Source organism: Pecten maximus, chromosome 17 (genome assembly GCF_902652985.1).
Source record: "Pecten maximus chromosome 17, xPecMax1.1, whole genome shotgun sequence".
Classification (NCBI taxonomy): domain Eukaryota; kingdom Metazoa; phylum Mollusca; class Bivalvia; order Pectinida; family Pectinidae; genus Pecten; species Pecten maximus.
In genome coordinates, this window is record NC_047031.1 from 3,386,970 (window position 1) to 3,459,058 (window position 72,089).

At 35.4% G+C, this 72,089-nt stretch overlaps 1 protein-coding gene and 1 long non-coding RNA gene across 3 annotated transcripts; both read left to right on the plus strand.

Annotated features, from left to right (window-relative positions):
* The first annotated feature begins 2,890 nt into the window (after positions 1–2,890).
* On the plus strand, positions 2,891–50,108 carry LOC117314982. The gene is made up of 11 exons (XM_033869107.1): positions 2,891–2,916; positions 4,131–4,319; positions 7,459–7,492; positions 7,865–8,015; positions 9,836–9,973; positions 11,392–11,533; positions 32,174–32,320; positions 32,577–32,788; positions 45,534–45,672; positions 48,361–48,425; positions 49,433–50,108. Exons 1-11 carry the CDS (start codon positions 2,907–2,909, stop codon positions 49,685–49,687), a joined length of 1,482 nt encoding a protein of 493 aa, XP_033724998.1. The 5' UTR covers positions 2,891–2,906; the 3' UTR covers positions 49,688–50,108.
* LOC117314983 lies at positions 13,952–24,040 on the plus strand. Of its 2 annotated transcripts, none has more exons than XR_004529652.1 (7): positions 13,952–14,211; positions 19,339–19,400; positions 20,357–20,483; positions 22,334–22,407; positions 22,736–23,150; positions 23,435–23,521; positions 23,952–24,040. It is a non-coding gene; the product is annotated as an uncharacterized LOC117314983 (long non-coding RNA). The 2 variants fall into 2 exon arrangements; XR_004529653.1 differs by lacking the exon at positions 13,952–14,211 and adding an exon at positions 18,115–19,150.
* Positions 50,109–72,089: the final 21,981 nt, after the last annotated feature.

The window sequence follows — 72,089 nt, forward strand, 5'->3', positions numbered from 1 at the left end:
GTCAACATGTCCGGTGATATTGCGCAGTCGTTTATATCCGGTCTGGCAGCACAGAAAAAGTATCTACGGTGGCCCATAACCATCAAAAAGCTACTGTCCAAGCGACAAACGATGCATTTAAAGTGGATATATGTTCATTAAATGTCATTTCATTTTTTTATATTACAAAATGGTGGAGATGTTCAACAAAGTGATTTTCTAACGAATTAACACAATAAAAAGATACACAAGTACTTCAACCCTATATAATTATATCTCAGGTGCACAGTTGGGGCACAGGAAGTCGTCATTTTCTGACAGACTGTCAATGTCTGTACAAAATTTTAAATGCACCCAATTTTGACATCGAGTGCATTGGCCCCAGTTAACAAATTTGATGCTAGTTTGCAGTTGTAGACCAACAGGCTGCCATTTGCCACACACAACACATACATCGTCCTCCTCCTCGGTGTCACTATGTCTATCATTTGCACTTTGCTCTTTTTTTCCCGAAGTCTTTTTACACGGATATTTTCCTTTTCGTGAGTTCTTATGTGGTCCCTTTCCTTTACCTATCAATTTGCCTGTTGTAGTCTTGGGTTTTTTGGGGTCACTTACATCTTCTCCCTGATTCTCTTTGCAACTTTGTTCTTTCAATGGTGGTTTAAATGACTTTCTTTTTGCCGTACTAGTGTGTTTTACGTTGTCTGTTTCTGATATGTTAACCTTTTCATTTCCACTTCTCTTTTGCATCTCTTTCTTTTTTTGGTAGGATTCATCCTCAGTAATCGCACATCCATAAGGTGGTACAAACGCCTTTCTTTTCTTTTTAGTTTCTCCTTTCTCTGACAACCTCGTGCTGTATTCAGATGACTTTTCCTGAAACAAAATTTTTACATTTCTGTTATCTTGCCTTTCTGTTCTGTTGATGTTTTTGCTCTCTGTCTGTTTGGTGATAACAGGTGGTTCAACTGATGGGGCAGATGGATTGAATGGAAATATCCCAGTCTTTCTAAAACCCGACATTATGGTGCTCACAGTCAATGCGCTTTTGTACGCAGTGCCAATTAAACTGGGCAAATCCTTTGGGGTTATGACAGAATTTGGATTACTGTGTAAGAACTTATGAATCTGTGCATTAAGGCTGCATTTTAGAGGGCTAAAACCAGCAACATCCAGTGGCTGCAAACAGTGACTGCTGTGTGGAGGGAGTACAAATAGGTGCACATCCTCCTCTCTTGCTGCCTCAATGACATCAATATTGATATGTGTGGAATGTCCATCGTAAAGAAGAATACAAGGCCGTATTGTAACATGTTTCAAGAAGTGGTTCTTGAAAAAATCAAAAAATAACACAGAATTCGACCATCCAGTGGGAGAAACACGATATTCAGTACCCTGAATGCCACTCGATCTCATTTCTTTTGACAGACGTTCTCCTTTAAAAATGATATACGGTGGTATCGTCTCACCAATGGCACTTCCAGCAGCTATCAGGGTCGTATTCGCCGATTTGCCTTGAGTAACAGCATATGGATTTGTTCCAGCTCTTGCTAGGACTTTAGGTGGAGTGTGGTCTAAAGATATCCCAGACTCATCAACGTTCCAGATTTGCTCTGCTTTGTTCATGATCTGATATTTGTCTAGGATCAACTTCAGCTCAGCAAAATATGTGCACAGCATATCACTTGTCACTGCCTTGTCCCTTGCAACTTCTCTTTTCTTTGGCTTCACCATCGACAACTCGGGAAAACGCCCTAGAAAACCATAAAACCAATGCTTTGTAGGCTCAATATTTTCCTTCCCAACAACCTCACACATATTCTTTGCCATCTCAATAATTTGCCATCTGGTAAATCCATAGCCTAAATGGGCCATTCCAATGCAGTGATCTGCAAGAAGTTCTTCCTGCTTTCTAGAGAAAATTGTAGGGCCGCCTTTTTTTACATCTGTCCCTTCTGGATGTTTAAGTCTGTACCTTAGAGTTGATTCTGGAATGTTATGAATTTTTGCTGCACTTCTGATTTTATGATGTTTAGTTTTGACATCAGCATAGGCCTCTTTCATCATTGCATATGTATAAGTTGTTTTTATCTTTGAAGAAGGCATACTGACGGAAATTCTGAAAATAAAGAAGACTGTACTGTATTTTTTATTTTAATATTTTCTAATCTTAGTTACTTCACTTATTCTACAACAGCATGTTTTTTAATATTATTATTTTTTCTTTTTGTTTATATTTGTAAATTTTGATGATGATGTGTTTAAAACAGTGATTTCAATCCATTCTTTGACTATGCTTTTACGTTATGATTTGGAGCTGATGGGCTTCCATAGTTTTTTTTTTATTTTGGACGAGTTTCCCGCCACTTGAATGCAATGCTGATTCGGGGCCTCATTTTTCATTCATGAATCGCAGGCACAACTGAACTTCGTCTGCTCGGTAGTAACAAACGTGCATTATAGCTTGCACAAAACACATTTTTGGATTATTTGCTCCAGTTTATTGAAGTATATGGGACGTAAGCGAAATCAGTTTGCAGCAATAAGGTAAGAAATCTGTGAAATAGGATTTTCCTGTGATATAATGAGATATGACGCAATGTTTACAACTCGCCGGAGGCGGCGACCATCTACATTTAGGCCTTGTTGATATATATGTGTTAATGATGGTTTTACTTAATTATTATTGCATGAAGGGAGTAATTACTCACCAATATCTCGTTTCTTCTGCACCAGATTTTAGTTTCTGCACAAATGTCACTTCTGATGAAAAAAAATTACAGCTGACACGAATATAGTAAACGTAAACATCGTAGTATTTTTGACGGATGTGACATCAGATGGGCGTAACTTTCGACTGCGCAAAATCACCGGATGCGCAAAATCACCGGACAAGCCTTTGTAGTTCTAGAACACGACGAGACATGGCTACAGGTATCTACTCCTTTATGCATATATATATACTATGATGTCTTATTCGATCTGATTACAAAATATTCCTGTCGTGTAAAGAAATGATACAATTTGTAATTATTGTAAAAGTTCTGATACCCGTACCATTGGCATTGTATGTTGATTTAAGTTCGTCAACTCTGGTTCTGTCTTCTGGCTTTAGCCCGAGTTTCCCTGGCCCTGACAACATGTCTGCCCTGCAGGCTGCACCAGACATGGTGTCAGGGCAAGAGGAATCTCGGGCTACAGATCACAACTGGGATGTCTAGTGATAAAAAAATGAAATATGATGATGAATAAACAAATTCATGAAATAATGCTTACACAATCTAATTATATATCCGTACGTCCGATCTATATCTCATATGAAAACTTCATGTATATATCCACCCCTGTCCCTCACTGGTGATTATAGAATCTTTCACCCCTTTTAGGATGAGATAGGCGGATCTCAACCCGAGGAGTGGGGTATTTGTTAAATTCCCAAACATGAGGCTTTCCAAGTGATGGAGTATAGTCTGAATAATATAATCTATCATGGGTCTGTTCCGTGGACAAGGATATCTCAACCCAAGTGTAAGAGTTTGGCCAGTCAGCACGCGAGGCTTGTCGAGTGCTGGCCAGCCAAACTCTTACACGAGGCAGGAAGTTTAATTTGCGTAAAATGTCCATACACCGTTGTTTGATTGATTGGTCAGATGTCCAGACCAATACAAACAGATACAGCCCCCCCCCCCCCCCTTTGCTGATAAAACAGCACATACTTGATTCACACAGTACAGTGAATTACGCCACTGTTGAGTATATGATATACCTGTACATAGGAATACCCTGTCTATTCACTGACCTCGGACTGGGTATGAAGTCTCTTCCATCGTGAATAGTGTAACAATTTGTATAATTAAGACCCGGTGTGTTTTACATCAGGCAGTTGTCCGGCCAAGCACAATCGTCCATCGTGTGACTTAAATGATTTACATGCTTGATGCCATCTCCAAAACTGATAAGTCAAATTTAATCAGTCTCAGAAATTCTCATTTATGTTCTCGTGAATGTATTTGTGTATATAACCCTTAGCCTGTTTTCAAGAGCTTTTCTAGCTACTAAACTTCAAACAAATGTCTTCCATTATTTTGGAAACATTATGTACCTGGTAGATGTATTGATGTAAACCAACAATAATGTATATATTTTAGATGATAGTAACGCAAGTGCCGCGAAGATGTGCGTTTCCAATGAGAAGATGTGCGTTTCCAATGAGAAGATGTGCGTTTCCAATGAGAAGATGTGCGTTTCCAATGAGAAGATGTGCGTTTCCAATGAGAAGATGTGCGTTTCCAATGAAAAAGTTAAGGAGGAATATCAAGTTAGCAGTCTTGATAAAGGTAAAGATGTATGTCAGATAGTTCAAGCACATGTTTTTTTTTTCAATAACGTGGAAATTTTCAAGATTTACAGCCAACTTCAACAATTAACGAATTTACAATATCACTGGTAAATTGAAATCAAAATGCATTCAAACAATATTTTAAAACAAAGCTCTATGCCTTAAAACATATCCACAGGTACAATGTAGTTCATTGTTTATAGATTTGATTGAGCTGAATACCACAGGTGGAACTTGAGAAGAAGTTTAAAATGTAAAACTATTTTGCTGAATGCCACAGGTAGAACTTGAGAAGAAGTTTGAAATGTAAAACTATTTTTGATATAGAATATATAGTGGAAATTCAAAATGGCGTATACCGGAAACCGTATGTGTCACAGAAAAACTGAAAACGTCAAATTTATCAGAATGACATTCTACATCATACTAAGAACTTTGTTTGGAAAAAGATTAAAAAATGAAGATTTTTGTAAAAATAGACTAATTTGACCCCATAGCGAACTCTTTTATTTGGCCTCTGACCTTAAAATTTTTGGTGAGTAAAAGTTAGCGCTAGTCATTATCTACAAATCACATTATTACGTGACCTTTGTAAAATGAATACTTTTAGAGTTATGGCCATTTTAAACTTTTCAATACATGACGTCATGGCGGCCATCTTGAATTTCAAACCAACTTAAAAAATAACATTACTTGGCCAGGACAGTCCAAGGATTATTTCAGCTAAGATTGAGCTGAATGCCACAGGTAGAACTTGAGAAGAAGTTTGAAATGTAACACACTTTTCTATTGAAATATATAGGGGGAAATTCAAAATGGCGTACAACAGAAACCGTATGTGTCACAGAAAAACTGAAAACGTCAAATTCATTAGAATGACGTTCTGCATCATATTTCGAAAGAATTTTTGAAAAAGAAGGAAAAATGAAGATTTTTTAAAAATAGACTAACTTGACCCTCAGGCGAGCTTTTTCATTTGACCTCTGACCTCAAAACAATGCATCATTAAAAGTTGGCCCCAGATGAATCCTACAATAATATACCTTTTAAAAATCTGTAACTTAAACGATGTTTGAGTTATGGCCATTTTTGACTTTTTAGGTTTGGCCCCATGGCGGCCATTTTGAATTTTATGACCTACTTAATTTTGTGAGATGACCATATTCAGACCTAACCATTAAACATTCTTCAATAAAATTTTGGCTAACTTTAACCAATTTGGCGTAAACGTAGTGACAAAATGAAATACAGAAGAAAAAGAATAATAATAATTAAATAAGTATTTATATAATAATCCGAATTTTTATGTTAATGACCGTAGCGACTAAACAACAACTGTTCTGAATACATAATGACAAAATTAGATGATCTGACCACACGGGTACATTGTACGATGTTTACTTGCCGAAATATACGCATTTTAATTTCAATCCAAACCGCCTCACAGCTTCAGGTCGCCATCTTTGCTCAAATCAAAGCATCTGTGCGTTTGAAAGAGTCAGTACTGCAAAGCTTCTAAACAATCTGGTGATGCAAATTTTAAGATTATAATAGAAACGAAATATGGATTTTAAAATGATTTGATTTCAATTACTTGTGCTTTAGGTTAGCGAATCGTAGCAACTATTTACAACGAATATTTAATGTCGCACTAAATACTGATCACAATATTTTTATTTTGTCATTTTTTATTCCTTTCATTTCATTTCATTATGAGTGTAATTTAGATTTCCCAATAAATTCGCGGGAAATGAATTTGATGACGTAACCGGAATCTCACATGCTATTAGAACGTGACCCGGTAAACATGACGATAATAAAAACAGAAGTTCTTGAACATTACCGGATTATTTTCACATTTTTTTAAGACACCAATGTGCTAAAATACAACGGAAAGTAACACTGATTATGTTCATAGCTATCGTATCAAGTAAAACGAACAGTTATTGCGAAAATAGCAGTATTTGCTTCACCCAGAGTCTCTGCTTCACCTAGGCTAGACCTACTTTCGTTTTCCAGTTTACAGTTATGGTCATATTAAATAATTCATCTTCTCAACCATAGTCGATCTTATCCGCGAGATTTTTCTATTTAGAATATTTGTACTTCTCATGTACAGTGCTTCTTTGTTTAAAATTGACTGGTCTGCAGGTCTGATCTGACTCCCTCAGCTGATCCTGATTATGACCATAGGGCCATCTCATAATAAATGTATCAACGGCAGACTCGTCTGGATTACTACAACTTTTACCTTTTAAATACTTTAATATATAAATACTTATTACCGGTTAGCTTGTAATAATAATAATAATAAGAAGAAACAGAACAAAAACAATAGGTCTTTTCACCACTTGGGTGAAAAGCCCTAATTAATTAATTAATTATTATGTATTATTTTTCTTTATTTATGAAAGAAAGGGAGATAATTTGATAGATACATATAGCATTATTTCAGAACAAAATATTTACAAAAAAATTATCCATTTTGAGTTATATTTTCTGTTTGGGTCCACAAATCATTAAATATTAAACCCTTCAGATTTATAAAGTTTATGCATTTATTTAACTTCTGACTGGTCTTCTGAATGCCCTGTTCAATGACAATTCATTTATGGCAGTTTTAAGTAAATTGGTTGGTGCAATAATTTTGACCTGTCTATAAAGGCAACCTGTCTATAGTGACCGTTTTTCTGCCTCCCCTTGGTTGGTCGCTATAGACAGGTTTGACTGTATATAGTTTTATATAGATGTAAAAGAATATTTAATTCATTATGATTATGATTTATTATTTTAACAGCTTCTACTCAATAACTAAGAGGCCCAGATACTTGATATTTTGTTTGTAGCATGATGTGGTAAATGGCTACCAAGTTTATTCAAATGAACGACCTTGACGCTCATTCAAGGTCATATGGGTCAAATAGGCTAAAATCTTCAAAAAGCCTCTTAATAACCAAGAGGCCCAGAGACTTGATATTTGGCCTGTCATTTAATGTTTCTGCAGTCTGAGAATGTGTGGAGATTTTTTAAATGCATTCAGTAGGATATTCGTAATATTTTTGTGACAAATGCATTTGGTCTTCATGAAATTTTCAGTTGTCTGAAACTGATAACTTGAATTGCTTAATTTGTTTCAGCTGAGGAAAGCAGCCCTCCACAAAAGCAACACAAGTATGTTTTTTAATTCCAGATTTATCTTTTTGCCATGCCCTTCTATAGTTGTTTGTTAGGTTATCGGGTGGTCAGAAATCCAAGATGGGCACCATTGCAGCCATCTTGTTATGTTTCAGCTTCTGTATAACTTTGAAATAATCATCAACTAAAACAGATTCATACTGCATCCAAGTTCTGCTTGTATTTTCATGAATGTCACAAGCTTAATTATGATTTCAGGCCATATAAACCAAACAAGTAGAATGTTCTTAAGTAAAAATAACTTTTCTCAATGACATATGATATTAAATCATAAATGAATACTTCCAAAACAAGTAAATAATTATTGACAACGTGTAATCTTTTTTGGTATTTTGTTTACCTTTGTAGACCTCTGAAATTGGATCTTTCCAAAACATGTACCAAAGCTACATTTGAAGATGAGAACTATCAACAAAGAATAGCTGCCTTGCTCGATCGTTTAAGGGACGATAAGGAATGCAAAACCCTTCCAGAAATGCATGTGCTGGATACAACACAGGTAAACATGGGTTGCAGACAGGCAAATATCAAATTAGATGATAAGTTGGTCTGAGATGACCAGTCATAGCTTAATCGATCAATAAGAAAAACAACAGGAATTAAAGAAAAATATTGTAGTATACCTTTGGTCATTTCGATAAATGTGGAATAGATTTTGTTGAAACCGTTCAAACTATTCAAAATTATACTTATGAAAATTAGCACGAGTTTGATCTATCCAAGTCAACATCGCTAAAAATCTCGGAGAAATATTAAAACAAAGGGTCACGATGTACTAACTTCGCGTGCATGTTCCCCATAGTTCCTTGTTCTGTTAAATTTTTACCAGGAAATAAATGCTGATTCTTCGTGTGATTGTTTCTAACATCTGTTTGGTGAATATATGACATTGTGTGGTTCAGGTGGGTGTCCCATCCTAGAACAACCTTCCCTAACCCACTGATTAAGTTTATTGTCATGTTACTTTGACATTGCCATACTTTATACTTATGATCATCACAAATTGTATCACTGGTAGCATTATTAGACAACTTTTCAACTTCTCTGTGACTTAAGATTGTTTACATGCGCCAAATGTATTAACTAAGTTACCATAAATCATTTTAATGCACTGAAATGGACATTTGTTGACTTAATTTCATATATTTAATTATACAGTATTGCCTTAGGCTCGGGCACTATACCATCTCATGATAACACCATCAGACCTCAAACAAAATCAATGTTTTTTCTTAAGTACATCACACAAATTCTATTTTGCTAGCGTTAATATTCATTTGAATATTAGCATCACAATAAATTCATGATTAATCTCATGCAAATTTTTAGCTCATCTCTTCAAGTAGAGTGAGAGCATATGTCGTCACTCTGGCGTCGGCGTTGGTTTTTCAAATGTAAAGTTTTTGGTTTCAAGTGTTGAAAGGCATAGTAATTTATTGTATTATGGTTCCTGTGGGGGTTAAACTTAAAGACTTTTTTGAAAAAAACACAGATTTTTCAAATTTTTGGACTTAAAATATTTCTGCATTAAGTTTTTGGAGTAAGACAATCCCTTCCTGGATTAAAACTGGATTTTTTTCTTTTTAAATAAGTGTTTTTTTGTTTTTGTTTTTAAATCTTTGGACTTTGTGTTAAGTTTATGTTGTGAGTCTTGAAAGGCATAGTAATACATGGTATTCGGTCCCTATGGGGGTTTAACTATCTCTTGCCGGAGTTAAACTGAAAGATTTTTTTTTAGCAAAAACAGATTTTTTAAGACATTTTGTGCAAATGTTGAAAGCTATTAACACCTCACTTTATGATTGTACTAGGGTGCTGATGTTTGGTAAAAGAGTCCCTATAGAGTTACACTTTCCCTTCTTGGAGTGAAACTGAAAAAAAAAACAAAGTGAAAATGCTCACATTTGACAATTTATATACCGGTCCACATTTTTCAAGGGAGACAACTCTCATAAGGATAATATTTTATAAAAAAAATTGAAGAAATATGTCCAAAAGCAATTATATTTGTATTTAATATATTCATTTAATCTACAACAGCATAGCTTGTCTCCCGAATGTTTGTCAATAAATAATTTATATATATATATATATATATAAATTGGTATGGTTTTGAAAATTGCATGAATTGACACAACACAATCTGATCAAGTAAACAATATAAATATTGTTAATGCAATTTGCGAAACCATTCCAATTAATATATTTTAAATATTGATTGACAAACATTTGCTAGACGAGCTATGCTGTTCTCCAACAGCTCTTGTTATGCTAATAAAAAGTAAGCAACTTGCCATGTGATATTTACTATTATTTCAGATAAGCCTTGACAAAGGGAGAAGGTATGAAAAAGACAAGGACTATGGAATACTGGATAATTTGGGAACAGACAGCATTTTAAATGAAGTACATTCGGTGAAGGACATACTGACAGGAAAACAACATGTCCGAAAGGTGGTGAGTCAGAGTTACTTCCCTTTATTGTTGCGATGCAACACATGTGTACTCTATAGTATCCATGGTGTCCATCTGTCTGTTCATTCATACACTACTGCATACATCACCAATTAAAATGTCATTAATAGACAGTTTTGCAGAATAAATAAGCCTGTAAAATGGGCAAAATTAATAGAAATTGATTTGCAATAGAAAAAAAGACTACAATAACTAACCCCAGAGGAGTGATGTTTTAAGACTGTATTAATTTTTAGTACACCACAATCCGACAATATATTCGAAGTGCCTTGAATTGTCGGTTATCTGTCTTTCATACGTCTGTAATTGTAGAAATAATTATGGTTATTAGTCCCCTACTGGTGAAACCAGCGGGACTATAGGTTTTTGTCTGTGTCTGTCCATCAGACGTGAACTTTTTCATTTAAACAACTTCTTCTCACTAACCAAGAGGCCCAGGGACTTGATATTAGGCCTGTAGCATCCTGGGCTGAAGGGCTACAAAGTTTGTTAAAATGAATGACCTTGACCTTTATTCAAGGTCACATGGCTCAAATGGGCTATAATCTTCAAAAACTTATTCTCAATGATAAAGAGGACAAGGGAGTTGATATTGGGTCTGTAAGATGCTAGGGTGAAGGGCTACCAAGTTTGTTCAAACATATGACCTTGACTTTCATTTAAGGTCGCATTGGTCAAATAGGCTATAATCTTCAAACAAATTCTTCTCCATAACCAAGAGGTCCAGGGAAATGAAATTGGGCCTGTATAATGCTGGGGTAACGGGCTACCAACATTTTTCAAATAAATAACCTTGACCTTCATTCAAGGTCACATGGGTCAAATAGGCTATAATCTTCAAACAACTTTTTCTTAATAACCAAGAGGGCAGGGGACTTGATATTAGGCTTGTAGCATGCTGGGCTGAAGGGCTACCAAGTTTTTTCGAAAGAATGACCTTGATCTGGATCCTACTCTGATATTTGAATGAAGATGTAATAAGCATAGTATCTGTAGATATGACCTTGATCAACTTCAAAGTTGCCATATGAGCAATACAGGCCCATTGGGCCTCTTGTTCTTATTGTTTTTTGTGCCTCATCTGTCAATAAACAATTCACATTTCTGACTTGTTTAGTTGCCATATGATCTGGATTAAAATTTACACTACGGATTGGCAGTTTGAGGGTATGCACATCATGGCGAAGACTGACCTCAGGAGGATGAGGTGCAAACTTAAGGCCAAAAAGGGACAAATTAACTGAAATATTTCAGAACTCAGGTGACTTTTATGGCCCATTGGCCTCTTGTTTAGAGTATTTAGGTTATACATACATATATCGACTTATTATACTTCTACTCTAAAATTTTGGAGAATGGTTTGGTTTTAATATAAAGTTAAATTTTCTTGCTTATTTCAGGTCATGCATTCTGCTGATTATAAAAATGAAATCAATGCAATGATTGATCTACAAACTGCAAAGGCCATTATTTCTCCTGAACTCTACGGCGTCTGTTTCAGAGGTAAATCTGTTGATATCCACATGGAGCTGATTAGAGGGGGTAAGAAACCAATAATCTTCTTCAACATGTTCTGCTATATAATGCCATGATGTTTAAAAAATCAACCTATTTCATATGTTTTTTTCAATAAATTACATATTGTTTAAATGTTAAATACAATGTCATAAAAATCATTCAAATATGGCATTATTCGGTTGGCTCAAATATTTAATGGTGACATTTATTAGGGTATAAATTATACACTATACTCATGATAGGATGCATACTACCGTAGTTACTAGCAATACAATTTGTATCACAATACTTTTTTTAGGAAGGGTCAGGATGACATATAGTCATCATGCTTATTTTGTCGTCAACAGCCGTGCGCTTTTCACATTTCAAACTTCTTCTCAAATTCTCTCAGTGAGATTCAGCTCTTACTTACCAGAAATGATCCTGAGTTGGTCCAGATCAAGTGTTGTTGTTTTCAGGTCGGTCAGAAATCCAAGATGGCCGCAATGACAGCCATCTTGAAAAACACATTTTAAGCTTTTTCTCAGTTGTATTAGTTGTATAACTGCTCTTATAACTCACCTCCTGGTTTCATAAATGACAGAGGGGTCGCAGTGGCCGAGTGGTTGAGGTGTCCCAACATTTTATCACTAGGCCTCCACCTCTGGGTTGCGAGTTCGAAACCTACGTGGGGCAGTTGCCAGGTACTGACTGTAGGCTGGTGGTTTTTCTGCGGGTACTCCGGCTTTCCTCCACCTCCAAAACCTGGCACGTCCTTAAATGACCCTGGCTGTTAATAGGAAGTTAAGCAAAAACAAACACACAAACAAACATAAATGACAGATGGTTTTCTCCTTTTCGTCACGAAACCAAAATATTTCCAACCATTGCTTTTAAATGCGGCAGGAGGGTTTCTTCTCACAATTTTTGGTCGGTTTGCTTCACCCTGTACAGGCACCACCATTTTGTTTCTGTACGGGCGCTGCCATTTTGTCAAAGTTATACTAATTTCCAGAATGAATTGATCGACATCAACCTCAAAAGTACCGTAAATCGAACCGTTGTAAAAATCATTGACTACCATGAAACCGCAGTGAATCATTTCACCCCCAACATTTAGCAATTAAGTTCTTTTAAATCTTTCTTCAGCACAAATGAATGGATTATGTTCCAATTTCACAGGAAGCATATACTAGTACTGTGGTATCAAAATAGTATAGCTTAAAGTATTTATTCAATTGAATAAACCATACTTCCTCTGATATTTGAATAAAGTAGAAATTACCTAGATCAACTTCAGAATTGTATTAGAAGCAGGTGAGAATTACAGGCCTATTGGACCTTTTTATTAGCTCGTCTCTTCGAAGAAGAGTGAGAGCTTATGTCGTCACTCCAGCGTCGGCGTAGGTTTTCCAAATGTTAAATTTGTGGTGCAAGTGTTGAAAGGCATAGAAATTTATGGTAATATGGTCCCTGTGGGGGTTAAACTATCCCCTGCCAGAGTTAAACTAAAATTTGGTTTGTTTGGTTTGTTTTTGTTTAAAGTCCTATTAACAGCCAGGGTCATTTAAGGACGTGCCAGGTTTTGGAGGTGGAGGAAAGCCGGCGTTCCCGGGGAAAAACCACTGGCCTATGGGCAGTACCTGGCAACTACCCCACGTAGGTTTCAAACTCGCAGCCCAGAGGTGGAGGGCTAGTGTTAAAGTGTCGGGACACCTTAACCACTCAGCCACTGCGGCCAATGTTAAACTAAAAGATTTTTTTGAAGAAAAACTAATTTTTGAAAATTTTTGCGTTAAGTTTTTGGTGCAAGTGTTGAAAGGTATTAATACATCACTTTATAATTGTACTAGGGTGCTGATAACTGGCAATAGAGTCCCTCTGGGGTTAAACTATCCCCTGTCAGAGTTAAAGTAAAAGATTTTTTTGGGGAATAAACCAGAATTTTCATATTTTTGGACTTAAAATATTTCTGCGTTAAGTTTGCATTAAGTTTTTGGTGTAAGTGTTGAAAGGTATTAATACATCACTTTATAATTGTACTAGGGTGCTGATAATTGGTAATAGAGTCCCTCTGGAGTTAAACTATCCCCTGTCAGAGTTAATCAAAAATATTTTTTGGGGAAAAACCAGAATTTTCAAATTTTTGGACTTAGAATGTTTCTGCGTTAAGTTTTTGGTGAAAGTGTTAAGAGGTTTTAATACATCACTTCATAATTGTACTAGGCTGCTGATATTTGGCAATAGAGTCCCTATGGAGTAAGACAATTCCTTCCTGGAGTAAAACTTAAAAAGAAATATGATTTTGTCTTTTTAAATCTGTTTTTTAGCTCACCATCATCAGATGGTGGGCTATTCAAATCGCCCTGCGTCCGTGGTCCGTGGTCCGTCCGTCCGTGCTTGCAATTGCTACCTAAGGTGGTTTGTTTTACGTCCAATCCGTTCTTCAGTGGTAGAAAATTCTTAAGCGGTAACCACTAAAGATGGACTGTTTTAATGTGCTGGAAATGACCTTAGGTGTAATCTGAGACTATGTCTTAAAAATCCCACTAAAGAAATTTTGTCCAACTGAAAAGGACTACTACGGACATTTTCCGGACATTGCCACAAAACGAGTGACAATCGGAATGTTTTTTGTTCTGTGTCATATGAATGAAGTAGTCCGAGGAGTGCCGAAAACGTACCGCGGGAGACGCCGCCATTACAGGCTTGCTGGTGATCAGGTAAGTCGAAATCCGAGTGTTCTAGTTAGTTATTTCAATTGATTTTATGAATCATTTACACGAAAATGCAGTTGTTAATCACCCTTTAACATTATTTAATCGTAAACGCAAATTGTTTAGTAACCAACCTAGTCAGATCGATTGAAAAAGTCTCTACTCTAGAAATCTGAATTAGCCTAACCTCGACGGGTTTGATCAACGGAGAGATTTACAATTTATAAACGAATTCAAGGCAAAATCTTAATCAAATCTCAGTTATCATCCTAGTCGAAGAATTAGCTTTTTTTATGCATTATTAGCCTAGGCTATTCCTGTTTCAAGGCACGCGATTGGCCTAAAAATACTCTAGGGCGTGCTATTTTCAGCTTATATCTGTATATTTGTCGACAGAGAAACTCTGAAAACCTTGCTAATGTATTGAAATATGTTAGGTACAGGGATGTTAATAACGCAATAAACAGAAAAATGTAGATATATTTGTCAACATTAAATGATGTACCAGCCGGTGATTTGTTGGTCTATTTAATTAAATCGCGCGATCGTAATGTAGGAACACGGCCTGCTTCTACGCTTGGACATTTCCACGAATATTAAATGATATTTATAACTATTATGTTAGGCCTAATATTCATGCGATGTATTTTCTAAATGGCACAGATTTATTACTTTGTAATTGCCCAGGGGTGTACAATTCCACTAGCCAGACGCCCGGGGCTAGTAGTTTTCAGGTCAGGGCTAGCTGCTCTATGGCATGAAAAGTCAAATTGTTTCTGTACCAAAATTTTCGTTAATAAATCTACATTAAAAGCCAGTTTGTTTCTGTATACAGTTCTGACATTTGTAAACATGGTAACTGGTCAAGTTAATAAGATTTTTCAACCACAGGTGGTTGACATCGGTTCAACACGTTTCCCAAAAGTAAATAATATCTTCATCTAGGTCTATCAAATGCTTAGTTATGCCATTGATAGCATTCAAGCGCACGAGTGATCCAGATGCAAACACGAGTGACCCAGATACGGACGGTCTGCCGACATGTCAGCATAGTTACAGAGATAATTAAGATAGGAATTAAATTATGAAGTGACAGTTAGTGATCATATCATATTTATTATTAGGATATATGGATCTTATTATCAGTTGAGTTAATCTTCCTGTTGAAATTGAAATTAGATCGTTGGTGCTGCTATATGTACAGGTCTGTTTTGATAGATGTTATATTCACAAAGCAGGCGTGATCACACCAAATTTGTTAAGCTGTTGGTTTTCTAAATAAAGTAGGGGAATCTTGTAGATATAAATATATTTGACAGATTGACAATTGTCATAACATTTTCACCTGAAAAACTCGACTTAACATTGTTTTAAATTAAAATTTGAGCTTTACTTGAATTGTCATGATAATAATTTCCTATGATTATGATTAAAAGTTAAAAGTTCATTGACATTGGCACTTTTAGTTCCATTCCAATACAATTTGCTAGCTATAAGTTTTTCCCTCAGGAAATGAGATGGAGAACAAACATATCTAGAAAGTAGTGGATCAGAGTGAATTAAACTTCAAGTTCACTATGACATGAAACCAGAACTATTTTAAAGTAGTGATTGAGTTGGTAATGTGTTGGTTTATTTAAACTAGCAGCTTTAAATTTTTGAAATTAATTATTTCCTCTCATATAATTTAGATTGAAGTATATTTCAGTTTAACTATTCAAAATACAATATTGACATGTCGTTGTATAGGTACATGCAACAGTCAGAAAGTTTTAACTCTTATCTACAACCAGTAAAATAAAATCCATATTTTTATACTCTTAATTATTTTGAAGTGTGTAAACTTATTTTACTGTACAGTTAATTTTTTTCGCAATAGTTATGACTATTTTCACACACAGACCATGTAACATTCTGAACAATATTAAAATTGTTGAATTCTTTGTTAAATGGCAAGATTCTGATCAATTATGTTGAGGGAAAGGTACATTTCGGAAAACAATATTTAAATAGAATACATGTATTGAAAAATTTCAAAAGTGCAGGGCTAGTAGAATTTTCATCAGGGCTAGGGGAAAAAATAAGCTACTAGCCCTTGGGCTAGTGGAAAATTTTCAGAATTGTACACCCCTGATTGCACAAAAACACTTGTTGATTTAAAAAAATCAAGTTTCTCCAGCCTGATCTTTTCACTAATCTCAGACTGTATGACAACAGAACAGTGCTCCATCATCACTTTGACGGTCTGTTTAAAGTAGAAACATTAGAGTTAGTATGGAAGTATCCAACGTACCCTCAATTTTTGTTTATTAAGGGTCATCTTAATTGTAAACTGATATTTCCTGTTGCAATGTGACATAAAAAAACCTGATTGTAAAATTCTGATTTATTTTCAATATCATTGATATTTTTGAAAGTGAAAAAATATAGGTACCCGTACACACATTTCATTCACCAAAATTGTTGGTCCATAATTTCATATTATAGCCCAAATGGGAATCTTTAATTAACTGTACACAAATGTTGAACCAATTTCAAAAGCAATGATCAATATTGACGATTCTTACTTTTAATATTTCACAGAGATGTAAAAACACTGTAAATGATTGACAATGGAGAGAGTAGAAGTTTTGGGCTTTTGCTTGTTCTATATTGTTAATTTCTTGTTGAGAATATTCTCATTCATCAATCCAGAGTTTTATGGATTGTTTGTTACAAGCTCATTTTTGGTCGACCTGATATTTTTACTGGTTGTTTTGATTTGGTCTGGTTATCTCCATTGTCATGAAGAAAGGTGTCTGAACAGCTAGGTCATATATGTGGTAAGGTTCTCTATATTTTTTACATTCTATTGAATTCTAAGTTATTTATGATATATTTACATTTGCTCTGCATTGCAACTATATAACAGACCATGTGAAATACGCCGGTCCGTCGGACAATGTCTGGCAAATTTGCTGTCGGTCCGGTAACCCGCCATATCGGTCTGGACCGATTGTCCGGTACTATGAATGTTGAAATTATGAGTTGTAAATACTTAATGATTAACTGAAGAAAATATGAATTTATAATGAACGGAATCTTTTCGATGAGCCCATCACAGGTAAAACAGTTCTCCGCTATTCCTGCATTTTGATTGGTTACCGATAGTGACCTGTAGGTAATTATTTCCTAACCTGAATAATGTGCAGTGATTTCTAGTATGAGTGCAATCATTTAATACGATCCTACAGCGTACATTATTTTTGTTTACGCAATGTATTTTATGCAGGTAGGGCTATGCATATTATATAGTCAGAAACATCAGATTTGGAGCCGTCAAAACATAGACAGATATCTTTGAAACTTAATCCTCATCGGTTAAATTGTTGTACATTTAAAAACTTTATTCTTTGCCAAACTTTGAATCATACATAGTTGAAGTATGAATATACTTCAACCATTGTTGTGTTTCAGGGTTCCAGGGTCCAGGTCACCGTCATCGGTAGCTAGGGCTTTATATAGCAATGGGTGTTATAGGACCATATCAACATTTGCTAAAACATTCATTACTTACATTTTAATGTAGTGTTATTATTAATTTCGCTATATTCCGTCTCCAAGCGTCGGACCAAATGTTGAACATTATATAATTATATATAATCTACAACACACATTAATACTGTATGCTCTATGCAGAGCAAATGTAAATATAAAGTTTTGTTTGTTTGTGTTTTACATCCTATTAATAGCTATGGTCGTTTAAGGTTGAGAGACCAATGCTGATCTGCCCATATTTTCACTTCAATATTTTTGCAAGTTTTTGTAAAGTTAAACTATGTTACGAAAATTTCTCAAAATTTGTGAGTGTATTTTTGGTAAATCTGACTCCATTTCAAAATTCTTTAAAGAGATTATATATTCAGAAGTACTACAATGATTAAAATGACATTGACTTCATTATAATAACAGATAAAACACCTCGTACATGTAATTCACAGTTTAAAGCTTTTAAAATTAGGATCATCTGATCTGATCAAGAATAACGTATAGCTGTCTTGTTGTATCCGCTAACATTACTGTGCATAGATCTAGACTGTCAATATTTTGAACTAGATTTTTTATCCTGACCAAATGCTGATATTTTACCGGCCAGTTTGAAAAAGAAATCACCAATAAACCTGAGCGACCACTCAAACACCAAAATGTTTCCACACGAGACCAATACCATATACAAAATGTACATGTACATGTCCGACAAGATATGATAAGTAAATAAATTGCCACTGAACACTATTGAACATTCATGATCATTACTTAAGTTAGGTTTGGTTTGAAACAAGTTACCACTTATTAACCATTTTGGTGTGTAGTACATAAAGCCCCAGTATACTAAAATCACTTATGTCTTTGGACAAGTAGGAAGAAAAATGAAAAATTTTAAAATGCGTTGAGAGTACTAAATGTACTCAGGATTTTAAATTTAGTTGTAAATTTAATACATTGTGAAGACGATTGTAGGTTTATTAGGCCATAAACAAATCCAATGTTTCAGCTAACAGAAACAGTTCCGACTTTACAAAAAGAATGTATAAAATCGCAAATTTAATTCTTCATGTTTTGTTTTGACAGATTTGCCTAATTGTGTCTGGAATTGTAGACTAAGTAGAATTTAATTTTGAAGTTTATGATGGAACAAGTTTTGGCGGATATCTTTTTTGGTTTCATTGGTTTTCTCTCTGACTTCGAATTTTCTGAAGCTTGCTCTTTTTGTTCTGATTTTAATTTTGATGTTCTAGAGTTATTTATTTGTGGATTAAACTATTTGGTTTTCTTCAATGCTGTAGAGTTTAATTCCACTGTTGTCGTTTGTGCTTCTTCTCATTTTGATTTTATTGCGCTCAGTTTGGTGTAATTTCACTTAAAGCCATCTGATAAAAGCAACACATATGATTAAGCATTAAAAGTAAGTATACAATGCAGACAATCACATAAAAAGCGTTGTTCCTGCATAAAGTTTCATTAAAGGGTTTGCTAGTACAGTGTGTATTATTTATCATTTATCAAAGCTCTGTAATTGTTAAAATAGAGCATATTGAAATTAATAGATGTAATTATTATTAAATACAATTCAGTGATTTGCTTTTATTTCAGTCAGTACCAGCTGGTATTTACAATGATGGCATCCAGATCTAGACGTCGGCAACAAACAGCAGGTATATTTTTTTTCTTGTTCATAATTATAGTATAGTTGCCCATTAGTTGGGGAACTCTATCCAGTGCTTTATATAGGGTGGTCATGATCAGGTGGAGTAGTGGGAGAGCATTCGCCTTTTACCAAGACGACCGGGGTATTGATACCCCGTCTGGACATGAATAGGTTATGGGTCACTTACCCTTGTACCCTTGAAATTGGAAATTTTAGCCTAGAATTTGATGAAATATGCATTAGCTTCAATTCTGTATAATAAGTCACTTTATTAATTTTCATTATATGCTGTCTTTTTTTTATCCTATTGGTTTACACTGATTGAAGTTAGAATTTTATTATAGCTAATTAAATTTTCTGGATATCAGTATGCTTCCGTGACTGCTTTTAGTATTTTTGATGTAAAGTCTAGACATGAATATAAAACTAGCAATTTTTGTTGTCTTTTGTATACGTTAAAACTTAAAAGTTTTTGAAGGCCCTTAAATTTACGCAGAAAGGCCCTACAAGGCCAGAAATTTCATAACAATATTCCTGTACGAACCCTGTCTATATATGTGTACACTTCATTCTTGTATGATGATCTTCAATTTCTAGGCTTGAAATGATATTACACTTAATGCCTGTCTCAAGCTCTCTAGCTTAGGGAATAACATATTTTATTGATGTATTATACTTTATAGTGTTAGTACTGTTCTCTGACCATGCATGTGTTCAGTTGATTCTGAGCAATGATTGATAACAGAATTTAGATTATTCTTTCCGTTATATTATTTGTAGGGTTAAAAAGACATTTTCAATCTGTGACAAAGAGTTGATCTCAATGAAGAGATTCAAAATCATACCTAGGTTTATTCTAAACAGTCGATTGAATGCATATATATCGCAGCAATATTTGCTAAACATGTGAATAGGATTTAAGTTACAAAATAACTTTTTGAGATTTTCTTGTTCATTTTGCAGATTTACCAATACCATGCCCCGTTGGCCACCCAGTTTGGGTTAAGTTAACAGGGGATGGAGGTGGGGCATGGTGGCCAGGAAAACTTTTAAGAATAGACGAAGTGTACTTTTGGAGTGATCAAAGCAGGTAAAACATGACAAACAAAACATAATTGTATTTTTTCGAGACTGATTGTCTTTACTTATCAATGTATTTTGATAATTTTTTGGAGGGGTAAACATGGAAAGTAGTTGTTGGATGCATGTTTGATATATCTGCTATAACATGTATCAAATTACAATTCTACATACATTTGTATTTAACTATAATTAACAATTTTTCCTAAATGTCATAATTAGCTCATAATTTGACCAATTCTAAAAAAACAAACAACTAAGTCTTACTAAAAATCACAGGAAAATTCTTTGTAATTAATTGGGCTAATAGTTCAATTGACATCAAACTAAAGTTATAATCACACAAAAGAAAAGCATCTCCATACCAAAATTTAGTTCTTCGCCATCTTTTCAGTGCTTTCAAAGATTTCAGAAAGCACCCATTTTATTTTTGTGAAATATGCACAACCACTTTTACTTTCCACATCAAAGAGAGGGACATAAAAGTATTGGCCAATCTTGGATGAGCCTTAGCTTTCCGAATTGTCCTACTTATTATAATATTATATATATAAACTCTGTAACTACAAAATATATTGCGGAGGAAGTACACCTCCCTGTACCAATACTCTAATTACCAAGGATCGATTGTTCTTTACCATGACCATTCTGTAAGATAATATATCAGTTAGCTTGTAACAAATAACATTCATCTCTAATTCTTAACATTTAAAATTTTTAAGGTGTAATGTAACCAGAGCAACTGTGAAACCATTTGAAATTTCTCACAGTTTAGTGAAGTTCACAAGAGGTACAGTGTAAAGAGTTATGTTGCTGTTGATGTTTCTATTTCAGTGTTAGGGAGTCATGGTTTTAGAATCCGGTAATCCTATTAAACAATTTTGATGAAGAGCCAATTCTTACAGTTGTCTTGATAAGTTGATGTTTAAGAAGAATACCAAAAATATGTCTTACTGTTTGAAGTGTTCCTGAAGCACAAAGTATGTATTGAAAAAATGTTTTAAAGCAGTTAAGGGCAGTATAATCCTGAGGATATTACTGTGGGCTTTTTGATGATGACCAGCAAGCGAGGAAAAATTCTAGATATTCTTAATATAAAGTGAAAAATATACCAACTTTATACAAAAAAAAAAACCCAGCAAAATATTTCTAATTTAACCAAATTATAGGGAAGAAGGTGACCAACATGACTCCCTAACCATTTTCAATTTGATGTTCAGTTTGATTTAAATGTTATGATTATGTGATCAGCCACAACAAATCAGTGTTGATGAGTTCTAAGAGTGTGTGAGAGAAAGACATCAGATCAGAGTTGCAATGCTAGCAGTTTGTTACTATAATAACTACCATCTGACACTTAAAAGAAATTATTCAACTTGACTCATTATGCTGTTAAGTATACATAAAATCACGATAAAAAATATTTAAGTGTATTTCTTAAAAATATATGGTAAAAATTGTTTTTTTTACTCATTGTTAAAGGATAAGTTTTGTTTAGTAATATGCAGACATATCATTGAAACCTTTCATTGTGGCTGGTAAATACAAACATTAAGAAATAAGCTGTTGCTAGTGCTCTTTTCACATAGAGATTTTACAGCTTACTCGAGACTTTCTTTATTTTCTCTTTTTCAAATTGCCATTTGTCTGGCTGTCCTTAAACCATTCTTGCTATCTCTTTTTCTTTAAAGGTACTGGATGATGAATCATTGTCAAACTTCATATTTGGAGTCCCCTTTTTCTGTAGTTGTGCATGGTCCATTTTAAAAATACATTGAAGATCTCTTGAGAATATTTTGACTTGCAATTTTTTATCATGGCACCACGATTTGTCTTAAATAAGATGTGTTTTTCTTTCAGGAAAGTTAAGATGCGCAGAGGACAAAGAGAATTTTGAAACAGATCTCAAAAGAGCATTGGCTCTACATCAAAAGGTGATTATTTATCAAAAAAAATTTCACACAATGAATTTTTGTTTTTCTTGTTATCGCCCTGTAAGCAGAAAGTAGCAATTTTAAAATGTAGTTACTGTTAAATCATGATATACATGTACAAAAAAAGTCAATTTAAGTTTATGTAAGCAAGATTCATTCATAAGGAGTATCAAACTGATTTCATGAAGCAATTTGCAGTGAAAAAAAACAGCTAAAAATCTATCCCTTGTCCCTTTAAAAGATGTAGAAATACCGATGACTTTGTTGGCTAAATAGGCAAGCTTGGTAATGATAGAAAAATGCTAATGTGAACTCTTATGATTCTAAGGGAACTCCAGACACTGTCAGTGAAGGCAGCGATACTAAGGGAAATCCAGACACTGTCAGTGAAGGCAACGATACTAAGGGAAATCCAGGCACTGTCAGTGAAGGCAACGATACTAAGGGAAATCCAGACACTGTCAGTGAAGGCAACGATACTAAGGGAAATCCAGACACTGTCAGTGAAGGCAACGATACTAAGGGAAATCCAGACACTGTCAGTGAAGGCAACGATACTAAGGGAAATCCAGACACTGTCAGTGAAGGCAACGACTCTAAGGGAAATCCAGACACTGTCAGTGAAGGCAACGATACTAAGGGAAATGCAGACACTGTCAGTGAAGGAAAACTGATGTTGATCCAAGATTTCAATGCAGTCAGCAAATTCAAAGGCAAAAGTATTCAAGAGATCAGTGTAGATGGTAAGAATGTTTACAGCACCTAGATAGAAATGCTTCTATTATTTCATTTCGGAACCAGTTTTTAAAAGAATGAATATCAAAGATATATTCTGATGTACATTTGCAATACTTTGAAATGCCCAGACCAAGATACAATAAAAGTCTCAGTTGCTAGTTTACTAACCCTATTCTATATTAAAAATTGATTTGTTCAAATCTAAAAAATAGCATTCACTATTTGATTTTGGAGGGTTGAGTCCTTTAAGGGTTTGTGTCTATACAAAATGATTTTGATTTCGTTTTAGAAATCATACAAGAAGGAGAAGACTTTGTCTCTGGGAATTCTAGTGACATTGAGGCGGCATTGCACCAAAAAAGTCAGGAGAACACAGGTATACCATTGGTTGGATTTCGGTGAAAGTTGGTACATAGGGGTATTGAGGGCAGCCGAAGAAAATGGTACCATTTACGAAACCATCCGTTGCCATGGTAACGGATCCTGGTCTCTGATTGGTTGAAATTTAGATAAGCACTGTTATCATGGTTACAAAATGGAGGCTTCTGATTGGTCTAAATTTAGCATAATTTACGACTGTAGGGGTAGTTTGGGGGACATTATAGTAACTAGCGGTTACAATAGTACTTTTTGTTTAATACTGCTTTATTGCTAAAATTTGGAATTGTTTGAATCATTAAATAATTGGTCCACTTGTACCGCTGCTAGTATATCATTGATACTTTATAGCCGGATGATCATTAAAGTCCATTGCCTTTTGTTTTTCAAGAATGTACATTTTGATATTGCTTTTTTAATTCATTCAGAAATGGAATCGGAGGAAACACCAGAAGCTATGAAATTGGAGGAAATCCCACAAACTTCCAGACCACTGCCACCAAAAGAGAAAAAAGCGACAAAACAGAGAGTTAAATGGACATGTGAAGAAATCGAAGAGGTTGAAAAGCTCTTCCAGGACAACTTAAAAAATGGGAAATGTCCTGGTTTCAAGGAAGTCAAGAAATGCATTGCTATAAGCAAAACACAGAATGGACTTATCCACAACAGACAGTGGGAGACCATTAAAAAGAAAGTTTGGAATCTAATCCAAAAAAAAAAGTAGCTCTTCAAATGTGTATTAACTATCTCTGAAAATTGACTGACCAGCCCTAATGTTTAGCTCTCCTGATAATAGGGAGCAATTGCTATTCACTCTGTCGACAGATGTTATAGAACTTGGTGACTGTTAAGGCTCTTGGGTCTCTTGTTTTTGTATAAGTGTTCAGTTTCAACAAGATGACAAAGCAGTCATGAAGACATTGATCAGCTAGTGTTCTTGTTAACTGCATTGAAGTAAATTTCAGTATAAAAACAATATTGTAACATATTCTATTATTATATTGTGAGGGGAACATTCTGACCTCTAACAGAAATATTTCATAATGAGCATTCAAATTTAACTGACAAGCCATTTCCTGAAAACGTTTTAAAATTCAATGTTTTAGTCGAGACAATTTTTGTCATTTATTTAGTTACTGATGAGTAACTATAGTTTTCAGATAAAAATGCTTCTTCTTGACATAATGTGAAATAATTTTAACATATTAGTTTTTAAAAAAACAGGTAGTTTACAAACAAAGTGGAGGGGAACCTATTTTGTTTGCTCCGTTTCTTATTATCATTATTATTCGGCTTTCTTCGATCTTTCAATTATGGACTTGTCCAGCGATTTCCTCCTAAAGCACTGGTTTTAAGTACATAAATGTCGGTATTGATGTCTTCACTTTGATAGATATTTGTGTGTTAATGATTACATTTATTAACAAAACACAACTTGTATGTCCCATTAAAAAGGAAGAAACTTTTCTTAATGTGAGTGTGTGTGTGTGTTTCACATGGTTTTCAAATTAATTTGTGGGAATTATTTCATTGAAATATGTAAAATCCTCAATAAACAGGAGTTTTTGTTGGATTTTGTTTGATTGTTGATTATTTTATGGACTACAACAAATCTACTTTATAACAAAGATGCTTTAGTTTTGTATACAATAGAGATTTGTACTAAAATAATTTTACACAGTTTTTGAATTGTACCTCAGCAGAAGCTAAGGTGACACTGTCGAAAGACATCAAAAACTAAATTACAATTAGAACAGCACGATTATAGATACATGTAGGTTTATGTTCGAGCTTGATACTTACAGACATATTGTATGACTGAATTTCTCCAGGAAATTCAGCCCCTTATAGTCGAGGGCCTCGCAGATTTTGGGATGTTTTTGAACAGTTGAATTATGAATTATGTAAACATTGCTTTACACAACCATTCAACATTGGCATTTCGATGACTAGTACATTATGTCATCTTCATTACACAACAGAACGTAACATAGCGAAAAGAATCTTTACATAAATCATACATTCCAACTGAAGAATAAAAAAAGTTATAAATTATTTTGAAGGGCAGTAACATGGTGATGTTGCAACAATGATGATGTAGCTTGGAACACAGAACATCTGATAGTTTTTAAACTTTGTACAGACTTCTACTCAACTTCATAATAATTGGTAAAATAGCAGTGGTTTTGTTTTTAACTCATAAAAGTTGGTTATTCTTGTGTGGTAGTATTTGACTTCATTGTTTTTTTAGTGGTAAAGAGTCCATGTCTTATGTGGTAGTATTTGACTAGAATGGACACATTAATGTTTCTTTAGTGGTCAAGAGTCCATGTCTTGTGTGGTAGTATTTGACTAGAATGGACACATTGAGGTTTCTTTAGTGGTCTAGAGTCCATGTCTTGTGTGGTGGTATTTGACTAGAATGGACACATTGAGGTTTCTTTAGTGGTCAAGAGTCCATGTTTTGTGTGGTAGTATTAGACTAGAATGGACACATTGAGGTTTCTTTAGTGGTCAAGAGTCCATGTCTTGTGTGGTAGTATTTGACTAGAATTGACACATTCTTGTTTCTTTAGTGGTCAAGAGTCCATGTCTTGTGTGGTAGTATTAGACTAGAATGGACACATTGAGGTTTCTTTAGTGGTCAAGAGTCCATGTCTTGTGTGGTGGTATTTGACTAGAATGGACACATTGAGGTTTCTTTAGTGGTCAAGAGTCCATGTTTTGTGTGGTAGTATTAGACTAGAATGGACACATTGAGGTTTCTTTAGTGGTCAAGAGTCCATGTCTTGTGTGGTAGTATTTGACTAGAATTGACACATTCTTGTTTCTTTAGTGGTCAAGAGTCCATGTCTTGTGTGGTAGTATTAGACTAGAATGGACACATTGAGGTTTCTTTAGTGGTCAAGAGTGCATGTCTTGTGTGGTAGTATTAGACTAGAATGGACACATTGAGGTTTCTTTAGTGGTCAAGAGTCCATGACTTGTGTGGTATTTGACTAGAATTGACACATTCTTGTTTCTTTAGTGGTCAAGAGTCCATGTCTTGTGTGGTAGTATTTGACAAGAATGGACACATTGAGGTTTCTTTAGTGGTCACGAGTCCATGTCTTGTGTGGTAGTATTAGACTAGAATGGACACATTAAGGTTTCTCTGGTCAAGAGTCCATGACTTGTGTGGTAGTATTTGACTAGAATGGACACATTGAGGTTTCTTTAGTGGTCAAGAGTCCATGTCTTGTGTGGTAGTATTTGACTAGAATGGACACATTGAGGTTTTTTTAGTGGTAAAGAGTCCATGTCTTATGTGGTAGTATTTGACTAGAATGGACACATTAATGTTTCTTTAGTGGTCAAGAGTCCATGTCTTGTGTGGTAGTATTTGACTAGAATGGACACATTGAGGTTTCTTTAGTGGTCTAGAGTCCATGTCTTGTGTGGTGGTATTTGACTAGAATGGACACATTGAGGTTTCTTTAGTGGTCAAGAGTCCTATGTCTTGTGTGGTAGTATTAGACTAGAATGGACACATTGAGGTTTCTTTAGTGGTCAAGAGTCCATGACTTGTGTGGTAGTATTTGACTAGAATCGACACATTCTTGTTTCTTTAGTGGTCAAGAGTCCATGTCTTGTGTGGTGGTATTTGACTAGAATGGACACATTGAGGTTTCTTTAGTGGTCAAGAGTCCATGTCTTGTGTGGTAGTATTAGACTAGAATGGACACATTGAGGTTTCTTTAGTGGTCAAGAGTCCATGACTTGTGTGGTAGTATTTGACTAGAATTGACACATTCTTGTTTCTTTAGTGGTCGAGAGTCCATGTCTTGTGTGGTAGTATTTGTCTAGAATGGACACATTGATGTTTCTTTAGTGGTCACGAGTCCATGTCTTGTGTGGTAGTTTTAGACTAGAATGGACACATTAAGGTTTCTCTGGTCAAGAGTCAATGACTTGTGTGGTAGTATTTGACTAGAATTGACACATTCTTGTTTCTTTAGTGGTCAAGAGTCCATGTCTTTTGTGGTAGTATTAGACTAGAATGGACACATTGAGGTTTCTTTAGTGGTCACGAGTCCATGTCTTGTGTGGTAGTATTTGACTAGAATGGACACATTGAGGTTTCTTTAGTGGTCAAGAGTCCATGTCTTGTGTGGTGGTATTAGACTAGAATGGACACATTGAGGTTTCTTTAGTGGTCAAGAGTCCATGTCTTTTGTGGTAGTATTTGACTAGAATGGACACATTCTTGTTTCTTTAGTGGTCTAGAGTCCATGTCTTGTGTGGTAGTATATGACTAGAATGGACACATTGAGGTTTCTTTAGTGGTCAAGAGTCCATGTTTTGTGAGGTGGTATTTGTCTAGAATGGACACATTGAGGTTTCTTTAGTGGTCAAGAGTCCATGTCTTGTGTGGTAGTATTTGACTAGAATGGACACATTGAGGTTTCTTTAGTGGTCAAGAGTCCATGTCTTATGTGGTGGTATTTGACTAGAATGGACACATTGAGATTTCTTTAGTGGTCAAGAGTCCATGTCTTGTGTGGTAGTATTAGACTAGAATGGACACATTGAGGTTTCTTTAGTGGTCAAGAGTCCATGTCTTGTGTGGTAGTATTTGACTGGAATGGACACATTGAGGTTTCTTTAGTGGTCAAGAGTCCATGTCTTGTGTGGTAGTATTTGACTAAAATGGACACATTCTTGTTTCTTTAGTGGTCAAGAGTCCATGTCTTGTGTGGTAGTATTAGACTTAAATGGACACATTAATGGTTCTAGTAGTCAAGAGTCCATGTCTTGTGGTATTTTGAAAATTACAATTAAAGAAATTAAAGAAAGTTATTCAATTTTATTTTGGATTAATTAGTCATATTTTAGCTTACTGTTATTCAATATAGCATCGTCTCTGCAGCAAAAATTCTTTCATTTCTTTAAATCATGAATAAAGTTATTTCACACTATAAATATTGCAGAGAAAGATTTTATTTTAATAATTATAAATTACAAACCTTGCTGTTGAATAAATTCTTTTAATTTCTTTATTCAAAATGTTAATTTATATATGTTACCTCTTAAGACGGACAATACACATTGTGATAGAGGGCGCCACTGTCCATTTGTTCTGCTTAAGATATCGTTGAACTTAATTATTTTTATACCATTTAAGCAATTATTGAGCTTAATAAAATACCGCTTTAGAATTTTACCACTTAAGAACCGTACCACTTAAGATAAGTTCCACCTAAGGTCAGTATGTGGGTACGTCCGTCCGTCCCTCCGTCCGTCCGTAAACAATTCTTGTTATCGCTAATCCTCAGAAACTACTGAAGGGATCTTTCTCAAATTTCATATGTGGGTTTCCCTTGGTGCCTAGTTATGCATATTGCATTTTGAGACCAATCGGAAAACAACATGGCCGACAGGCAGCCATCTTGGATTTTGACAATTGAAGTTTGTTATCGCTATTTCTGAGAAAGTACTGAAGGGATCTTTCTCAAATTTCATATGTAGGCTCCCCTTGGTGCCTAGTTATGCATATTGCATTTTGAGACCAATCGGAAAACAACATGGCCGACAGGCAGCCATCTTGGATTTTGATAATTGAAGTTTGTTATCGCTATTTCTGAGAAAGTACTGAAGGGATCTTTCTCAAATTTCATATGTAGGCTCCCCTTGGTGCCTAGTTATGCATATTGCATTTGAGACCAATCGGAAAACAACATGGCCAACAGGCAGCCATCTTGGATTTTGACAATTGAAGTTTGTTATCGCTATTTCTGAGAAAGTACTGAAGGGATCTTTCTCAAATTTATTATGTAGGCTCCCCTTGGTGCCTAGTTATGCATATTGCATATTGAGACCAATCGGAAAACAACATGGCCGACAGGCAGCCATCTTGGATTTTGACAATTGAAGTTTGTTATCGCTATTTCTGAGAAAGTACTGAAGGGATCTTTCTCAAATTTCATATGTAGGCTCCCCTTGGTGCCTAGTTATGCATATTGCATTTTGAGACCAATCGGAAAACAACGTGGCCGACAGGCAGCCATCTTGGATTTTGATAATTGAAGTTTGTTATCGCTATTTCTGAGAAAGTGCTGAAGGGATCTTTCTCAAATTTCATATGTAGGCTCCCCTTGGTGCCTAGTTATGCATATTGCATTTTGAGACCAATCGGAAAACAACATGGCCAACAGGCAGCCATCTTGGATTTTGACAATTGAAGTTTGTTATCGCTATTTCTGAGAACGTACTGAAGGGATCTTTCTCAAATTTCATATGTAGATTCCCCTTGGTGCCTAGTTATGCATATTGCATTTTGAGACAATCGGAAAACAACATGGCCGACAGGCAGCCATCTTGGATTTTGACAATTGAAACTTATTATCGCTATTTCTAAGAAAGTGCTGAAGGGATCTTTCTCAAATTTCATATGTAGGTTCCCCTCGGTGCCTAGTTATGCATATTGCATTTTGAGACCAATCGGAAAACAACATGGCCGACAGGCAGCCATCTTGGATTTTGACAATTGAAGTTTGTTATCGCTATTTCTGAGAAAGTACTGAAGGGATCTTTCTCAAACATTTTTGTAAGTTCCCCTTGGTCTGTAGTTCTGCATATTGCATCTTGGGACCAATAGGAAAACAACATGGCCGACAGGCAGCCATCTTGGATTTTGACAATTGAAGTTTGTTATCGCTATTTATCAGAAATTGCTGAAGGGATCTTTCTGAAATTTCATTTGTAGGTTGCCCTCTGTGCCTAGTTATGCATATTGGATTTTGAGACCAGTCAGAAAACAACCTGCCCAACAGGCAGCCATCTTGGATTTTGACAATTGAAGTTTGTTATCGCTATTTTACAGAAGGTACTGAAGGGATCTTTCTCAAATTTCATATGTAGGTTCCCCTTGGTCCCTGGTGTTGCATTTTGGGACCAATCCGAAAACAACAGACAGCCATTATCGCTAAATCTTAAATTTTATATATAGGTTCCCCTTGTTCGAAAAGTACTAGAGGGCTGTTTCTGAATTTACACAGATTAGTAAGACTTAGAGGAAGGGAAAAGTAGAGAAAAGATCAATCTGACATGGAACCTATAAAGATCATTCAATGGTGGGCGCCAAGATCCCTCTGGGATCTCTTGTTTTTGTTTTGTTTTTAAATCTTTGGACTTTGTGTTAAGTTTATGTTGTGATTGTTGAAAGGCATTGTAATATATGGTATTAGGTTCCCTGTGGGGGTTAAACTATCCCTTGCTGGAGTTGAACTGAAAGATTTTTTTGGGGAAAATTTTTTGTACAAATGTTGAAAGCTACTAACACATCACTTTATGATTGTACTAGGGTGCTGATATTTGGTAAAAGAGTCCCTATGGAGTTACATTATCCCTCCTTGGGGTGAAACTGAAAATAAAACATAGACAATTTATACCGGTCCACGTTTTTCAAGGGAGACAACTCTCATAAGGATAATAATTTATCAAAAAATTTAAGAAATATGTCCAAAAGCAATAACATTTTTATTTAATATAATCATTTAATCTACAACAGCATAGCTTGTCTCCCGAATGTTTGTCAATAAATTAGTTATATATATATGAATTGGTATGGTTTTGAAAATTGCAAGACTTCACGAAACATAATCTGATCAAGTAAATAATATAAATATTATTAATGCAATTTGCGAAACCATTCCAATTAATGTATTTTTAGCCCACCATCATCAGATGGTGGGCTAGCTATTCAAATCGCCCTGTATCCATGGTCCGTCGTCCGTCCGTCTGTCTGTCCATCAACAATTCTTGTTATCGCTATTTCTGAAAAAGCACTGAAGGGATCTTTCTCAAATTTTATATGTGGATTCCCCATGGTGCCTAGTTCTGCATATTGCATTTTGAGACCAATCTAAAAACAACATGGCCGACAGGCAGCCATCTTGAATTTTGAAAATTGAAGTTTGTTGTTATCGCTATTTCTCAGAAAGTACTGAAGGGGTCTTTCTCAAATTTCATATGTTGGTTTCCCTCAGTGCCTTATTATGCATATTGCATTTTGAGACCAATCGAAAAACATCATGGCCGACAGTCAGCCATCTTGGATTTTGATAATTGAAGTTTGTTATCGCTATTTCTCAGAAAGTACTGAAGGGGTCTTTCTCAAATTTCATATGTAATTTTCCCTTGCTGCCTAGTTATGCTTATTGCATTTTGAGATCAATCGAAAAACAACATGGCCGACAGGCAGCCATCTTGGATTTTGATAATTACAGTTTATTATCACTATTTCTCAAAAAGTGTTGAAAGGATCTTTCTGAAATTTCATATGTAGGTTCCCCTTTTTCCCTTGTTATGCATACTGCATTTTGGGACCAATCTGTAAACAACATGGCCAACAGACAGCCATTTTTGGTAAATATCAAATTTCATATATAAGTTCCCCTTGTTTGAAAAGTACTGGAGGGGTTATTTCAATTTACACAGATTAGTAAGAGGAAGGGAATAATAGAGAGAGAAATAAAAAGATCAATCTGACATGGAACCTATAAAGATCATTCAATGGTGGGTGCCAAATTCCCTCTGGGATCTCTTGTAATTATTTATTGACAACAGCTCTTGTTCCATTACGGTTTACAATGATATGTCATTTTCACAGTTACACTGAGGACAGTGGCGGATGAAAAGTTAAACACCATAGATTCAATGGATCTATTAAGGAAATTCGCCTTGATCATACTCTACGAAGTGCTCTCTGCAGTCCACACAATGCATGAACAGAACTGGGTACACAGGGATTTGCATGGTAAGTTGGTATGGCTAGGTAAAGTTTATTGATCCGTCGTTATGCCATTTCTATAAATAGACATTTGATATGCACACCATCACCTGCTGTACAATTAAATATTACTATTAGTAGAATTTTGAAATATTTCCTCTCCAGACTTAACTTGCATTTAATTCCCAGTTGATTTTCCATTTATTCTAGATTCAAGAAGGATTATTGTTTTGTGCGGTGCCATGTAAAAATTCTCTTGGTTAATCTGATCTTGTTTTGACAGCTGGAAACCTCCTCCTGGTATCTCGCTGCAGAATTGAAGCATTCATCATCGATTATGGATCATCAATTAAGCTAACCACACATTCTGGACAAAAAGATTTCTCGAATGACATGAAAGGGATAGCCCGTATATTTACACTAATGTATGTAGGGCAGGAGTTTGGGAGTATCTTTGATTTGTGTGACGGTAAATGGGAAACAATCCTCGAAAAGGTAAGAAAGACCCAGTATCAGAGATACAGATGCCTTACAGTAATCACTCTGTCTGCCAATTGTTTGTCTGTCTGTCCAAAAAAATAGCTTCTGGCTGATAATTTGAGTTTATTGACTTTAGGTAAAATCAAGTCCAGGGCATCGTTTCACAAAGCTTCGTAACTTACGAACGTTCGTAAATATTTACGAAAAAGTTACGCAAAACTTACGAAGTTCGTAAGTGCGTTTCACAAAGGTGTTCGTAACTTTTTTCGTATCTTACGTCAAAATCATATGTTCTCCCGGTAAAAATATACCACTCTCTAACTTGGAGGTAAAAAAGGACGACACTTCTGGGGTGAAAAATGTACGCCGGTCCTATTCCCGGGTCACGTACACAGAATATGAACTTTATTTTGTTCTATCAATTAAGGGTTAACTGTAATTTTTTTTTTACGTTATTGAGCAATAACACAAAAAACTGGGGTGTACTCTGAATAAACCGCGAAGCGGTTTATGAAAAGAGTACACCCCAGTTTTTTGTGTTATTGCTCAATAACGTAAAAAAATATTAGTTAAACCTTATAATTTAAGTAACAACGATAAGAAACATTTTCATTAAGTTTAACATGTTTATTTTGCTCCAGATATTTAAAAACGCATCAATAAATACAAAATCCCGTGAACAACGATTACTACGCTGACGTCACAGTTTATTTTTTTTATGTTATGAGATGATAACATAATTTTTTGGGCTAATGAAAATGCTTGTTACAAGCAAAATTAAATTATAACAATCATATTATTGATAGAAGATCAATTTTTCTATAAAATTCCCATTCTTATTGTTTATCATGAGATAAAACAAACAGTAACAACGCAATTTTCACAGATTTTGCTCAATGCCCATAGACATACATAATGTTCTTAAAATAGACCATATGTTGGCACAGTCTGCGAAAATGCGTACAATTAGTTTCATGACAATGTGTATTTTGCCGGCATCACTCCTCGACATTCAAAGCCTGGTTCCACCTCGAAACAATCGCTCACAAGGCATAGTCGTTCTCTTATGCTAATTTGTAAATGAGAACAACGTCATTTTCTGTTCAAAAGGGCATGCTTGCGCACAATTTTAAATTGTTTTCGTAAGTTACGACAGGGTTGATATGGCGTAAAGTTACGCAAGGTTGTTGCGTAACTTACGAACGTTCGTAAGTTACGAAGTTTTTGTGAAACGCTTAGTAATTCGTAAATGTGACTTACGCAAATTTCGTAAGTTACGAAGCTTTGTGAAACGATACCCAGATGTTTAGTTTACCAAAAACAAATACTGAGGGTAAAGATCAAGTTCAAAGGTGAAGGTCATGGTCAAATATATAATTTCCACTGTTGAAGGTATTTTTATGATGTTATGAAACAGTGTTGGTCAGAATTAAACAAGTCATCTAACCAAAGTCCAGATCAAAAGATCATGTTCAAAAGATAAAGTTAAAATTTTGTATCGTTTCCTGATCATGGCAGTAGGCAGAAGGGCAGAGCCCAATCAGGAAATATGTGTTTTGAGTCTTTTGAATCACTACTTGTTATAAAGAACAGATGGATTTGAGCCAAATATGGTCAGAAACACCCCATGTGAAACCGTGTGATCCATGTGATCCCCACCCTATAGCCATATATAACATTTCTGCCCACACCGAAATAAAGTACAAAAAAAGTATGGGAAAAAAGTACTAAAAAAGCATAGAAAAAGTATGCTTTTTTTGACTCAATTTGGAACCGATATTCCAACACGGTTCCAAATTGAGTCAAAAAAAGTACTAAAGTACAAAAAAAGTCTAACAAAAGTATACCTTTAGTACATTTTATTGTTTTCATTAAGTACAGAAAAAGCACAAATATAGTACAGAAAAAGTACATTAAAAGTACAATAATAGTATAAAGTGCACAGGGCCAAATTGATGGTGTACTTTTTTTGTGCTTTTATACTTTTTTAGTACTTTTACAGGTAAGTCCGTGAAGTACAAAAAAAGTACAAAAGTACAAAAAAAGTATGAAAATGGTACAGAAAAAGCAGGAAATTAGTACTGAAAAAGTAGGAAAAAAGTACCAATAAGGTAGGAAATTAGTACTGAAAAAGTAGTGGAAAAGTAGGAAAAAAGTACTAGAAAAGTAGGAAAATAGTACTAAAAAAGTAGGAAAGGAGGTGGTGCATAGGAGGGCTAAATCGGCCCACGGCGATTTTTTTCCCGGAAACATATTTTTGTCAAAAGCATAATATCCCCGATTATGTGGGAGGAATTAATTTCCATTCCTCAATGTATATATTCTTTTTTTGGTGATTTCATTATTTCCCCATCTAACTGCATAAGAAGCTAATGTTTTGACCACTAATTATTATAGAACACATTTTTATTTCCTATTTGTGAAACAAATTCACCCCATTTGTTTAAGGTTTAATTTTGTATATGAATCATCACGCTCCGTGACACTAAAATTAAATTTCAGCCTAATTTGATGTCTTCTTTGTGAAAATCATTGTTTTTAACTTTTCATTTAAAGTCTAATACCACAAAGTTATTAATGGAGTTCTATCAAAATTTCCGGTTAGAAATAATCTATGGATATTCATGAACATTTAATGAAACAAATTTATTTGGTGAATTACTGGATATGCCAAGATTTTATTATGTTAAATGCATACACCACCCAATTTTGGACAACATATCAAAGTACCGAAAGTACTGAAAAATAGAGGCAAATGCTAAAAATCCAACAAAAATAACAATGCAACCAGACTTTACTGCTTGTGTCAGACAGGGTGCTCCTTTTTAACCCTTGGGTTTTTAATACAATTTACTTCATGACCTTTCTTTGTAAGCAAAAATCTTTTTTTATCCAGGAATTTTTGATGATTTTTTTTGGTTTTGTATCAAGATTAATATGCAAACATGTTTTTTAAAAGCAAAATTTGATAGTACTCCAACGATTATTACATTTTATCTACTTAACAAATAAAAGAAAATTTCAAGAAGGTAATTTTTTTACTGATAATTTTGTTAAAAAAGCTGTAATTACACTTTCTATTATACAAATTCATACTAAACACACATGTTTTTATAAAATATAACATCACATGAGACTATCAATGCAATATGAAATCTATCAAGTACTTTTGTACGAGAAATATACTGAATTTAAAAGGGAGGGTACACATTTTTTACAGAAATCATGTTAGGTGGCGCTGCGTATACAGCATTTGCCAATTTTCGTTTTAGTGTCTAAAATGACATGTATTTGGTAAAAGTCTATCATAATATCATGCATAAAATAATATTCGGCCGTGGGCCGCCATGCACCACCTCCTTTGTACTGAAAAAGTATCAAAAAAGTAGGAAAATGGTATTGAAAAGAAGGAAATTAGGACTGAAAAAGTAGGAAAAAAGTACCAATAAGGTAGGAAATTAGTACTGAAAAAGTAGTGGAAAAGTAGGAAAAAAGTACTAGAAAAGTAGGAAAATAGTACTAAAAAAGTAGGAAATCTGTACTAAAAAAGTAGGAAATTTGTACTGAAAAAGTATAAAAAAAAGTACTGAAAAAGTAGGAAAAAATTACCAAAAAAAGGGACTTAATTTAATGGTGTAGGAAATTAGTTCTGAAAATATAGGAGATAAGCTTAAATGAGAATACTGCATGCTTAAACAATACATACATCAGTCCCATTCCAAGAGAAATGCACAATTGTATCAAGTGAAAACAAACATTGAAATACAAGATTAGTTATCCAATCACAATTCCACTGAGTATAATTTCATGCCATAGCAAAGTCTTGATCTAATCAGCTCGAAATTTGTTTAAGGGTGAGGTTAAGGATTTACAGATGGACATCTATGTATAAGGGCAATAGCTTTTGATAAATTATTCTAATATTTTTTTCAAGCAGGAAAACACAATTTTATATCATGTGTATGTAGGAGATCCAGACAAAAAAAATATACTATTCTAAATAAAAAGGGCAATAACATTTGTAAAAATTGTCGAATCATAATTCCTCTTGAGGAAACACAACAAAAAAATGTAAATAAAAAACAATGCATAAATGCATACTGAATACAATGAAGTATGGTATATGCATAATGTTGCTTGCTTAAACTGGTCAAATCCAAGTAAGTGTGAATTCGAAAAATAAAATGTCTGATTCTCTTCATTCCTTTTTTTGCTTTATGCGAATCATTGCCCTCAATTCGGACCACAATGCAATATCTTTAAGCTTTCCCTCACTTCAGAATGTACTGCATAATCTGTTGGAAGAAAGAGAAAATTTTAAAATATTTTTTATATCAAAACTTAGAATAATTGTGAAGATTTGTTTAATATAAAAATGTAGATAATTTTCCTTATATATGCACCTGATCACTTTACTGTCATTTATTACATGCATGTCTGCTTGGAAGTCTTTTTATCAAGAAAAGCTAGCCACAGGTATACAAGTTTAAAGCTACAACACAAAACTTTTAATTATAAGGATAAGTACTTTAATAAAAATCAAGCTACTCCAGAATTCTCTGACAGTTTGTTTCATCTTAAATTATGCAACTAACTATCAAAATACTCCAAAACACAGATTTTTTTTATTCAATCATTTCTTGAGATCATTTTTTTTTGTGAATTGATCATGATCATGACATACAACAAATTTTCAATGGATTTTATTGACTTCGTTTTTGAATGTATTTTCTTCAAATTCCATATACTATAGTAGACAATTATTAGCTCATTTACCGATATTTTTACATATATTCCCTAAAATAGATATACACATGTTGCCCGAAATGTGACGTTACTTTCGTTCTTATATTCTAACTTAAAAATGTCATTGCTATTTTTTTTTGAAATTTTATGCAATATCTCTTGAAATCAACTACAGAAAATTCTGTAAATATTATCAGATGAATAAGCAAATAATTCTTTACATGTAAGTGAAATTTCAATAAATTCCATTGAAAAACGAAGTCATAAAAATTAATTCGAAATTTGTCAAAATGCATGAAATATGTAGTAAAGATATTACGAATTTACCGTTACGTGACAGAAATAAAAATGCAATATAACTACGTCGAAGTTCGTCAATAAAGAAATAAAATTCTTCTTGTTCTCAATATTTGGGTGCTATCAATCAGGATGCTTATAAAATCCCAGGCGTATGGTAGCATGAATCTGTAAATTGAATACTTACGATTGAAACACACGTGGATCTAGCAGTTCTTTGTTTATTAAACTCGGGCCGTGTAAACTAATCGATGATGAACTCATTATGAAAACCCTGAAACACGAAGTAATCAAGTATTAATATTAACATGTGTAGGCCCCTATTCACCTATATAATGTGAAACGATGTAGGAACGTGCAGAAGACGAAATAGATTTAAATAATAAAATTGTAAACTTACCTGGTCGCGATATCTGATATTTTCGGGTGAAAATGAGCATTTGTCGCCAAAAACAACAAGAAAGCTGATATTCTTTGGCCACTTACTGACAGATAGTCGATCTTCTTCAGTTAGGCAAGAAAATGAATTTCGTTTTTAGGCTATTCTATATCAAAATCGTGTTTGTTTATGTTTCCTCTGTAGATAAACATCCGGTGAAATTCAAACATGGCTATCAGACTTCCCGCTAAAATCTCGCTGTTTGTTGCATCATGGGATTAAAAAAAAGTTTTGTCGGAGATCTACTGTATCGATTTCATTCTTTTATTACTTGTTTTTTTTTATATTCTACTTCCTTAACCTCTATTGTTCCATACTTTTGGTATTACTGCTTCAGCATTTAAAGCTTGCACATTGCACAAAATGATCGCACGAAGCGAACTCGTCAAATCTCGGTAGATTCCGTAAACCGAAGTAAACAAACGAGATCACGGCCCCGAGGTCATAGGTGAACCGACCGATGGAAATCTGACACAGGTATAAGCCTCGTCAGTACCTGTTATGTAATCCGGATGTTTTGTTTAAATGAGGGTAGGCACCTGTGATCTGATCGTAGTGAAAGGCAGTCAAGCTTGACAATATAAATTGTTATAATTAACGCCGCGGGCATAAGACTTAGTCTAAGAGGGGCAATATGTGTACAGGTGAGACGGGAGGTACACAGGTAACTCCAATAAACAATAAAGCTAGGTATGATTTGCCATTACAGTCGACCGTCGCTTATATTACAGCGCTGCGCGCTGAAGTGTGTACGGTCAAAGTGTAACACTAGTACGACAGGTATTGGTACTACATTACTGTGTATCGACAGTACTCTAACAAAGTCGATCGCGCTGAGTAAGCGTTGATTTGATTGGTCGAACTGAATGCACACACCTTTCTCAGCACTCGTGTGCACATGAGTAAACTTGCGAGAATGGCGGGTTATGAAAATGTTCTTCAAATGAAATATTCAGTGACAAGTTTATAAATGAAGGTCCATATATGAATTTATCCTGCAACTGCCACCGCATTGTCGGAATACACCCACCGTAGAGTATATTTTTGCTGTATACGGCAGTGACGGAAAACAGCTGTATTTTGGAATCTTAGCACGTGCGTCAGATCGACTGACCTACTTCAAAGTGAAACTACGTTTAAAAGACGAACATATATCTGTGATATTTGACACTGTTTCACATAAAAATGATTATTTTTGATGATTATTTTCATGACTGTTGGAGGATAAATAGAATACATAGTCAGTGTCTTAAAATATAAGCTGTATTTCTGGCTCGGGACAGAAAGACAAAACAGAGACCTATATACTAGTAACCCTCGCCAAAATACAGCTTATATTTTAAGACACTCAGACTGACCATGTATTCTCTATGTATATACTATACATACATATATGGAACGTCATCACCATCGTGCCAAGCCCCTGTGCTCCGGAACCCTGTTTTGTCTGATGTTTGACCCTTCCAAATTACATGTAAACTGAATCGCGATCGTGACCCAGATAGTTTAGCTTGTACACGAGGTGTGAAAGGAAGTGCAAATGCTATCTACCCTATACAATGGACTTTCCCACTCTCAAATCAGTGTATTGGGAAAATATATCGCCGAACTGAAGGGTCGACCTGGTCAGCTGGTGACAAAGTTCGAATGTCTGGTTAGCTTGACGATCATCAATCAATACGTGCATAATTTTCAAAATACCCTGACTGTGTTGTCCATATTGAAAGAACATCTGCATAATAAACATTTAAATGTATAAATATTAGATATATTGTAAATTTAGCTGGTTAAACCTTGCAAGTTGCAGTTATACACATGTAGTTGTGAGCTTATGTAATGCAAATCACCTTGGTTACTTACATGTCTGACAAAGAACCCGGGAAACTATAGGTCTAGACGGTGTACACGACGCTACGCATATAACGTACTACTTCAAACATGTAAAATTCCAAGGGCCGTGTTTACACCAGAGGGAAAAGTGAAGATGAAAAAACGAGAAAAACTGTTTTAATCTACATTCAGAAGGACTCTCATATTCAGCCATCAGTGATAAGACCGGTTTGTCTAATCAGGATGTCACAAAATTATGAAGATTTTTGATGCGACTAAGTCTTTAGCGCCCATCGTCAACGGAAACCACTGAAAAGTAAAAAGGTGACTCAAGATGTTATGGAATTCATCCAATTCAAAAAGAAATGTAAGCCAAGTATTTAAGATGCTCTGGATTTCCCTGCTTCGTTCATGTCTGGATTTTTCCGACAGTGTGGATATGTATAATCACGGAAGGTATCATATAAGTTGTTCATATCAACATGGCATATATATGTGTGTAATAACCCATGTGTTCAACGAGTATCAGATCTTTATTAAATGCTTAAAACTTAAACGTAAAAGTTGCCATTGTTTTGGATAGTCATGTAATTATATATAATCGCACACGTGTGTATGCACAGCCACGGTCCTGGTACAGTACATACTCCGTGTTCGCCCCGCCCCTTTCGGCACAGAACCAATCAGGAAGGTCGATGCATTGTTTCAAGCTTATCGGTTGGCGATTCAATACAATCAACAGTTGCTGTACTACTATTGAAAATGTACCGTACACACTTCAGCGCGCAGCGCTGTAATTAACACCACGGGTGAAATTAACTTTCGGTACAACGTTAAGCATATATCCTGATCGCTTTGTTAGCTTAACACACAGGTTTCAAGATTTAGTTTAAAACAGTTGAAATATTTTTGATCGATCTTGGTGTTGCAGTTATTCAAGCCGTCTACTATATCAATTAAAATATTTATGATAGATCTTGGTATTGATCTTGATTTTTGTATACAATAGAGTATTTTATTTGTACACACAACACTCCTACGAGATCATTCTACAACAGATTAGAGTACAGCTACATTGTGTCGTTGTCCGAATTATCGTACGATCTTGCTAAATAAATATCAGACAAATTAAAGTTTTCTTTTTGTGTTCACTTTCACCATTTCAATGAATGCGATGTAATTCTGATTTAAATACCGGAATATTGTTCCTTGATCATGCCTGTTTGTTGTCAGTCAAGCCATATCGAGATCGAGATCATCACACCGCTTGACTTCAATATACGTTTTACAAAGAAGCGTCCGAGTGACTATATCAGTATTACACATGTTTATATGAGTATATCGGTGAATATTTTGACCGAACACGACGTGATTTCGGGTGCAATTATCAGATGTAATCTTAAAACCACGTATATCCAGCAAGTATATGATATGCAGACAAAGAGCAGGTGATTTTAATTTCATTTGAATGAATTAAAAGCGTATTACAGGCACGGGCACGGGCACATGTGTGTTCGTAGAGTGATCCCCGATCTGGTAGAGGTTAACGTTTGGATAAACGAAATGTTTTAAACTCCGTTAAAGAGTTTATAATTAAAGCCAAAATACTGTAACTTCAAAGAACGATATGGAACAAAATTTTTATAGGGCTAAGTTTTGACGTTAGTCACATGAACGTATAGTAACATTCATCAATGTGAAGTTTATTACTAAATCACCGTTAAAATGTGTGAACCTTACTAACAAAGTACATTGAAGTGAAATACTTATGATAATTTTAAATTGTTGAATTTTAATTATTTTTAGATAAATTTCTGTGGTACTGATCAAAGTATGAAAAGTATTTTTTAGAACATAAAAAAAGACAAAAAAACAAAAAAACAAAAAACGAGATCAAAAACATTTGATATTACCAAATGATAATTTTCTGTATCTTATTTGATAGATATTTGTTGTGGTTAATCCTGGGTATTATTTTTTAAGTCTTAGATTTGTAGTCGACTGAAAAAGTCAGATTTAATTTTGAAAATATTAATATGCTATAACCCCTCGCAATGTCTGAAAATATTCTAAGTCCATAATAAGTACAAAAAAAGCACAATGGCATTAGCTGAAAAATTGTAAGTCCCAAAAAAGTAGGAAAAAAGTACATCCATATTTTCACAATCTTTCAAAAAATTCTAAGTCAGATTTTAGCACAAAAAAAGTACTCTGAAAAATTTCAGAGTCCAAATAAAGTACAGAAAAAGTACCCTGAAAAGTTTCTAAGTCCAGAAAAGTACAAAAAAAGTATACTTTTTTGGTACTTTTTCAAAAAAGTAGGGAAAAGTGTATACTTAAAGTAGCATAAAAGTATACTTTAGTGTGCTTTATTTCGGTATGGGTGGGCACCAAGACATAAACACAATTCTGACGTAAAATTAGAAATTGTTGGCTTACAATTTGATGGGCTTTTCAACTGCATTACACATAAGGCCTTTAGGATATATTTTAAGCTGAGATAACACATTTTATTTCTTTTCCATCATGAATTGATTAAATGAAAGGAAAAAAAACACAAATCGAAAAAAAAAAAAAAATAAATAAATACGTCACAGTTGGACTCGGACTCGCCACCTTAGGCACAGAAGTCGAGCACTGTGAATTGTGGACTTGCATGGTAACGATCAATAAGATGTTGTAGAATACACTTAAACAAGGCAAGGATTCTTGAAGTAAAACACGGTGCATGGATATCGCACATTTAGATCTGGAGTTCGTGTTACAGTTTTAATTTATAGTAAACCGAGTTTTGATAGAAATACTGTGTGTATAAAGCAGCCAATCCTGGCCTGTTTCACAAAGGCAACATTGACATAAGAAAAAGTCTGATTAGCGATTTTGGAGGAAATATCTTATGATAATCAATTCACAATTGGTGCTTTCTTCACAGTGCGAAATGACCTCCATTACCCTAAAATTAGTGTTGAGCTGAAGGCTCTCATTGTTCTTTTGCATAAAACTTGATATGTTGCCCCAGACTTCTGTAGTGAATTCAACAGTCAAATTGACGAAATTTGGAACATTTAACTTAAGCCTATGGGAAATTAATTAGTTTGTTAGTCAGTCTAAATAACCAAGAGTTCCAGTGACTTGATAATAGGGCTGTAGCATGCTCGGGTGAAGGGCTACCCAGTTTGTTCAAGTGATTAACCTTGACCTCCTTTTAAGATTACAGGAATAAATTTAAGTCTTCAAACTACTTCTCAACTAAAACCTCCATTCCAATCAGTGATTTAGGCCCATTGGGCCTCTTTCTATTTTATATTCAATGAAGTAGTACACAATCACCAATAATTTAGTTAGATGGGCCTTTTGTTATTATTGCCTGACCAAAGGTCAAGGTCACTGGATAAAGTGTCAAATTGACCTGCGTCCCCGAAGGCCTGTCAGTGTTGCAATTCCATGGCAGAAATGGTCTATAAAGTTCATGATATTGTTATGACTGACAGACGAGTCACAGACAGATATATATAGCCTGTACAGTTGGCATTTCACATGAAAGAGTACTTTCCATTCTGACCCACGATCTTGCAATGAGAAAGCTTTCTGTTCGATGGTAAATGATGAATTACGACATATTGGAGATGTACATCCATTAACATATGGATAACCTTAGTAAATTTTATAAGCAATAAATTGCCTATCAACTGTGTGTGCATTTAAGGAGAGTATGCATGAATATAAAACTTGTTTATTGAAATATTTAAAAGCTAAGCTTATACCCATGGAGTTGATCAACTGCACACAAACTCTACCTATACTGCTCAATATCCTTATTGTTTTTGCAACGACGGGCAATTTGTTGTGTCATTTAAAAGAATGTTTTGAAATTAAAAAAAGTCAAGGTCTGTCTTCAATGTGTTGAAATTAAAAAAAAAAGTTAAGGCCAGTCTGACCAACATTTAAATCACAAGATTGGGTTCAAAGGTTATTGTCAAAATGGGATCTCGGACTGTAGCTGTTATCATTATTAGGGGATTTTTTCATGTTTACGGTATATAAACACCAAGCCTACAAATAAGTGGTGTCAGTGTTATACTGATATATAAGTCACGTGACTGAGGGGATTTAATATTCACTCACGACTAAGTCTTGAATTTATTAAGTACACATATTTATTCATTAAATTCTCCTGACAACCTATAACAATAAGACAAATAATAAGAGACAAACACAAACTCTACATACAGAACTGCATTCGACGACTAACACTAGAAGAGGTACATGTACAAGTTCACGTGGACAAAGTATTAACAACTTACAGCACAACAAAACTTATTAATCTTACATTTACACTAATTGAATCAAGATATAAATAGCAGTCTATTTAGTCTTTACAAATATATTCAAGATATAAGCTATCACTTACCCCAGCACAGCTGGATAATCTATCATGCATGAGCATATTAATAAGTTGACTGTATATGTAGTAAATGACATCCGTACAGGTCAATCCCAGGCTTCAAAGTGACAGGGAAAGGACAGGTAACATGCATGCATGCATACTTACATCAACAACCTATCAAAACTCATTCCCAATATGGACAAATATACAATCATTTAACACCCAATCATCACCCCTACATGGAGACACATCACACCTAAGACTGGACAATGTGACAGGACATTTTTCGCATACATAATATATGATATATATAGACATGGGTCACTACACACAACACGAACCCTAAACACACATTCATTATGCCGCAGGGTATTTATAATAATAAACAACCTGCAGGTGACATATACATTTCAGTTTGCACAGGAAATATCAAAGTGCAAAGAATTACCAAAAACAAAAGTTCATGTCAATCCTCAGTTCATGTATTTGATATAGAGTACTGCTTTTTATAAGGTCAAAGGTAAAGTAAGAAAGACATGATCCTTTCTTGGGAAATGAAACGGATTTTAGCCCGGAAACCAGTATCTTCACTAGCCAAGGTTTCTGCATGATTACGTTAATACTCCACAAACCCTTGTCAGATATAATCATGTTTAAACCGTCACGTCCTGGACACCCAATCAAATTGTTTTACATTCAGGCTTGGTTTCACAGTAAGCAATGTTGCGCCGCCCGGTACATATATATCTACCTTGTCAAATGTTTTACCTAAATACAGAGAAGTAAAATCTTTGGTGAAACATTCACAGTGTTTGATCAAATGATATAAGTTATTGATCTAATACCTCATCAATATGACAAAAGCCGCCATGTGTCTTTGTTAACATCACCGACAAAGTACATCAGTAGTTCTCGATTTGATTGGTTTAAAATTTCATGCATAAAGGGTTGTAATACTGAAGACGAGATCTGCCAAGGTTTTGTGGAATGTAACCATACTGCTCATGAGTATAAAGTTTGATGTCCTTTAGTGACTATGGGTTCCTTGTTTCATGTTTCAGGAAACACCACTCTTCAAAAAGTTGGGTAATTCTGAACAAGATGAGCTACTTGACATCATGAAAAGGATCCTAAAAAGTAAATCTCAAGCAGATACACAGCAAATTCTGGAGGATCTTCAAGAAAAATTAAAACACATAGGTGAATTTATGTTTCTAACTATTTTCTATAATATAACTAATTATAGAAAGAAATGCATTAATTATTTCAATATTCCCTACGAAATGTATATCAGTTGCAGTGTCAATATCTTGTTATTTTGACTATACCGTATAGCAGGACATTTTAGCAGAAAGTGTCTGTTCTGGCTGTCATTTACCTTTGATAACTCCCGAGAGTAGCGAGTGGTGCGTAATGTTTGTTGTTGTCTGGCAACTGTCGGCCAAAATGTTGATAGGTACATACGAATAGCTTTTGAACAACTACTCACGATACATGTATTTTTGTTAAAACAAACCATCTTTCCATGCCAATCAATGAACTGATGTTAACACTTTACCTGTAGATTCATTGTTATACCCCCGCAACAAAGTTGGGGGGGGGGGGGGGGGGGGGGTAAAATGTTAAACTGGAATCAGGTTGTCCGTCTGTCCGTCCGTCTGTCTGTAGACGCATTTTGTCTGGAAAACTCCTCCTAAACCGAAGGGTCAATTCCGATGAAACTTCACATAGATATAGAGGACCATGTGTAGATGTGCATGCCACTATATTTTTCTCAAAATTATGGTTGCTATGACAACTGGTCACTATAAACAGGTTTTCTGATAAGAACCATAACTTTAAGTTTGTCCGGACAACTCCTCCTTAACTAAATGGCCAATTTCAATGAAACTTAACAAAAAATATTAATAATCATGTGTAGATGTGCATGCCACTATATTTTTCTCAAAATTATGGTTGCTATGGCAACTGGTCACTGTAAACAGGTTTTCCGATAAGAAACATAACTTTAAGTTTGTCCGGACAACTCCTCCTAAACTGAAGGGCCAATTTCAATGAAACTTCACACAAACATAGAAGACCATGTGTAGATGTGCATGCCATTTTCTTTTTTTTTCAAAATTATGGTTGCTATGGCAACTGGTCACTATATTACTGGGTTTCCTTAGTTAACCTCTAATTAATAGTTCCAATTAACCATTGCCTCGTGCAGATTGCGGGGGTATTAGTCAGCCATCCTGGCGACAGTTCTAGTTAAAATTACCTGTACGTATACACATCATACAGTAGATGACCAATGCGATATCATACGGTTGATTAAATTAAGTCTCTTTGTCTATTGCTTGTACACATTTTCATGTAAACACTAATTTAACAGATTTAAATATATGTGTTCGTCAGACGATTTTTGGTAAAGTTTCCAGTTTTTAGACAATGATCGATGATACACTACACATTTAATCAACATGGATAGGATTTATTGACATAACATAATTATCTATATATATATATATATATCTGTATGTAATACATATGCACGACGCCAAATTAAAACCCTAGATTTAACGGAAATCACTAAATTTCAACCTGCAAAAATTTGGGGGGAGAAATCTTTGAGAAGGGGACTTTTTAATGTGATTTGGGGAACTTTTAACAAGCTTTTTTTGGGGAATTTTAGGAGCAAGGGGAATTTATATCTCTAGGGGAAATTTACCGATAAACGGTAAAATAATAAGGCTGGATTGATTCCTGAAGGTATAACCTTGAATAGATTGTTTAAACTTTGGTACACAGCCACATGTATGTTTACATTAAATCTGATGAGTTGTATAATGGGACTTATTCATTTTTAGCTCACCTGGCCCAAAGGGCCTGTGAGCTTCTGCCATGGCACGATGTCCCTCATCCTTCCATCGTCCTTAGTCCGTCAACATTTTCTTTAAACTGCTACTTGTCCTAAAGTATTGAATGGATTTTCACCAAATTGAGTCAGAAACATCCTTGGGAGAAGGGGAAACGAGTTTGTATACATTTTTACTCTGAACACCCAGGGGCCTGAGGGGCGGGGCCATATAAGATTAAGAAAAATAGATATTAGTCTTTAAATCCCTACTTTTCATAAAGTTATGAATGGATTTTAACCAAATTTGGTCTGGAATTTCCTCTTGGAAAGGGGGAAAGAGTTTTTTTAAATATTGACTCTGACCCCTTAGGGGCGGGGCCAAATAGTGGAAATAGAGATTAGTCTTTAAATCGCTACTATACATACAGTTCTTAATTGATGTTAACAATGGGGGAAGGGGAATAGAGTTTGTATAAAAGTTTACTTTGAACCCCCAGGGGCCTGAGGTGCAGTTATAACTCATTGCAATAAAATTATTACTAAACCTTGTGAACATGATAAACTAGAGTAAATATCGACCAAGTTCACAAAAATTTCAGAAATGGAAACATTTAGAGAGTTATATATACACTCAGAAATTTCAGGAAATGTTTACCAAGTTTGATGGATAAAATTTTGTACACAGACAAGTCTTAAAAAGATAATATATTATGCAGCTAACTTGCAGTGTCACAGAGCTAGGCCTTTGTGAATACATACTTGTTTTTCTCTGTGTTTACAAAATAGTATAAAGTCAGGATCTGTATTTTAATCAGAGTGTATTAACACCTGTAACAAGTTAAAAACCAGGTGAGCGATACAGACTCTCTGGGCCTCTTGTTAAACTTAAGTGGCCTTATGATTACTACAGAATATTTTTGGACAACCACACATTTAAAAATCAGTTATTGAATTGTCATTAAAAATAATTCAAAATTGGTTAAATTTAGCAGTATAGGATGGCCAATTGATCGTTTGTCTTAGTTTAATACTTTATTCTATTCCAGACATTGGCAAAATGGACCAGGAAATCAAAAGGAGACTGTTTACGCCAGAGCTTGTCCAAAGTTCTGTAAGTTCTAGTGAAAAGTTAATTTGAATGCTTAATGTTTTAAAACAAATTCCATATCATGTACTTCATAGGCTTGTCTGGCCCAGGCATGAAGAGTAAACTTAACTATAGTTTATATAAGGACTACCGGTACATTTTTGACTATTATTTGTTGGATTTCTTTTAGAATTAATTTTAACTTGGTTAGAATTAGTTTTGGCAGGTAGTTTGTTGATATGCGAATGTTGGCCTGATTTTGAGGGTCAAAAAAGGTCAAATGGACAGAAATATTTCAAATTTCAAATAATTGCTAAGACCTATGGGCCTCTTTAAGCGTTTGCCAGATAGTAAGTGTCTAATGGAGAAAATGTTGGAATTTTTTACTCTTTAGAAATAACAGGAGTTTGTCTTAATCTGGGGTATAGGCCCTTAGGGGCTGAGCCAAATAGGGGAAACACAGGAAAATCGCAATACTTTTCTGAAGGACTAATGTGAGCACTAGATATCATTCACATTTGTGTGGTAGCATGAAGATGGGATGGGGATTCAAAACTGTACAAATGTTGGGGCTGACAAGGGCCAAGAGCGGTCCATTTGGCTGAATTAATTGTTATTAACAATTTTATGTCTGAATCTACTGGTATATGTAGCACCTCTAAGGGATTGGAATTCATAGTTGTTTAATTAGTTAGGGCCGAGGAAAGAAATAGTTGGTTTGACTAAATTGATATAAACAACCTCTTCTTTTAAACTATAATAAATGGATATTACTCTATTTGACTGATAGCATCCCTATTGGCGGGACTAAATGGAGTCAATTTCATTTCATGGATAAATGCACTTTTTGGTATAAAAACCTCACACTTTTTGAATTACAATAAAAACAAAACACATGTACACATACAAAATGCTTATGATGCGCAACCTAGGTGGCGGAGGTATTAGTTAACCATTAGCTGTCAGTTGTCGCTTGTTATGATAACCTAATACTCAAAATTGATTTTTTCCTAATGATGGTTCTTTTGCAGGCCTCAACAACCCAAACTCCTTCCAATCGGGCAACTCCAGTGGCTCCTCTGTCGAGGTCTACGGAAACATGGGGAGATGAGACCAAAATGACTGGACAGAAAGAAAGTCAAGCAGTAGAAGCTCAGTCTCCTCAAGTCAATGGAACCCTCCAATCACCACTTACTGTTATTTCCCCTCGAGCCTCTGGAACAAAGGTTGAGAGGGCAGAGAAGGTTCTCAGAACTGGTTATAGGCCTTTAAAACCAAAGCATTAGCCACCACAATACTTGAAGACACTGACTGGAGGGGAGAAGCTTGGTGAATTGGTGCCATTACATTTGATGGAGGAGATACTGCTGCAACAGAAACTAACATCCTTTTCCTCCTGGACAAAAACAACATACTCCCTTTACCAGGAACAGAAATCCCCGATATGAACATTGATGCAGGAAAGCCCAGCGATATAAGGAGCAATGCAAGGATGACCAGGTACTACACCTTCCAGACAATAAGAGAAATGTGTCTTTCTGAAAGTCATACAACAAGTCAATTCAACCTACTTAACCAGGTGGAAGCTGCCTGGTCTAAAAGGGATACATCAACAGATGATATCACCAGTCGTCTGGATTCAGCTGGTGTGGATCTACAATTGGGTGATATTTAAAACAGTCAAACAACTGACAGAAGTTTGGCAAAGACACCTAAGTTGAACTTCACATTGAACCAACATTCCAATTCAGAAGATATTTGAATATTTTGCGTCATATGGCCGGGAACCACGGAACCAAATGATTTCCCATGAACGATAATGTTAACGTTAACCACTGTCCTGCTTAAATGGAGTTCCAATTGGGCAACTTCCAGAAATCAAACTGTCGACGTCTCATTCCAGTTCAGAAGAGATTTGAATATTTTTGCATAATAGAGATTTATATTTTAATCACCTGTTATTATTTACAACTATATTGTCTGAAATGTGATAATTTTTTCATGATTGTTTTGTAATATGTTCTAATCCAGATAGAACAGTTCCTCTGATTTCTGAGAGTTCAAGTTATTAGTCCCCTGCCGTTTGAAAAACGGGGGGATTATAGGTTTACCCTCCGTCCGTCCGTCCGTCTGTCTGTCACGCAATAGTTGTCCGGACAACTCCTTCTAAAGTACTGCTCCGATTTTAATGAAACTTGGTATACATGATCAGTATAACATGTAGTTGTGCATCCCACTTTTTTTTCTTCGAAAAACCTATTTTCAAAATGGCCGCCGACTTTTCATTGGTTGAGACTTGTCCGGACAACTCCTCCTAAAGTACTACTCCGATTTTAATGAAACTTGGTATACATGATCAGTATAACATGTAGTTGTGCATCCCACATTTTTTTTTCAAAAATTAATTTTTCAAAATGGCTCCTGGCTTCTCATTGGTTGAGGCTTGTCCGGACAACTCCTCCTAAAGTACTACTCCGATTTTAACGAAACTTGGTATTCATGATCAGTATAACATGTAGTTGTGCATCCTACATTTTTAGCCCACCATCATCAGATGGTGGGCTATTCAAATCGCCCTGCGTCCGTGGTCCGTCGTCCGTCCGTCCGTCCCTCCGTCCGTCCGTCCGTAAACAATTCTTGTTATCGCTAATCCTCAGAAAGTACTGAAGGGATCTTTCTCAAATTTCATATGTAGGTTTCCCTTGGTGCCTAGTTATGCATACTGCATTTTGAGACCAATCGGAAAACAACATGGCCGACAGGCAGCCATCTTGGATTTTGACAATTGAAGTTTGTTATCGCTATTTCTCAGAAAGTACTGAAGGGATCTTTCTCAAATTTCATATGCCGGTTCCTCTTGGTGCCTAGTTATGCATATTGCATTTTGAGACCGATCTGAAAACAACATGGCCGACAGGCAGCCATCTTGGATTTTGACAATTGAAGTTTGTTATCGCTATTACTCAGAAAGCACAGAAGGGATCTGTCTCAAATTTCATATGTAGGTTCCTCTTGGTGCCTAGTTATGCATATTGCATTTTGAGACTAATCAGAAAACAACATGGCCGACAGGCAGCCATCTCGGATTTTGACAATTGAAGATTGTTATCGCTATTTCTCAGAAAGTAATGAAGGGATCTTTCTGAAATTTCATATGCAGGTTCCCCTCGGTGCCTAGTTATGCATATTGCATTTTGAGACTAATCAGAAAACAACATGGCCGACAGGCAGCCATCTTGGATTTTGACAATTGAAGTTTGTTATCGCTATTTCTGAGAAAGTACTGAAGGGATCTTTCTCAAATTTCATATGTAGGTTCCCCTTAGTGCCTAGTTTTTCATTTTGGGACCAATCCGAAAACAACATGGCCGACAGACAACCATTATCGCTAAATCTTAAATTTTATATATAGGTTCCCCTTGTTTGAAAAGCACTAGAGGGCTGTTTCTGAATTTACACAGATTAGTAAGACTTAGAGGAAGGGAAAAGTAGAGAAAAGATCAATCTGACATGGAACCTATAAAGATCATTCAATGGTGGGCGCCAAGATCCCGCTGGGATCTCTTGTATTTTTCGAAAACGAATTTTCAAAATGGCCGCCGACTTCTCATTTGTTGAGGCGTGTCCGGACAATCCTAAAGTACTACTCCGATTTTAACGAAACTTGGTATACGTGATCAGTATAACACATAGTTTAAAAAATGGGAAATAAATAGTTGCACTCCTAGTTCAGGCAGGGGACTTTGTATTGCTGTTGCAATACTATCCATCCTTGTTCTGATTGTATTGCTCTTTTGTAATTTTTCTCGTAGATATTTCGTTCCAGACATGTTTTGTCTTTGTTAACTTGAATGATACAACTTGAACTAGGATTTTCAAGATTCTCTTCATTGCTACAAAAAATACCAAACTTCAGTGGTTTCAGTACAGAGTTAATCATCACATCTTAACCACAAACTCTTTTCTTTTCAAATCACAGCTAGTGATTTCTCCTCTTTGTACTTTATGCAATTCTGAAATTGAAACTATCATACATATCTTGTGGGAATGTTGTGAAGTTCAGAACTTATTAGAAAATCTTAGAATTTTTTTAGATGCTCTTTTTATCCCATTTAATTTCAATAAGCAATCTTTTTTTTTGGACTACTATCTCAAAATTCTAATAATTGTAAAGTTGACAATGCAATTATCCTTGTTATCAAACAATATATTTATAAAATGCGATGTTTTCACAAGTCTTTAAACATCAATGGTCTGATAAGTGCTCTTAAACAATATCATGAGACGCAAAAAATTATTGCATATAGTAAAGGAGAAGCCTGTAGGGAAAAGTTTGAAAAAGAGTGGAAAAACTGGGGGAAAATCTCCGACTTATAATTACCATATCCCTTTTTTTTCTCCAGTGCCGTGTTGCTGATACTCATTAAATAAGCAGATAATAATTACTCTCCATCTCCAGTCAAGGTATATTATTTTAATTTTATGTATTAAATGGTCCCATCCTTCTTTGTCTATCTTCTTTGTCTATCCCCCCCAGACAATGAAAGATCTTGAGGTTATTATGATCATGATGATATATAATGGCAAACCATACATTCTGGAACTGATGTGTGTATGTTTGAGGGTGTGTATGTGTGCATGAGGTTTTTATCTATTTATGTATTAAAAAAAAATGTTTTGTCTCTGTTCGTTTTAAGTAATAGGACCATTCTTGAATAATACATTATGATTCTCAGATAGGTTCTGCATGTGGACATCTGATGAGCTTGTTGGTTAAATTGTCAGGATATTTCCTCCTTTTTTGACCGATTTTTGGTATTTAGAATACATTTTAGAATGCATATTTTGATACACAGTTATGTCCCCATTCGCCTTTATTTCTTCTTTTTGTCTTCTTTTTTTGGAAAAAATACCCATTGTTTTTTGTTTTTTTTTCCCCTACATTGAACTAAAAACTGATGGGAACGAGGTAGGCTTTATAATGATGATATGTGGGGTTTACTCTTAACAATAATTTTAATTCGATGATTTTTTTTTTCAAATCACTTACCCTTTGTTGATATTATTTTCTCTGGAAAATTCCTCCTTTATTTTCGACATTTTTGATTTATTTGTTTTTAGTAAAGAATGAAATAGAGTCGCAATATCAAGTTACTTTTCCCATAAACATTCCGATTTAACTATTTTTCAAAAAGATTTTGCCATCAACTTTTTATGTTGAATATTTTAGTTCCTGATTAACTTAACCTATCAGTGAATTTAACAACTGAGATTTATAACATATAAGCGTCTTAAGGTGATGCAAATCCTACATGTATTTCAATACAATGTAGCTAGTAACTATGGAGTTCGACGGGCGTAGATTGTTCCGCCTCTCAGAATCAATGGACGGTATCCATCCTTAAACAAATGGATGTTTTTATTCTTAGAAACGCTTGAACCAGTTAAATGACATTTCTCAGAAACGTTCCATGACCGAATAAGCAACAAAGTAATAAACTGTATGATTACTCCGTGGGCTTGAGTGAGATTCGCTGATATATTAAAAGCCTTCTTCTTATATTTCGATATTGTGTAGGATGTTTAGGTCCTTCATAAAAAAATGTCATAAATTTGCAAAGAAAACAAAAATAATACATTTTGGTATACATGACATATTTTGATATAATTGGGGAAAATTACAACGAATTATCCACTCACGACAAAGTTAGGGCAAGGATATAGCGTTATGTTTATATGTGATTTATTACTCACCTGTATTTGCAAGTCAATATTTAACTAATATCAATCATACTTCACACAATGTTCATTAATGAGAATACCACGAACGAGTTTGTGTTCGCATGGTGGAAAGTAAATGAAACGTCACCATTACTATTGAATTTTTTTTTTTTAAGATTTTGACCAAGCTTCAAATATTGTTCAAGTATGAAAATTCCTTGAACGAGTTCGTGTTTAAGGTCGAGAAGATCAAGGACATTATCACAGTTACTTTAAGTGTGATTTATCTGCCAGCCCTCACATATAAAACAATTAAAGTTGGATAAAATTGATAGTGTATCAAAAACTTATTATTTTTTAGCTCACCTGGTCCAAAGGACCAAATTGAGCTTATGCCATACCGTGGCGTCTGTCGTCCGTCGTCCGTCCGTCCGTCTGTCGTCCGTCCGTCCGTCCGTCAACAATTGACTTATTTGACTTCTTCTTCATAACCGCTGATCAGAATTTGAACAAATTTGGTCAGAAGCATCCCTATGGGTAGGGGACTCAAAATTGTACAAATGATAGGGATGACCCCCTGGGGGCCTCTGGGGCGGGGCCAAAAGGGGTCAATTTGGCGCTATTGATATAAACGACTTCTTCTCTGAAACCAAGCAATGGCTATCGCTCATATTTGCCTGGTAGCATCACTATGGGGTGGGGATTAAAAATTGTACAAATGATGGGGCTGACCCCCCAGGGGCCTGAGGGGCGTGGCCGAATGTGATCAATCCGGCTATATTCATATAAACGACTTCTTCTCTGAAACCGAACAAAGGCTGTCGCTCATATTTGCCTGGTAGCATCACTATAGGGAGGGGATTCAAAATTGTACAAATGATGCGGCTGATCCCCTGGGGGCCTCTGGGGCGGGGCCAAAAGGGGTCAATTTGGTGTTATTGATATAAACGATTAACCAATGGTTATCGCTCATATTTGCCTGGTAGCATCATTATGGGGTGGGAATTCAAAAGTGTACAAATGATAGGGCTGACCCCCCAGGGGCCTGAGGGGCGGGGACGAATGTGATCAATCCGGCTATATTGATATAAACGACTTCTCTGAAACCGAGCAATGGCTGTTGCTCATATTTGCCTGGTAGCATCACTTTGGGGTGGGGATTCAAAATTTTACAAATGATGGGGCTGACCCCCCAGGGGCCTGAGGGGCGGGGCCAAATGTGGTCAGTCGGGCTATATTCATATAATTGACTTCTTCTCCTGAACCAAGCAATGAATATCTCTCATATTTTACTGGTAGCATCACCTTGGGGTAGGAATTAATTTGAAATTGTACAAATGACGGGGCCGACCCCCCCCTGGGGGCTGAGGGGCGGGTCCAAAAGGGGTCAGTTTGCAGAATTTATATAAACGACTTCTCCTCTAAAACTAAGCAATGTATATTGCTCATATTTTACTGGTAGCTTCCCTATGGGGTGGGGATTAAAAATTGTACAAATGGTGAGGCTTACCCCCCAAAATTGGTCAATTTGTTTAAACAACTTCATTTCATGGATTAATGCACTTTTGGCATTTTTAGTATTAAAATAAAACCGATGTACATGTTCCCATATAAAATACTTATGATATATATTGACATAGCAATACCAGCAACAAATATACTTAGGCATCATTCTTGTTTCATATCTCATGAAACCAGGTGAGCGATACAGGCCCTCTGGGCCTCTTGTATTGAAAATACCCATTTTTACCATTAATTAGTTTTATTATTTTTTCAAAAGAAATTAGTTCATGTGCATTGATACATATACTTTTTTTTTATCTCTTATGCATTAAAAAGCTGACATTTCCATATTTTATGGTAGGAGTAAGGGACTAATATTTTGAAATAATACTAACCGGGTGCAGGTAAAAAAATAGAAAGGAGAAAAAAATAAAAAAATAAATTATTATAAATTAGACACAGATCAATCACAAATTCAATTTTGATTAATAAATTGAGTAGCTGTGTTAAAGGCAATAATTCATAAGTCAACATGCAATGTAATTAATGTTTGGTTATAAAAAAAAGATATTTTTGTTTTATTTTGATATAAAAAAATGATATACTACAACTGTCAATAATTCATGCTAATTAATAAATACTGCTTCTATATCCATATCATGTTTATTGTATTTTGTTGTAAATGTATCTAGATATGTGCAGCACTTGTAATTATATAATCACAATGTACTTCATAAAATGGCCAATGACATTCATTTGCATGTATAGCTACAACGAGTTATATACATACAATGTATGTTTGATAGACACGCCCTGTTTGAATTCATAAAACCATAACTTTCTGTACCAATTCGTGAGAATGAAAAGTTTTTACATCCATGAGTGATATTTTTTTCGGTTTTGGTTACTTAACTAGAAAACAACATTCCTCCATGTTCTCTCTTTCATCTTCGTTGCTTACTGAAAAAGATTCTATGTTTGCTCCTAAGCGCAGATGTTTAACACAATTGTATACTATCTTTTCGCCCTATATTAGTATGGGTCACTGTCACTTTACCTTTCTTTAATTCACCTTTTTGCCATCATTGGAACACCCAACACAAAAATCATTCGTATTTGTTTCCGATTTGGCTGACATTCCTTCAAATTTGAAGATGCATCAACACGAATATTGTCAACCTGTTCATTGCCATCGTACATATATGTCATATCAGGAATAATATTTTTACAGTATCCCACTGGAATTTTAACTGAGCTGATCATAAACTGGCACGAATCAAACAAAATATATATCTCTACTCTTGTTGATTCATAATGCATGTTCAGAGATATCTTGCCGGGCCATAATAAAAACCTTTCATAGCAATACATCAATGAACTGGACCACACTTTCGGATAATATGAAGATCATGACGGAGAATGTGATTTGGGATGTTGTTACCAATAATGAAAAAGCACAATTGTCTTCCACCAAATACGGAAACTATATAAACAATCCTGGAGTATGTTTTGGCGAGCTAACTTCTTCCGATCATGTGATTTTCAGCTACTGCTATTCGCAACAGGCATGCTGGTTATTGCTAAAACAATACATGTCCTTTACCGGCCCCCGCTAAAGATAGTTACTGTGACCTTGACCTTCACCAAACACTTCATCCATGGTTACTTATACTGAAGTTCAAACTTTCACTAAGACACTTTAAGTTTGTCCGGATATCTCCTAAACCGTAGGGCCGATTTCAATGAAACTTCACAAAAATATAGAGGACTATGTGTAGATGTGCATGCCACTTTCTTTATTCTCAAAATTTGGGTTGCTTTGGCAACTGGTCACTAAAACAGGTTTTCCTATAAGATCCCTAACTTTAAGTTTGTCCGGACAACTACTCCTAAACCGAAGGGCCGTTTCCAATGAAACTTAATTCGAATATAGAGAACTATGTGTAGATGTGCATCTCACTTTCTTTTCCTCAAAATTATAGTTGATATGGCAACTGGTCACTATATCACTGGGTTATCTTAGTTAGCCTCTAATAAACAGTTCAGATTGCAGAGGTATTATTCAGCCATCCTGACGACAGTTCTAGTTTTACCTATCTTTAGGTCACCTGAGACAAAGTCTCAAGTGACCTATTCTAATCCCCTTTTGTCCGTCGTCGTGCGTCCGTAAACAATTTACATTTTCGACTTCTTCTCCAAAACTCCTTAACCAAATTCAATGATATTTGGCAGGAAGCTTCTATGGCTGATGGTCAACCAAAGTTGTGAATTGCATTTACTTACTTTAAACATATTTTATTTCAATTAAGGAAAAGGGATTAGGCACAAGTTATTGCAACTTACTAAGGCCTTCTCCCAGAATTGCATGGTCCCCACCCCCAAAGGACCTGAGGGGCGGGGCTAAAAAGGGTCTTAAGGTACTTTACCAAAATTGAGAATTTCATGACCCAGGGGTCTCGGGTTTGTCCCTGGGGAGGGGGTAAACTTTACTATAGTTTATATAGGGAAATTACATTTTTGACTATAATTTGTTTGATTTCTATTGGAATTCATTCTATCTTGGTTAACATTATCAGTATGGGATAAATAAGGTTGATGGTATGCATAGTTGGCCCTGACTGACCCCCAGGGGCTAATGGGCAGGGCTAAAAAGGGTCAAATTAACATAAACTTCAAAAAATTTCTTCTCTACTCTCAGATATGGTGGAATCAAACACTCTTCATAGATTGACGGCTCTTAAGGTGCTTTTCCAAAATTGTGAATTTTCTGACCCTGGGGTCTCACGTTTGCCCCTGGGGAGGGGGTAAACTTTACTATAGTTTATAAAGGGGAAAATCATATTTTTTACTATAATTTGTTGGATTTCTATTGGAATTCATTCTAATTTGGTTAACATTTTCAGCTTGATATGGCAGTTTGATGGTTTACACATGTTTGCCCTGACTGACCCCCAGGGGCTGATGGGCGGGGCTAAAAAGGGTCAAATAGACTGAAATTTCAAAGATCTTCTCAAGACCCAATTAAGACAGGATAGAAAACTCTTCATAGGTGGAAGGATCTTATAGTGCTTTACTAATGTAATGAACTTCATGACCCTTGGGAGTATATTTTACCATAGTTTATATAGGGAAATCACAATTGACTATTATTTGTTTGATTTCTATAGGAATTCATTCTAACTTTGTTAACATTATCAGCATTGGTATACACCTGTTGGCCCTCACTGAACCTCTTGTCAGTAGTTTCATTATTTTCTGTACATTGGTGCAATCATCTTGCTGCGCCTCCTCAATTCTGTTTTGTGTAGGAAGTTTTGCAAGTACCTACTCTTCCTGAACTTGTTTCTAGTGGTATTCTTCAACTTCCACAAAGGATTATCTCATGAAAGGTAAACTTTATAAGTTTTCTTTAACTTGACACCGTACTCTCCATAGATATGACACCATTGACAGATTGGCAATCCACAACTTCCCTGTACAATGAAAACTGAGGTCATTAATATAAATGCCCGCGGATTCGACGTTACAGTCCACACCAAGCCCAAAAATACCATCCATGGCGTGCTGTTGACACCTTAAGATAAAACTCCGACCATTGACAAATTAGGTGCGATCTACCACATTAAATTAATTTGCTGACCTGTCCATCGTCCTATATTGGGGATATAGGACGAATTAATTAATTTAATGTGGTAGATCGCACCTAATTTGCTGACCTGTCCATCGTCCTATATTGGGGAAATGAAGAAACGGGTGTACGGACACCAAATGGACTCCTCTCTATCTCGGCCTCCAAAATGGATCTCAACAAGGACAGAGGACGCTTCACCCTGCCCGCCGCCTATGCCATCCTTGTTCAGTCACATGACTTTGAGATAATCATGTGACTGAACACCTCGTAACCTGTCCCCTGTCTGCAGGGCTGACGAAGCATGCAGGTCAAAAGGCGAAAACTACGCGTGAATAATAATAAAAATATTAAAAATATTTTTAAAAAATTGTTTATGATGTTTCGATGTCGTCGACTAATTTTCTAGGTAAATTTAAAGTGTTGCTATATATAATGGTGTTGATTACGCAGTATAGCGTTTTAATTTTACGGTTTGTCCAAGAGGAACCTGGTTCACTGTTATTAGGTAACCTCTTTTCACAAAACCATGTAAGTAATGTTTAGTGAAAGAAAATGACTGTGTTTATCTATAAATTGTCATTTAAAGACAAACAGCATAGTTCAATCACCTGCAAAACTGTACTGATTACCCTGTCACACTATCGATTTATCTCGAATGATATTTTTATTTATATTCCATATTTTATTTTGCATCAATGCTGAAGTTGTTATATGATGCTGTATAAGTACATAGGACTTGAGGATGCATGACTAATGCAACATTTTACGATGAATCAATAATTCTTCTGCCATCCAATATGACCAACTCCCTAGTATCGACTGCAGACTTATAAACTCCATATATATATGTTGATATACCGAACTAAGATATCCTTTTCTGTCCTGCTGATAGTGCACAGGCAAAATATCTTGAGGTCAATTGAGGTCAGACCTGAAAAAATATTGAACTGAAATTTGAAATGAATTTGACCTGAATTGACATGAAGACATTTTGCCTGTGTAAGATTTTGTTAGGATATCTTTCTCGCACGTTCCCTTTGTACCTTTATACGTTCGACACAATCATGACTGGCCAGAAAGATTTAACAACTATGTTGTGTTCTTACTATAAATGACGTAACATGACGGAACAAATATGAATTGCGTCCGACAGTTATTAGTCCTACAGGTGCGAAATAGTTCATGATGTCCCTATCATCAGTGATGAGTCCTTGAAGGAAGTGATATAGATACCTTACGGCTGTTTGGCGTTCAAGGTATTGCCAGTGAATGAATGATAGGAATAGCATGCAATTATCACTTTATTGTAGGACTCGTCAGTGATGCTTGATATATAAAACTATTTCTTCCTCATATGACTCGTCTGTGATATTTAGACGCCTAACAATTGTATTCCCCTTCTTTGGAAACCATGCATCTCTTGCTACCTCCGAGGACTCGTCAATGATGATATGGACATTACACAACTGTTTCCTCCTATTACGCATCAGTGATAATGGGGATACCATAACATCATTTTCTACTTTTTATCTATTATCACCCAGGGACGTCACGAAGCTTCTTCGTCCTGCTATTACTCCTCAAAGAATATAAGAACATAAATAGATTCCTCTTCGTAATATTTGTTATTAATGGTGTCGGTGCCATGCAGCTGTTTCTTCCTGATAAGACTGGTCAATCATGAAAGGGACGGCACTCAGCTGTTTCTTCCTGATAAGACTGGTCAATCATGAAAGGGACATCACTCAGCTGTTTCGTTCTTCTATGACTCGTCAGTAATGGTATGATAATCAAATAGCTTCTTTCATCTAGGACTCGTCGGTGATGAAAGGGACACCATGAACTTCCCTTTTCCTAGGACTCATTAATAATGTTAGTGACGCTATACAGCTGTTACATTCTTCCAAGAATCATCATTGATACCAAAGGACACAATACAGTTGTTGATTCTCTCGCAGACTCGTCAGGCATGCTTATTCCAAGAATTGAAAATGAGATATCTGAGAAAAAAATTCAAACATAGTTTTTAAGATGAAGTCTACTAGGAACAGGAAAGACAAGGAGATCGCACTTCACTTCATTAACATAATTATAGGGAGTTAGGGAGAGAGTAAGCTAGGGAGGATTTCAGGGGAATAATTAATTGATCATATCAAAATAGCATTAGTTATGCATCATTACGCCCGGTGTACACAAGAATATAATATAACAACTTCATCAATAAGTGACGCCTAATAAAGTAAGCAATCTAAATAAAAACACCATAGGAAATTGATACTTTGTGTCAGTGTGATCGGTACAGGTTGTTTATTCTGGGGTGATTGAATAAATATTTTAAAAGAGCGTACTTTATGTAAATGCACGCAAGTGTACTAATTTACCACAGTAACGCAGTATTGTACTAATCTAAAATAAGAAAGCCCAACTTCCAGTAAATTTTATCCGCGAAATATTTATTTGTCCACCGCTGAACCATACAATGATAAATCTGTGTGTTGATTTAAAATTTGCCAAAAAATTGGCATGATATCTCATGATATCTCATATGGCATAATATAAGAATATTAAAAGCATATCAGTATTTTGGTAAATAAATAAAGAAAAAAAAACCAGTAAAGGTTAAAGATTTGCCATGTGTTTCACCATACACAGGCAACATTCCTTCACGTGAATTTCACGTTAATTTTTTTCACGTGAAATTCACCTGAATTTTATTTTCATATAAAATCCACGTGTATTTTTTCATGTGAAATTCACATGAATTTTTTCATGTGAATTTCACATGAATTTCACTTGAAGGACTATTGTCTGTGTTTCTGATGAAACTAATGAATAGCAATGATATACATCAGTTGTATGCAATGTGTATACTAGTCAATATAAGATGCAATCATAGAAAAATCATCATTCTCGCCCGCCAATGTGCCTTTCTTTTAGTGAAAGGGCATATTATAATATTTTGAAACCCTCTTGTACAACATCCGATTTCTAAATGCACATTTATGAAGAGTATATAACTTGTTGTCAACACACTGAACGTAAAAATCAAACTTTCTGGTGAGTTGTCTTCTCGGTCTGCAAACGATCGTAAACGAGCCTACAAAGAGCGATCCCATCAGGAACAACGATTGCTGCGACAAAGATGACAAGGATGACAATAGCCACACTTCCAATGACTACACTACTGGGCCGGGAGTCATACACGCTGATGAATTTACGCCTCTGAGAAGATAAGTTTGTCTTGTTCACTGCCAAGACAGCCTTAACCTCACGCAGACTGTCTTCAATTTCGTGTTGATCAAGTTTCCTCTGCTGTTTCAGAGGACAACATTTAGCGCATGTGCCGTTTTCTACGTCAGCAGTCGTTGATATAACTAGCGTTTCCGACGCCGGATCGGATGACGTCACACTTTCTGCTTCTGTCGTTGGAGTCGTATTTCCAGTAACAGTTGACACCTCCGTTCCTGATGTGGTCCAATATTCAGAGGATCGCAATGATTCTGCATCAGTTCTTTCTCTCATAGATATATTCGTCTGATCGGGCGTTGGTGCTGGAATCGCGGTCATGTTTGAAAAGTCTGAAAAACAGTGCAATTTAACAAATTCCTGATTTAATTTTTTTTATTTCATTTTAAATGGTTTATTTTTTATTCCAACGACTATTGATGTTAGATCATACATTATTTGATTTTGTTGGTTTTCGTTTAAATTGTTCTAAATGAGATATTTCAGTTGGTTAGCTAATCCTTCACTCAATATGTTTTCCTTTTCTTTAAAGGGGCTACACTTTCGACAGAGTGTAATAAATTGTTATCATTTTGACAATAATGACATTAAGTCCATAGAATCATTTTATTAAAGACATTAAAAAAAATTAAATGTAACGTAATGAAGTCAAGAAATTACGAACGTCTGTAACCTTTTTTAAATGCATATGAAACTTTTTTGTTTAATTGATAAAACGACGATTTGTCGGGGGTGAAGAACCTTTAACATTACGATATGAAGTAGTTTTGTTATAAAGTCTGTGTATACACTGTCGTTCACCTTTTTAAGACAGTTTTATGAAGCTTTCAATATCTCAAAGATATTCTAATTATTCAGATCTATTTCCAAATTTTATATACAATTTCAGAAAAGATGTAAAATCAATAAGGAATAGAATGATAAATGTGCAGCTAAAACAACTATATTTTTAACTTGAGCCAATGTCAAAAGAACAAAGGCGGACACATTCTTTTTCAGGACAATTATTAGGTTCAAAGTTCAGGTCGTTTCACTTGGCCCTATCTGCCCCATCCATCAAATACCCATTGACTTGCATAATCTTTCTTCTTGCATGCAAAGGAGCTGTTGAATCTCATACCGATCCAGTACATGCCCTTATACCTTGAAAGCAACAGACGATGTATCAATGCCATTGGTACAAAATGATGATTAAAAATACAAATAAATAATAAAAAAAAAAATTAAAAAAATGTGTATTTGTGTGTATGTGAATGTGGGGAGGGGACGCTGGTTGCGGAGGAGTGTGTTGATGTGAAATTAGTAAGTGTACTGGTGTGGGGGTGTATTTGATGAGGGGGTGGGGATGTTAATTGATACTAAAATCGCCTGTCTTTACATTTTATATTCATTTAGCTTCTCGGTCACATTAGTATTTTTTATAACTAGGCAGCATAATAAAATATATATAGATCATCTCCCTGATTGTACAACCCAGCTTTTACAGACACACAATGATAACTAAACAAAATCATGTTCTATATTTTTTCAAGTTTTCATACAATTTGTATCATTTTGATAGGAAAACAATATAAAACTTATAATAATTCATTTCCCAACACAAGAGTCTGTATGATCTATACCCTTTACAAACTATCTATTAGATGGCAAGTTAAAAAGGGGGAACATAAAATTGGAAATGAATGTTAATTTTTCATTGCTGCATGTAAATATGGCCAGACAGCATTCACAGTTTCCATCACAGCATTATTTTATCAAATTGCACTTACATGTGTTTTTCTTGATATTGCTCGTGTGCCGTGAAGTAGTCCCACTTTTCCCGACTATCCAGAACGATCAGGCGGCAGTTCCTTTCCTCACAATATTTTTCCGCCGATGTCCAATTCATTCGGTCCTAACTTATTAACAGTTCCGTGAAGAGAGGTAGTCCCTCTGTAATTTATAAAGACATTGACACGTTTTATTCATCATAGATACTGCAAATCAATTATCTATCCTCGGTTTGCTACTTATGGCAAACGATTTCATTTTTATATATGATTTCTTTTGTTCTCTTTATAACTTCCTTATTTCATGTTTCTGGATTTATAATCTGGGTCATTTAACTCTTAATATGATATCGACAATTACTTAAAGTAATTAATATTACCTAAAATAATCATATTGATGATAGTCATGTTTCTCCTTTCCTCCTTGTTTGTAAACATTTATAATATTTCGTCATATGTGGTATTCACCTAAAGTTTATTTATTGTTCTGGGCTGGGATTTTACTTTGTAGGTTTCTTAAAACAGGTATGTCTGGATGTCGCTATGTCTTTAACAGACTCATAATGGTGACATCATTCGAATTTCAGAGATTTTCTGAAGTAAAGCATAGGACGGGTATTTTATCTATGGATTCGTTTTATTCTCCCTTTGAAACCAGTGGTGAAAAAAGGCTTGCTCAGGTTAAGAAATGAAAAGTCATGCTATAGTATCTATAATAAATATGGATGCCATAGCAATATAGTTCAAATTTGTATTTTTATTTACTTCCCTTATTTGAGGTAATTATTAGGTTTAAGCTAATTTCAGTTTTGTCACTACTGCCAATGGAAACCGTTTAAGGGTAGAGCCATCTTTACGGTGAATTGTTGTCATTACCATAGCTACAACGATATCGTAATATCATCGAATCACAGTTATACTCAACTGGTTTATTTGGTTGTATTGTCACATGGAATAGAGTTTATTGGAATTAGACCTAAAGTCAAGATTAGGAAGTATACCGACGTTTCCTAGATCAAACATATACAAGTATGCTACTGCACTGCCTATTTATCATTGTATAAGACATCATATCTTGAAAATGTTGACTAACTTGAGATCAACTGCCTTACCTTGCAAAAAAACGACCATAGTGTCACTAGCATCACAACAGCCATTGGTTTTCTTCCACAGATATCCATGATAACGGTATGTAATATGCGTTCTATGTGATCAACACCACAACATCCATTAGTTGTCCTGCCCAGTTGTCTAAGATAACAGGACGTCATGTGTATTCTATGTAATCAACACCATAACATCCATTAGTTGTCCTGTCCAGTTGTCTAAGATAACGGTACGTAATGTGAATTCTATGTAATCAACACCACAACATCCATTAGTTGTCCTGTCCAGTTGTCTAAGATAACGGGACTTAATGTATTCTATGTAATCAACACCACAAACTCCATTAGTTGTCCTACCCAGTTGTCTAAGATAACGGTAGGTTATGTGTATTCTATGTAATCAACACCACAACATCCATTAGTTGTCCTGCCCAGTTGTCTAAGATAACGCTACGCTATATGTGTTCTACATGTATGTCATAACTATCACGACATCCCTTGGTAGTAAGGTAAATGTGTCTCATGGGACATTGCCTTTTAATAGCTACACTGTTATAACAGTTTTATGTTTCGTACACTTTTGTTGCACTGAATTATTAATTGTCGTTTAAAAAAATATCTTACACATCAAGCGATTGATATGAAGTATGTTATTTTAGCTGAAAGTATAAACAGAATTCAGCATTGGCACTTCTATTAAATGAAATCATCACAAAAGTCAAACATTTACCCTGCTACAGAAGAAATCACACAAAATAGGTAACATTTAATGTCAATGTACAAAGTGAGATTGATGTCGAGACAACAAAAACTACTAGGTATATCAACATGTATCGTACACATCTGACTTCATATCGCTCAAGTGAACGAACATTTCCAAACGAGGTAATGAAGTCGGCCATAATACCTTGTTAATATCTTCGTCAGCATTCGTTATTTGTCACGAACATAGTGGTAATGGTGGTGCAGGAATGTTGCTATCTTTAAAATGAGATTTTTTTTTTAATTAAGAAATTCTCGTTTATCATAGAGCCTATTAAATGGGAAAATATTTTTCTCTATTTCGAATTAAGATATTCACTTTTATCAGACAGCTTGGTTTTGAAACTGAAGGTATTGGTTACCTTTTATGTAATGATCGAGTTATGTCATATATGCTATATTTCCTTGATTTCAAAATGAATGTTATGTTAACATGGTCAATACTGGTAATTGATAGACTTAGCTGTGCAATAAGAATGACTATCAAAATTGATGATAGTAATTTCCTGCTTTTAGACTGTAGCATATCGGCTTCCCTTGCATGGGTACGAACATTTTTTTCCAGTGATATATTGCCGGTGTCTTCGTTTTTATCGCTTTTGGTTTTGAATCATGGTTTCATTATTATTTTGTATGATCGTTTGGCATAGAACACTTATTGGGATACAGTAGTGTTGATATTATCAAATAAAGGACAAACGTCATGAAACAAAATATAATCATCTCACTAAGCTACAACCACTGCTTGTAGTGTTTTGAAAGATGTTTTGTTCTGTTAAGGTTAGTGGTCTGCAATATTGGCCAAGGGAGGAGGCATAGCTCCCTCCCTTGAAAATGCCAATTGTATGATGGGAACGATCTTTCAACAAATATTTGTATTTTATACCTAGTTATTGTACAAGTGAAATGTGCACCATATGTTAAAAAGTTCCTTCCCAAAAGGTGCGAATATCGTGCTGATCTTGATGCTTTAAGAGCCGTCTTGTGACATTTGAAACTATTATTTGATTAACCATTCCTTTGTTTAGGTCAATATGGAAAATGAAATTTGGCTGGGATATCCTTTGTCAATATACAATGGGTCAATATAAATGAGTCAATATGGAATTGGTCAATATAAATGAGTCAATATAAAATGAGTCAGTATAAAATCGGTCATTACTACAAAACTGTCAGTCACGCGCAAAGTGTACTCATTGTTCCATTAAATTAATTAATTCATAATAACAGAAGAGGTATAAAAGAAACTAAAAGCATCATTGGAAAGAAATCGATTGGCTGTGGCAGTATCAGGTTGATCAACGGAATATAATCCAAAATGAAAAAAAAACAACATAGCAATGTAAAATAAATATATTGTTCCGCATAATGATACCTGGGCATTATTGCATGATTGAATAAGGTTCGTTTTGATCAATAACATGTTAACACATATGAGTATATTTATAAGAGAGAGAGAGAGAGAGAGAGAGAGAGAGAGAGAGAGAGAGAGAGAGAGAGAGAGAGACAGACAGACAGACAGAAAAAGACAGACTGAGCCACACAGACAGACAGACAAAGACTAGCAGTCAGACAGACAAAGACAGGCAGAAAGAAGGGTGAGACGGACAGGGACAAAAAACAGACAGTGCCTGACAAACAGGGAGACAGAGACACGCAGAGACAGACAGACTGATAGGGAGAAACAAAGAGACGAGAGAGAGAGAGAGAGAGAGAGAGAGAGAGAGAGAGACACTCACACAGAGAACGTTTCAATTTCCCCACCCGTTGCCAACAAGATATTCCCGGTAATACGGGACTCCTGATATCTGCTATATGATCCGATAGATATTTCATATATGAAATATTAGTACCCATCCATACATTGCTTTACAGTGACGCACACCAGACCATTCACGACATGACACCTCAAGGGTGGGCAAATATTCATGTCAACTCGGAACAAGGGCAGTAATTGTTTTATTATACCGAAAAAAACATAAGTGAATTAATTTTGGTATCAATAAGTTTATTTATTACTATCAACAGTTTTTAAGAAAAGTTTTTAAGAGGTACCCCATCGTCTTTCTGGACCCGGCATAAAATTCTCCCAGTTGAACTTTCAATATATGGACGTCGAAGTTTTCACAATCCTTGGTCTAGGCCTACCTGTTGCAGATAGGAAATGTCTAAAGGAATCCACGGCCACATTGATGACCCTTTTGGTGTTTTTAGAATCCTTTTCTTGCAATAATTTCGCCAATTCCTCCTCTGTTGGCAGACGATAGCGTCCGCCGGCAGCCATTGTTGTTGTCAAGCAGAATACTCGGAACTTCTCTGATTCGACTACTTTTGAAGACGTTACGGAAGAGAGTTCCGAGTTGGGGCTCATGAGAGGGTGACATAACGATTTTGGAGGGCTCACGAGAGGGTGACACTATGATATTCAGAGGGTGACATGATGTTTCGAAAGCGACAGCAAGTCAATAATGAATTATTTGGCAAGTTGTGGTTGACATAACGAATGTTTTTAATCACGTGACATGGTTTTCACTAATCAGAAGCTGTGATACAAGTCTGAGGTATAATAATATTTTTTTCATTTCATACGAATGTTGTAAGGTTGCTCGCAAATATTACGTATTTAGGCTTCATGTTCTTGATATCAGCATAATAACTCATGGACAAATTTAAGATGGTCGAGGTCGAATGCTGTTTATCAAAGCATCAACGTTTCATAAACTATATTTCGATTTGTTCATACATACATAATCTAACAATGATGCTAATTAATATGTAGTATGCTGCACAGCAAAGTTCGACGAACTTGCTGCGAAGAAGTCTGTTACATTAGCTTGTGTAGCCTGTGTTATTCGGGACATACATGGTTTCATCCCCGTTTTAACATGTCCTTTTTTTTGCATTGGTAAGTTCTTCATGCCAATCTATGACTTCCGCGGTCAGCTTATTCTAGGTAGATAACCAATGGTTTGTTTGAAGTCTTGAAAACGTTTGTTCAGAACCTACAAAGGGTGACGCTGTCAAGTACTATAATGACCCGACAACCGTGGCCATGGAGGAAATAGCCACACTTCCAATGACTACACTAGTGTATCTAGTGGATGTCTTTAACGCTGATGAGTTTACGTCTATGGCCAGAAAGTTTGGTTTTGATTACCACCAACTGACCCTCAACACACGTATGCTCTAATCAGGTTCATATTGGGAATATATTGTCTAAATTTTGAGAGGACAGCTTTTAGCCCATCTGCCTTTATCTACGTTAAAATGGCTCAATGACTTACTCGTCGATATGGCATATTTGCTTCAGTCTCTTGTGTCGTATTATGAACGTTTGCCATTCCAGTGCTTGGTGTGTTGAAATGTATAGCCAAATAGATAGATTCGACATCAGCTCTATCTGTTGTAAATGCCATAGCGGAAACAATGAAAGGATTCGTTCATGTTGTACTGAAAGTGTTTGATTACTACATCCTCTGCTTCTGCGATAAGACATCAGCGTCGAGTGAATTTATAAATACATCCATGTCGCAGACTTCTCGGACAAAGTCCATTTATCTTGCCCCTTACTGGGACCAACAGTGAAATGACAAACGAGGTAGACTCACGTGATAGGAACATTTATTAAGATAAATATCTTGCCCAACATTTTTGTAAAAGCATTTTCTAATCTCATGCTAGCGCAGCTCAATAGTTTTATTCAAATGTAAATTTTATTGATTAAAACAGCGATACACATAGTTTTGTTTCAAATCAATCATAATTCTCATATTGTGATATCAAGTTTATGTTCAGATGAAATAGTATATGTATTACCCATACGGGCATTATGTTTTCATTGACTTGGTCTGGCAACCAAAAGCATTCGCGAAGGGATGTTGTCAGTATAGATAGGGGGTTTCGTGTCAAATCCTTTTCCCGTGGTGATACATTTGTAGTTTTGACAATGCACAATTAGCTTACAACATCGATGGATACTTAAAGGGTGTAGTTGAAAACAGTACCCCTGTCGAATAACAGTACTACGGTGCATGCTTTTTCCATCATTGTAGTTGCTCTGCATATTTTTTTGATTAATTGAAGACGCTTAATAAAGATGATTTAAGCTATCTTATACGTTCTTCTTAAGAAGAGTCATGTCAGCAAAAATAGACCACGGACGAACCAAAGACAGGTAAAGGATCATGGAAGTTTTACTAGCTCATGTATGGGTCAATGGCAATGGTTATTTGTATAAGACCACGGACGGATCAAGGACAATGGTTATATTTATTATACTACAGCCGGATCAAGGACAACGGTTATATGTACATGTATTAGACTACAGACGGACCAAGGACAGTGGTTATATTTATTAGACTACAGGCGGATCAAGGACAATGGTCATATTTATTAGACTACAGACGGATCAAGGGCAAGGATTATATTTATTAGACTACACACGGATCAAGGACAATGGTTATTTGTATTAGACTACAGACGGATCGAGGAAAATGGTTATACTTATCAGACTACAGACGGACCAAGGACAATGGTTATATCTATTAGACTACAGACGGATCAAGGGCAATGGTTATATTTATTAGACTACAGACGGATCAAGGATAATGGTTATATTTATCAGACTACAGACGGACCAAGGACAATGGTTATATTTATTAGACTACAGACGGATCAAGGACAATGGTTATATTTATTAGACTACACTCGGATCAAGGACAATGGTTATTTGTATTAGACTACAGACGGATCGAGGAAAACGGTTATACTTATCAGACTACAGACGGATCAAGGACAATGGTTATATTTATTAGATTACAGACGGATCAAGGACAATGGTTATATTTATTAGACTACAGACGGATCCAGGAAAATGGTTATATTTATCAGACTACAGACGGACCAAGGGCAATGGTTATATTTATTAGACTACAGACGGATAAAGGGCAATGGTTATATTTATTAGACTACAGACGGATCAAGGATAATGGTTATATTGATCAGACTACAGACGGACCAAGGACAATGGTTATATTTATTAGACTACAGACGGATCAAGGACAATGGTTATATTTATTAGACTACAGACGGATCAAGGACAATGCTTATATTTATTAGACTACAGACGGATCAAGGATAATGGTTATATTGATCAGACTAGAGACGGATCAAGGACAATGGTTATATTTATTAGACTACAGACGGATCAAGGACAATGGTTATATTTATTAGACTACAGACGGATCAAGGGCAATGGTTATATTTATTAGACTACAGACGGACCAAGGACAATGGTTATATTTATTAGACTACAGACGGATCAAGGACAATGGTTATATTTATTAGACTACAGACGGATCAAGAACAATGCTTATATTTATTAGACTACAGACGGATCAAGGATAATGGTTATATTGATCAGACTACAGACGGACCAAGGACAATGGTTATATTTATTAGACTACAGACGGATCAAGGACAATGGTTATATTTATTAGACTACAGACGGATCAAGGGCAATGGTTATATTTATTAGACTACAGACGGACCAAGGACAATGGTTATATTTATTAGACTACAGACGGATCAAGGACAATGATTATATTTTTAGACTACAGACGGATCAAGGACAGTGGTTATATTGATCAGACTACAGACGAACCAAGAACAGTGGTTATATTTATTAGACTACAGACGGATCAAGGGCAATGGTTATATTTATTAGACTACAGACGGATCAAGGACAATGGTTATATTTATTAGACTACAGACGGATCAAGGGCAATGGTTATATTTATTAGACTACAGACAGATCAAGGACAATGGTTATATTTATTAGACTACAGACAGATCAAGGATAATGGTTATATTTATTAGACTACAGACGGATCAAGTCCAATGATTTTATTTATTAGACTACAGACGGATCAAAGGACAATGGTTATATTTA

What these genes read in the sequence shown, in the direction of transcription:
- LOC117314982 (XM_033869107.1), top strand. An exon ending in AGTTAGCAGTCTTGATAAAG is followed by an intron (nt 4,320 to 7,458) that starts GTAAAGATGTAT and finishes AATTTGTTTCAG; the next exon opens with CTGAGGAAAGCAGCCCTCCA. An exon ending in AACAACATGTCCGAAAGGTG is followed by an intron (nt 9,974 to 11,391) that starts GTGAGTCAGAGT and finishes TGCTTATTTCAG; the next exon opens with GTCATGCATTCTGCTGATTA.